Here is a 62810-nt window from a genome sequence, read left to right as displayed (position 1 = left end):
CATAGTATATTCACATCAATTTCTATAGGTATTTACCATAACTCTGTTGCCACGTGTCTGTGTGTGTGTGTGTCTGTTTGCATATGTGGTTGTGCCATTTGTTTGAGCTTTTGTTCAAAACTGCATAATACCGAAAGCAATCTCGAACGATATTAGAGTCTCCTATTGCTTTTCGCTTTTCATGGCATTCTAATTAAGATTTATTAACGTGACTATTTTGTGCACTCACCTTAATGGATTTGTTTAAATTAAAGCCACACAAAATTGCTGTAATAAAGTTGAAGTTGAAGTATTAACCTACCAATAGTTTATTTTTATTTTCTGTATATAATAAATAGCTAGACAATTTAGATAACAATTAAAATTCGACACAATTTTATATTTCTAGTTTTCAAACTAATAATTTTTTATGGCAATAAAAATTTGTCTGCTCTTAGCATCAATTGGAACAAGATCACGACTTACCTACTGTAATTGTCATATAACGGAATCGGGTCATGGCGGAAATTCGAAACTAGCTCGAAAAGATGGCGTATATAATCTGGAGGCCATTAAATTCGTATTTGTGGCACTAAGTTTGACCTGAGAGTTGCATAATTTGTGTGCGATTTGAAATTGCACAAGTCGACGAGAGAAAGAAATCATGTAATTGTAAATGTAATTGAAATGAAGTAAGCGTATATTGTGATAAAAATAAAAGTCAGCAGCAGCCTCAAGCCCATAAAAAACAAGCAAAGCGAAAAGAAAAGAAAATAAAGTGACGGCCAGTCGAAAGAAATAAGAAATAAAAAATAAAACAGAAAAACAGCAAAAGTAAAAAAAAAAAATCGTAGGCAGTCAACGGGCAGGCAGCAGCAGAAGCAGGTGGGTAGGTAGGTAAGGCCACCGAAATGTTTGTTTCCTTTCAAATCAGTACACTTCCTTTTAGCCTTACCTTCGACTAACCTGGCCTTACCTTCGCCTTGTCGCTGAAGTGGAGCCGAGACGGCGACGGCAACGTCGACAGCGACGGAGACGTGGCAAAGAAAATAAGTGGAAATCACTTGAAAATACTAACGAGCTGTTACGCTTGGCAAGAAAAATATAATCAGCAGCATCATGTCTGCAGGTGCACTTAAAAGGCGTTCACTTTTTTTTCTACTCTCTTCACTTTTTTTTTTTTTTTTTTGATTTTGACTCGCCCAGTCTTTGTCTTGGCAGCCGAACAATGACCAAACACACAAGAAATGTATTCAACAATTAATATTAACCTTTTTGGTCAGACATTATGGAAATGAAAAGTTGTGTATATGCAAAATCAGAGCAGGCAGCTTTGGTCAGTGCACAACCAAATGAAACCCACAGCTTTTGTCCGCCTAAACAGTTGTTGGACAACTTTTTGAGCGTCGTCGCGTTGCGTTTGATGCTGAATGAGCTCAACTTTGTTTGTGCTTATGAAGGCCACGGCAGTCGGACAAATCGTGATCAAATCCCGTAATGAAGTTAACTTGCCACATAATCATGATGAAGTTGGCTGCTGCTGCAGTTTTTGTTGGCGCGTGCCGTCGTCAGCGCTGGCAATTTATTCTCCTCGTCGCTCGCGCCATGGGAAATGACTTTGAACTTTATTGTTTTGCCATGTTGATGTTGCTATTGCTGTTGCTGTTGCTATTGCTGTTGGTGTTTGCAAGCAGCCGGTTTATGAATACTTTGGTGCACTTTTTTTTGGCGAGTATAATTTGCATTGATCGCATAACTTAATTCATAACTGCAAACGAACGAGAGAGTGAGTGTCAGCGAGAAATGGGTGTAGGAAAGAAAGAAAGAAAGGCAAACGCCAAGTTGAGAGTGAGTTGAGATCAAGTAAGAAATGCTTGTTTGTACTTTATGCCACGTTCAGGTCAACACCAAAATGCAAGACACTCACTTTTTTTGGGGGCCAGCAAAACAAGTGTGGGGTTTTCTTCTCTGTGTTTGTGTCTGTGAGTGCTTTAAGAGAGATTGTGTAACAATCGACGACTAGCAAAATAGGAAAATGGGAAAACTCTGCAGGTAGTCCTATGCACTGTGGTATATAAACGCGTGCCAAATACAAACTGCAAGCATTTGAATTGCAAGCGTCCAGCCATCTAGAGCTGCTCAGTGGATCCAGTGAGGAATCTTTAGAGACAAGTCGAGACAACACCCAGCCAAAATGGCCAACATTAATTTGGTGAGTGTGAATAGAAAATGAGAGAAAGGGAGAATGCAAAGTGGAAGCCGAGACGATGACTGCAAATATTGTTATGCGAAATTGTTGGTCGATTGGCGATTATTAAAAATGCATTAGTCGAGAGTTCTTTTCTGGTTCCATTTGCATTTGCATTTTCTTTTCGTTTCGTTTCTGTTCTGTTATGTTCTGTGCAATTGCTTGCCATGTTCTTTGGCGTTAATCTTTGCTTCGATATCCCCATCCAGCAGCAGCAGATGCCACTCATTATGGCCACCGCAGCAATTGTATGCATTGCTGGCACACTGAAGACTTCGGCAGCAGCAGCACAGTTCCGTGGCCCGGCAAGTGGAGGAGGTGGCAACAACTTCAACACTGCACTGTACGATAATCGCTGGCTGCCACTGTCCGAGGAGCAGGCAACATCCGTGTTGCACAAGCCACTGGCTCTGCATCGCTATGGCATCGGTGGCGGGGGGCAGGAGGCCGAAGAGCGTCGCAGTTACAGAAGCAATTCGTCGGGTGGCGGCAGCGGCGGTGGATTCGAAGCTATGCTTAATGGTCTCTCAAATCTCTCGGGCCTGGGACACATTAGCAACGGCTACGCCTCAGTGGCGCCCACGCATACCGAAGCCTTGGCGCTGGCCTCGTCCTCGTCCAAACAAGAGATACCAATTTATGAGGAGCAGCACGACGATGCGGCTGTCGCGGCGGTGGCGGCAACAGCCAACGATTACGGTGATGGCGGCAATGGCGATGGCAGCATTGATGCTGGGGACCATATTCAACAGCAGCATCACCAGCAGCAGCAGCATCAGCAGCACTCAAGTGCGGGTCTCCATCCGACGATTTACGATTATCCAGCTGTTGCCACGGGAGGAGGTGGAGGCGGTTATCTGCCGGCATTTGGCGGCGCTGAGCACAACACGTTGACGCCCTCTGAGGCACAGCAATACAAGGAGGCGGTCGTCGCAGCAGCCCAACAACATCAGCATCAGCAGCAGCATCAGCAGCAGGTGGAGCAGTCGCAGGGACATCATTACGCCTACGACAAAATCTCGGTGGGAAATTATCTGAATCATTACGATCAGAACTCTGACGGCTTCGAGTCATATCGCCAGCATCACGCTGACGAGCAGCAGTATCAGCAACAGCAGCAGCATCAGCAACAACAGCAACTCGAACACGCCTCCTACTCGTCGTCGGCGGGGGGCTCGGCATCAGGTGGCAGTGACTACGAGGACCATGTGGATAGCGATGGCGGTGCTGGCGACCATGGCGCCAATTTTCTAGCCGAATCGAGTGGTCACGATGGAGCCCAGGCGCATTCACATCAGTCGCATCATCATGTGGACATCATTAACTATGTGCCCGTCAAGCATGTGAAGAAGGAGCATGTGCCCGTCGAGAAACCCGTCAAAATTCCCGTCTCGCATGCCGTCATCATTCCCGTAAAGAAACCTGTGCCCATTCACATACCCATCACCAAGCAGGTGCAGGTGCCCATCGAGAAGGAGCTGAAGGTGCCGGTGGAGCGCATCATCCCAGTGCCAGTGGAGAAGCACATCCCGGTGCCGGTGGCGAAGCATGTGCCGTACCATGTGGTCAAGTATGTGCCCATCAAGGTGCCCAAGCCATTCCCAGTCAAGGTGCCGGTGTTCAAAACTGTTCTGCATAAGGTCAAGAGTTGGTGGTAAACCAAGAGAAGGAAGAGGAAAAGGAGAAGAAGGAGCAAGAGCAAGAGCATCGCTTTTACATAGCGCTTCAGCATGTAAATCCGCGCATGTTCATTAAATTATCTATAAGCACATTATGTTACGCATACGCAGCGTTGACTGCGTTGTTAAAATGCATTTTGTTAAGCCAAAAGTTGTTGTTCGTGTTGTCGGCCAATTTTGTGACTCATTTAACATGACAACAATTTACATTCGCAAGAATACACAAAAATAAGTATAAACTGGCGCATTAACTCATTTGCAGTCATCATCAGTTGCCTGTTGTTGTCGCTTGTCGGTGGATTGTTGTTTTTTTTTTTTGTATATATATATTTTTAGCTGCGATTTTACGCTGCATTTATTACGTATACGTCTGGCTGTCTGGCATTCCATTTGCCATTTGCCGTTTGCCATTCTACTCCCACTGCCTTGTCGCAGTATATTTATTTAATTTTTATTCACTTTAAGCGCACAGAGAATGGAATTGTGTTAAATGAAATGAAATTCATCTAGGCTTCTGCCGTGCTTTTCAAACGGCCAAATGCCACAACGCTGCCTCTTTCCAGGCCATTACATTCACAGTTGTCGCTGTAGCTGAAGTGCCGTATTTGTAGCTGTGTAGCAGGACATCCTTGAAGCTATCGGCACGCAAACTCTAATTAAATTAAGAGCACACCTTTCTTTGTTTCCCAGCCACGGGTTGGAATGCTTTGCCAACTGTTTACACTCAGTGTCAGTGACATTCTCTTTCTCTTTCTCTCTCTCGATGTCTCTCTGCTTTGTTAAGTTCACATCCTTCGTGTGCATACGCCACAGAAAGTAGGCAACATCTGCTGCTATGCTCATCAGCATCAGCATCAGCATCATCAACATTATCATTGCAGGCGCAAGTGGAGTTGCTTCTAGCATTAAGCTTGTCATTTTTAAACGCACATAAACTGTCATTAAATTAGACTCACAGAAACAACGTACAATATATAAATATCATTTCTCATTCTTATGTTGGCATTCTTCCATTTTACCATTCTACCATTTGTTCATTCTCACATTTTCTATATATTCGTGACAATATAAAACTCAATTGCTCACATGCAATGCGCGTCTTTTGCCGCCATTTTGAGCAACTCGCACGCACACTTAGGCATTTGCATGCCAAGTCCTTTCTGTTGTCCTGTTTCCCCTCTTCGCTTCGCTGTCTCGTTGTGGTCCTTCGCTTTCGCCTTTGGCTTTGCCTGCCTGGCTTGTCAGTCATGTGGCTGTCTGTGGTTCTTCTGCCTCGTCCAAGAGCTTTACTACTCCTCCTTCTGCGCTCCTTCTTCTTGTCCTTTTCGTCCTCATTCAAGTGGTTGACGCTGCTTCTACGCTTGCTCCATTTACTGTGTATTTTTGATGTCTAAATTGCATTTTATTATGTCGCCTGCAACAACAACAGCAACAAAGCGAGGCAACAGCTAAAAAACTCCTTTTGCGTTTGCTACATATGTTGGCCACCCAACTTTTCCTTCCCCTCTTCCCCTTTCGACCCCTGCTGCCGCACACTCACACACACTAACACACACACACACACATCATTGTCGCCTCTTGGCGCTTCTGACTTTGCATGTCGCTGTCGGCGCTGCTGTTACTGTTGCTGTTGCTGTCGCTCTTGTTGTTGCGGTTGTAAATTTTATTTATCATTTAACATTTTTTACGGTCTTTATGCTGGCACACAGAAAGAGACTACGGAGGAGGAAAGAGCGAGTCAGGGACACACTTTAAGTGACTTTTGAAGCACTTTATTTTGCATACAAAATATTTTGCTTGTCGTCAAGTGTGCATATGTGTGTGTGAGTGTGTGTTGTGCACACTTAATATTGGCTGATAACTTTCGGTTGATTGAAGCTGCCTTTCTTCACAAAAATCTGCAATGCAATATATCTTTTTCGTTTAAAAATTTCGTTTTTAATTTCGTGCAGTTTTGCGCATTATTTCATTGCTACTTTTGAATTAAATTATGTATTTAATTATCAACAAATATAATATACGTTAAAACATTTTACATTTGCATTTTGGGTAAAACGAAATTTAATTATTTTAAATTAGATGCACACAAAGCACACACTCCAAACACAATTAGAAGCACATTTGGTAGTAAACACAACAGTTGCTTTTCATAATGTGTGTTTGTTTGTGTGCGTGTGGGTGTGTGTATGTGTGTGAGTGTGGCACAACCACTGCGTATTTGTACGTTTATTAAAAAACTTTTGCATAATGAAAGTTGCACGCCTGCTTTTCCAATTCCAGACGCAATATATTCTAGCTCGCAAAAAACTTTCCTCTGGGCGAGAGTTATTCATAAATATTTTCGCACAAAATTTGAAAATGTGATGCACATTTCCCCTCCCCCACTTCTTCCCCTTTTACATTCACTTTGTGCTTATTTTATTGCTGTGCATTTGATTTAATTTCGGGGCTTTTTTTATTGATTGTATGTGGATGTTGCGTATACGCAACGTTGAGCACGACTTTAACTTAATATTCATGATATTTTTCGAGCACTTTCATTCACACTTTAATGCTGCAATTGTTATGTATATTTGCTCTTCATAGTTTAGCCACATGTTCGACTATCTCTCTCTCACTGAGTGTCGTCACGTGTGCGGAGCTTTATAAGCCAGCGCTAACGATAATAGCATAGATGGAACAGGACTCTCTACAGGCAATTTACATACTCTTATCCCCCGTGTCATTGCCACTCGAGTGGATGAACGACACTTGGCGAACTGACGGCGGCTCAAGCAGACTACAACATGATGGGCATACAATTTCTCCGTGTCTGTCCCTTTAACTGTATCCGTGTCGTTCTCTAGTTTTTCGGCTATGGAGTTGGCGACTGCTGCAGACAATCAGACAATACTCGTATAAAGTGCGGCACGTGCTTAACCAACTGGCAACATGGCTGGCTAACAACGCTCGTACACTGGCACTTTCAAGTCCATGAAGATAATATCTGGCGTTGGATAAAATGATTTACGCGCAACTCGCCCGCATTCGATGTTCAGACAGCATTACCTGCCAAACCAGCGAGGCAGCCATCCAACCATCCAACCAACCAACCAGCCAGGTTATATCTAAATGGCACAAATAAGTTGCCAATTACCGTGTTGGCCAACGTGTGCGGTGTGTACAGCATTTTCATATTTGTGCCGCAATAGATACAAATGCGAATACAAATCGCCTTAAATGGACTCTCGCCTACCAAAATACTCGTGCAAATACACAAATATTGCAGATGGCGCGTGCTTTATCCCCCATTTTACCCTCTTTATTTCGATTCAAAACACGGCAAGTGTTATGGCCATTAATGCGACATACTCTCTGTGTAGCCATATATCTATTTGCTTTTATGCGTTTTCTTCGAGTGCTCCCATTTTCCATTGGCATGGGTATTGATAGATGACTTCTTATGTTTGCCATTATTGTACTGTATTGAACATTATTGTCATCACATTTAGTATTCTCATATCAAATGCTATTTATTGTGCTTATTTAATCAATTGCATATCATAAATGCATTCGTTCAAATTAATGCTTTTGAGTGGAGTGTTGTACTCTACATTTGTACTGTCTTCCAAATATTTAAAGTGACTATAAATTATGAAATATAAATCAAATTTAAGTGTTTTTTTTCCTTTTTTAATACCGTAGTTTATGAATAAAATAAATATAAATACAAATAAAATGTAGTTTTAACATATTTAATTCAAAATTTAAATTAAATACTCCAAAAATAAATCAATGTTAGTTTCTTGTTTATTTTTATTAAACATCATTTAGTAAATCATATAAGATATACACACATCATTTCCAATTTAAACATTTCAAATGCAGTAAATTCTTACACCACTTAAATTGTATTTTAAAATATACTCCAGTTGAGTTGATTTTTGTGTCAATTATGAATGAAATGACAGTTCATAGAGTCTCTGCAATAGACATTGTATGAAACGTGCTCACGTGTCAACGACTTTTCATATTAGTTTTGCAAACATTTGTTAACAGTGTTGTTTGCTGTGTTGACTGCTATTCTGCTGTTGCTGACAGAATTGGTTTGGTTTTTAGCATTTTCGCTCATTATGTGCATAGTTCGAAGTGGTTTGAAATAAGAGATATACCTGTTAGCTTTAGTTTATAAACTGACATCTTTGCATTGTGTTCTTCGTATTCAGTTTCAGTTTGAGTTGGGTTAATCAGAGTGATGGACTGTGGCGTGTCTCTCCAGCTCTCGATTGTCAATCAAATACGGATGCAATTCAATACACTGCTGCAGCATGAAATCTAAGCACTTGTTGTCGGTTATTTCCATTTCAAAGACAGCTCTGATGACTGAAAACTGGACGACAGAAGCAGAGTTGAAGCATTTCGAGATAAGCTTGGCATAAATACTGAATGCAACTCTGCCTTGTTCTCGGCTTTAACTTTGTTGTCCGACATTTCATTGCAGGTGTGCAGAGTCAGCTTGAGTTTTGTCCTTTAACGCTCTTTAATTGCAATTATTCGGCTGAGTAGTTCACGTTGTTTGCCTGCAAGTTTGTTTGGCCAATGAAAAGGGCAATGCAGAGCATCCTTTTTCTAAAGGAAGGCAGCGTGTTGTCACTTGACATAAATCCTTTTTATGCCTCATGCGTCGATGTGCCTTTGTTTCCTTCTCGTTCTCGTTCTCGCTCAAGATTATTAAAGTAAAGTGTAAATAGTTTATGGTAATCGTAAAATATATACGTAGCACCACTGGCTTTTACGACTCATACTCAGACTATGCTAACAAAACGAGGCATAAATTTTGCAAACATGAAATATCACTCATACGTCAAGGTTTGTGTGCATACAAAAAGTGAGTCAAGCTGTGATGTGACATACTACTACACATAAGAACTAGGCTCAGGTGTGCTCAGGAATCCACATTGTGCCAACGGCAAATCAATTAAAGCACCTTCTAAGAAGAAGGACCCGAAAAGTGCGCTAAACACTAAAAAGTGCGAAAACGCTGTGCGAAGAACATCAAATCTAACAGCCACCTGAGTCGAAATTTTTATGTCGCACATAAATTGTTGGCCTGGCCAACTGTGAAAAGGGCTTTTGCGGACGACCCACGAAATGGGTTAAAACTTTACGCCGCGCGGCGTCTAACAAATGGTTGGGGATGGGAAATGTTTCTACTGTGTTTCCACTGTAATTTTTCAAAAATGTTTCGCCCCATTTCGCAGGCCATTCGCCAACGCAGAATGTGAAACGGAAGAGAGAAAGGAGTCTTCGCCGTTTAAACCTTTCAAGTTGCTATCCCTCGTCTCAGTCTCTGCTAGACGCCGCTGTTGCCGTCGTCGTCGTGGTTGTTATGGCTGCGCAGCAATTATCAAAGTTTTGAGGTAAAAGTGCTGATTAATTTTTAATGTTTATGTTTAGCACTCCCCCACTGGCCATTTGCCATCGCGAGTCCTTTTTCCCTTTGTCCCGCCGCAGCACAAAAAAGTGCTACGTCATTTGCAAAATTATAAAGTCATATTGTTGCACGCGCATCTTTGTTTCCAGCATCTGGTGTTGATTTAATCGACAGTGAAAGTTTATGCACACGTCACACACGGCGTATGCGTGACAAATTAATAGTAAACAATCACAGCGAACGCACACACGCATACACATTGACATTGTCTGAAGTTTGGCATATTCATATTTGCTTGCACATATACGTAATTGAATGACAGCGACAGGTAGACATACTTCCGCCCCCACTCCCCCGCTCCCTCGCTCCTTTGATGCCACTGTTTAAACAGCCTCATCAGCAGAGTTCATGTGGTTGCCTATTTGACCGCGTGCATGTTCATTGTGATTTGCGGCTTTCGCATTTGCCGCTCATCATTGCGCTGGTTGCCTGCCTCGTTTGGTTTTGGGTCAGTTATGGGGCCAACATCAGCTGCAGCAGCATCTGCCGCTTTGCTGGGGCAGTTGTCAAAATAGCCGCAAAATTCTTAACGAAGTGGTTTTGCGGCTGCTGCAATTATGAATTTATACTATATACTATACATATATGCACTGCACGATACAAAAATGTTGTATTTAACTGAAACTGATGTACAAATTTCATGTAGTTTCTCTGAGTGTAGGCGCCAATGTCTGACATAGACCACAAAATAGTTCATTTGCTGAGCAGATAGTTCATCTGGTTTAATGATTTTTAATTACGTTTGAGCCCGCCATTTTGACGCAAATTTTTGGGCATTAAATAAATACAGCTAGCTTAAGAATGCTGCAACCAACGCACAAAAAGGCAAGTTGAAGATGAAGATGAAGATGGAGCTGAAGTTGAAGCTGTTGCTTTTGCTGTTGCTGTTGCTGAACTCGCCTAGGACTGCCAAGTCAATTAGCGTTAATTTCATTAGTCGGCAATAACTTGCAGCAATTCCATCAGCTACAGCTACAGCTACAGTCGTCAGCCTTGTCACGCCCCCTTTGGCAACGCCGCCCCCCTTTCACCCTACACACACTTTCCTCATTCCTCAGCATGCTTCTGTTCGTAGTCAGGACTCTACTTTTTGGCTAATTTTGTTGCTATTTCGTTAACGCCCCTCTGAAGTTGAACGTCGCGTTTATTTAGCTCCGACTTTGCTGCGTGTTGCGCAAGTCGTTGCTTTTGTTGTTGCTAGTGTTCTTGTTGTCAGAGTCGTCGTTTTTGTTGTTGTTGTTGTTGCAGTTACATTTGGCAATTAGCCATTGCATTCTCTCACTGTTGCTGTTGCTGCTGCCCGTTGCCCGTTGCCGGTTGCTGCAGTTGCCGCACTTCAATACATATTTATTAGCCGCATTTGTTGGATCTTAGCTCAATTAAAAAGTTTTACTTGGCTACTTTTCTTCATTTGTAGCTTGCCCTCTGACCCCTTGACTCCTTGACTTGCCCCCACTTCAATTTCTTGTTTGACTATGCAATCTCCCTCTCACTCTCTCTCTCTCTCTCTTTCTTCAATATATTGGTCAAAGTTTTTGAGTTGCTCTGCACTTTTACACTGCTTATTGCCACTAATTGCAATTATTTTGTGGCTCAGGGTTAAGAGTGCGTTGCCACATTATTATTAGCGCTTGTGAAAAAAAAGTCAACATACATGCAATATGTAGTACAAAAAAAATATACACTTAAACTTAAAGCTAACCCAACAACTGATTGAGAGCCGCCCAGCGACGATGTCCCTTGTGTCCAGGTCGCTGCTTATGCACCACTGTGCGTATGATGGGCACTTTGATGGGATACGGATAGTACATGGGCGTGGCAACGGGTTTCTCCACCCGATATGGAACACGTCGTTCCACCACAAAGGGAACTGGACGCTCGACAGCCACCGGCTTCACTTTCTCCACGGGTATCTTGACCTCTTGAAATTGCGGCACTGTCACGGTCTTTGGCACTGGCACCCGAATGGGAATCGGCTTGGGTATGGTGGTGATCAGGGGGCGTGGCACACGCAATGGTACCGGCTGCTTGTAGGGCACATGTTGCTTCTGATAGTGGGTGACGGGCACATGTTTGGTCACCTCAATGTGCTTGGAGAGCGGCAGTCCGGCAATCGCTTTGCTGCTCGAAGGCGTGTGATGCACGCTTGTTGTTATGGGTGGCAGCGAGTTGCCAATGGCTGAGCCTCCGCTTGGGGCAAGGCTGTTGCCTGTTTGGCCTGGCAGATCGACAATGTGCCGCGCGGCCAGTTGTTGATCCTGTACAGGGAAATGTGTATTGCTCTGTTGTCTTTGTTGTCGCTGTTGTTGCTGTGGCTGCTGTTGCTGCTGTTGTAGTTGTTGTTGCTGTTGGCGTGTTGGTAGCTGTTGCTGCTGTTGCACAGCAAGTGTGGCACGTTGCGTGCTGCCGGCATAAACCATGCCGTTGTCATCGTTCAATTGCCGCGGCTGTGGCGCCACCTTTTCCAGCTGCTGCTGAAGCGGCTGTTGTTGCTGCTGCTGTTGCTGCTGCTCTCTGTCGCTCCCTGCGGACGTATGGCGATAATTGGAAAATTGCTCAATAGGATAATCGAGCAGTGGCGTTGGCGGTGGCGGCAGCGGTGGCCCAGCCTGAGGCAGCGATAGCGGCAGCGTCGCCTGATATCCGCCATAGTTCTGATAGTAGATGGCTGCCGGAGTTGGCTGCTCACTTCGCAGCAGCTGCTGTTGTTGTAGCTGTTGGTGTTGTTGTTGTTGTTGATGGTCGGCATTGCCATCGAGCTCGTAATTTGCCGTATTAATGACAAAATCGATTTTGCCATCTGAGTGCAGTCTGTTGTTGTAGCCGTTGTAGTTGTTGTAGTTGTTGTAATTGCTGTAGCTCTCGTAGTTGTTGTAGCCATGTAGTGCGGTCGTTGGCACAAAGCCTGCGGCATTGATGGCTTCAGCTTTTGGTTCATAATTTGCATATGGTGCTGCCAAGTCGCCAATGTCGCCAACACCAACACCGCCGCCAACACCGCCGCCGCCGACGATGCCGATGCCAACATTCTCATCCTGGAGCGTTTGTGTCGTCGCCGCGCCGCCAACAACAGCTGCAGCAGCACTATTTGCTGCCCCATAATAATGTTGTGTATATCCTGCTAATCCTGACAACGCCTCCGACTGCGACAGCGACAACGACTCTGCTGCTGGCTCATAATAATTGCTACTCGTGTGATGCTGATGTTGTTGCTGATAGTGATACGGATGTTGTTGCTGCTGTTGCTGCAGTGGCAACTCGCTCAATTCCAGTGGCAGCGGTGCCGTTATGCCAGCCGCGGGGCTCATTGTTATGGATAACAACAAGAGCATTAACAGCATGGGCCACTGTAATGCATTGATCATTAGTGGGCCCTTTGCATATTGCCAATTTCGTTGGCCATCATCGTCAACTCTCGCCTCATGACGCATGCTGTGAGTGTGTGGTGGGTGTTGCTCCTTGTGATGTGATTGCTGTGGTACAAAAGCACTGGCTGTGTCTCGTTATCAAGTGTGGAGATTGCGTGCACGCATTTGCCTTTTTATAGCTGGCTGTCAGCTGGTGTCAGCTACTGCTGCTGCCGGCGAAGTAATTCGATAGACAGTCAAGTTCATTGGCTCGTTCGGATTGTATAACTGCGCGTTCACTTTCACCTTTTTGGCCACAGCATTAGGTGCATCACATTTCAGCTACACATACTCTCACACATACACTTGCAACTATCACTTGTGGTCAGTGTCGCGTCCATATCGATGCTGCTGTTGATGACGACGATGACGATGATGATGGCGTCACTTGGTCTATGGAATCGTGTTTGCGGTTTGCGCTCTTCGAGTAGCCCATGCACCACTGCACCACCACATTGACTCACATCGCTGCACCATGTGTCTTTGACATGTGGCATCCCATCGTCATCGTCTCTCCCGCTGTCTATCTATCTGTAGTCATGGCTCTTGCAATTGTCGTTGTCGTTGTCGTTGTCATTGACCGTGTCGTGTTGTCATATGAAACCAATTTCCGGTATCAAGTTCTTCGCACTTTCAATTTCAATTTCCATGGCAATGACATACAGTCGTATTTTAAATTTCTTGTAATAATTTAAAGACATCAACATTTCATCTTGAGACTGACACAATGCGTTGGCGAAAATCAAATATTTTCTCACTACATTTCGATGGAAATTCTTGACTGGAGAGCGATAGTAGTGACTGCTACCTGCGACTCATTTATCATTCTTTCATGCATTTTACTTGAAAAACTTTGACTCCCCTCCTCTTTCTTCGGTGCCCCCGCCTCGACCACTTGCCGAACTTTGCCCCTTGTGGCACAAAGTATTTGCACAATTGCTGCTCGAGTTGCGCCCGAAATGACAGCGCAAAGTACACCTAAAGTGTATTTTCACATTGAACGAGGTTAAGCTTCGTTAAATTTTGTGCAGCGTATCAGCAAGACGCCCCTAACTCGGCTACACATACCCTGTAATCGGGTGGGGTTAATAAAGAATATTGATAAAAGGAAATATGTCATTTAATAACTAACTACATAGATATATTGAAGGTAAATAGAAATAAAGGCATGTGAGTAAATAGTTAAGTAAATTATACAAAAGCGTGGTATCATTTAGTCATTCTCTTCTATCTCTTGTCTCTCTATTTATATTGAGTACCTTCACATGTTTGTTTAGCATTTCTAGTGTTTTGTCTACGATTGCTTTTTGTTTTTAGTCTGCTACTCTGTCTACAGGAATGTCATGAAAAAAGTGTTCACTGATACTATGAGTAAACGCATATGAAGTTGATCAAACATTTATGATATGCTCTCTATTGTAAATCATTTCCTGTTTTTAATTAGACGAAAATTATTAATGGTAGAGAGAATTTTTAATGCCAGAGAAAATTCTTTATAACAACACCTTTTAGTAAAAAATATGAGAAATAAAAAAGTTTACTCACTGTATTGTCTATCTTTAAATGTAATTTAATTAAATTAAAATGCTAAGTAACATTAAAAATTAATTTTGAGCTCCAGAGTAGTGGCAAGTCAATCAGTTTTGCTGACCGAGGCACTTATTTGTTTCTTTTTCATTACTTCAAATGCTTTCAAGTCTCGTGAAGCATATTTAAGCATGGAATCATAGAAAACGCCAGACGTCCGTCTCGCTGTCCGTCTTTGTGTCCGTCTCTGGTTAGTAGTCGGCTTCCCTTTGGAAAATCAACGAAACGGAGCCAATGTAAAAAACCTTTCGCTCATAATCGCACACACACACACTCGTACATTATTAAAGGTTCAAAGTTGCTTTTCGCTTTGCACAAAATCCATCATAACATTAACTGCCGACCAAGAGAAGGGAAATACTTAGTTGGTTTGAGTATCGATGGGTCAGTTGGGGGTGTTTTCTCTCTCTCGCTTTTTTTTTTTGCTAGTATGACACTCTAAGTTCATTAAGTAACGTTAAAACGTTAAAATGCTGAAAACTGAGAGGCAAATGAAGAAGTAGAAGCAGAAGCAGAGCAAAACATCAGCTCGATGAAGGCACATAGTTATTTTGCTTGACCTCCCCAGCTGAGGTTGGGGTTGAGTTTTGGGTTTGAGGTTGTTGCGCGCTGATGTTGCATGCGAATTTAATCAAGTCATGCAATAAAATTTACGGTTGCCTTCTTTGGGGCAAGTGTGCGGTTCAACGGTAGTCGTATGGCTTGCCTTTTGGCCATGGCTTTCCGTTGCTGTTGGCCCAGGTAGTGGATGCCAGATGCCAAACTTCGCAAGGTTTTCTACAGTTTTATAAGTCCTAATATTTGGCTCGCTTCTTGTATTTTTCATTTTCTTTCACGGCTTTCGTTTTTCTCTCTATTTTTTTTTAATTTTTTTTTGTATTCCGCGAGTATGTTTGGTCTGCTGTTGGGCTTGAAACAATTTGCGGTTCTTGGCTAAAAGTTGTAGGCATTTTTCAGGTTTTTTTTTCCTTTGCTCCTTGGTGGCGCAAAAAGGAAGCCGTTAGAATTCCTTTGACAGACTTGTGCGGCGGACAGTTCTGGCATTTCATTACTCCGGTCTGTTTAGTGCTCTGCAGTATTTTGTGATTTCTTAACTTGCCATTGATTCACATGTCAATGCAAAAGCCAGACCACAATTGCGAGGACAATTGAATATCCTTCGGCTTACTAATGTGCTGCCGATAAAAACAGAAAAAAAAATTAGCATTCGGCGGCATTGTTTAGGCCAAATACCTTGACTTGGCCGCAACGCAACGCATTTGCCATTGGCACTTGGCACTTGGCCCCTTTTGGGGTGTGTGGAAATTCGCAATCAAAATTCCACAACGCGGTCCTTAATTGGTCTTTTTGCCATGCAGCTCTAGACGGACTCGATTCCACAGGCGAAGTTTACTTTTTAGGTCTCCTTTTCTTTATTTTCCACTGCTCAGCGCTGCTCTGCTCTGTTCTGTTCTCGATTTTTTTGTTTGCAAGCCTCATACAAATGCAAATTTCAATTACGCGTATTGCCGGGCGAAATTGAAATGCTTTTGGAAAATAATTTCGTTCAGTGACTCATAAGAAATGCAGGCTCGGTTCAAGTTTTTCTTTCCATTCAACTTCAAGTTGAGCTTCAACTTTAGCGTTAGCTTCAGCTTTGGATTCAACTTTGGCTTTGGCTGCTTCCCCTCGCCATCTTTTTGGTTGGCCTGTCAACAATCGCGCGCATTTCATTTGCATTTCGAATGCGTGGAAAGTTTCGCAGCAACTGAAATTTATTTGCGAATTTTGTAACATGTGTCCAGTTGGCACAAGTTGAAAACTTTTCACTCGAAACTTGCAACGTCGCGTCGCGTCGCTTCGCGTTGCGCACCCTCATCGCAATTGCCACAATCACTTTGGTTGCTTCGGTTAATGAAAATTTCATTCGCCATAAAGGCAAAAGTTTTTTCCTTTGTATACACAGACACACACACACACACTTACACTCTGTGTGTGTGTACTTACTATCTTCTGTTTGGAGGAGGACTAAAAGCCAACGGTTCATTGGTCACATCAGACAATTTTGTGGCTCGGTTTGCTGGTCCTGCCACTGGATTGATGGCCAGCGAATGCCAGCGAATTATTTCATTTAATTGCCGTTGAAATATTTAATATTAATTGATGTGCTTTAATTGCTGCTGCGGTGCGTTCGCCACAGCACAGAATGCTACGCATCTTCTCTCTTTTCGGAGCATCTCGCTTTGGTCAACTCATTAAAAAGCCATCAACTGGCCAGGCTTCGCGCTGCTGTTCTGTGGCGTACCACTAGTCGTATTATTAATCTTAATAATTACCACATATTGCCATGAAAGAATGCCGCAGTAAACAATGCCAAAGTTGGTCAAACACACACACACACAGACACACATAACCACAACAAGTTTTCTTCGTGTTTCGTCTTTTATTGTATGGCTTTTCTTTTCCGTTTTTCGCCTTCTCATTCGTCGCTTTATTTGGCGCATATTTATGTCTCAATGTCTTTTCTTTTTCTTGGTGTTATCCATCGATATCTTTTTCTAAGGGTAGCATAACTTTGTGCCGGCAGGAAATGCCTTTTTCGACACTATAAGTATTCGGTATATTTCAGTATTATTTTGCTATATTAAACTTGAACATTTTAGTATACTTTTAATATATAATATAATTTTTTAAATTTTATTTTGTTGGGTATCGATACTAAGTACTTTTTCGATATGTAAATTTAGTATACGTTAGTATTTTTCCGGTATTTCAATTTTCTATATTTCATCATTTTTCCAGTATACTAATTTTATATATTATATATTAGTTTTTCAGTATATACTAAGTACTCTTTTCAGCTTAAGTTTTTTTTGTATGTTATGTTCATTTGATATATTTTACCGATAAAACCGCATTCGCAATGTTTTACTTTTATTGGAAATGGATAGCAGGTATTTTACAGTTGAGCTACATAGATCGTAGACTTTCTTTCTGGTTTTTATATAGTCTCACATACATACATAGTTGCTTGATATTGGCATAATTTTATGTCCTTGCTGCCCACTCGCAGTGTGTCGCTGTCGCTATCGCTCTCTCACTCGCATATGACAATTTTCCATTGACGTGAGACATTTTTATTCGCTTTTCCAATTTACAGTGATGGCGACAGCGACACTCGTTCCCTTCCTTTTAGCTGGGGGGAGGAAAAAACTAACGATGACTGACATATCGGACATTATGCATGGAAACTGTAAATGTAGCTGTGTGACTATGACAGTAACTGTAACTGCAGAAATGTGACTGCGACTCTGAATGCGACTGTAACTGTGACCGTGCAGCAAAGCCAAGGTTTTAATGGACTGAATTTCATTAAATTAATACACTTTTGTACAGTCTGAATTGTGTGCGCAGTTAAAAGCTTTGCATAAACACATCGCATCATCGAGTGAAGAAATGTCGACTCTCCGTCATGACTAAAACTGCCCAAATATAGTACGTAAAAACGAATACAACTACGAATGCGAGTATGAATACGACGAGTACGACTCAGTATCAAGTGAATGTGCAGAGCGTTTGTCAGTTGGGGGGGCGAAAAAATGCGGCCAAGCGCGCAATGTACTCGTAATCGCAGTTGAATTGAAAAAGTTTCCACTGTTTGCCAGGCACACATACACACACTAGTATTTTTATAGTTTGTGGTAGAAACACACATTCATACACTGACACACTCGCCTACATATGCACATGAGAGTGGCCGCAATTCGTTTTTGTATTCACTCAGCAAATTTAGTATTTTATTGAGTTGTTGTGATGGATATTTAATGAAGTGCAATTTAATTTTTCACACAGCGAACACAACGATTTATTGAAGATGCAACCGCGACGAGCATGCAACATGCACGATTTGGTCAAATGGCCAACGGATAAAGCAGAGAGAGGAGGTATATGGGGGAATGCATGCGGCTGAGTGATTGCTGCAGCATATTAAGTATACGCAATGATACCTCTGCTCTACTCTACTCTACTCTGCTCTGCTCTGCTCTGCTGGATGCAAATTTAGCACAAAATGCATTGAATTCAGCTTGTTTCAATTTATTATTAAATGTGCGATGCGCTGCTGTTGGCAATAAATCAATCGCAGTCAACGCCAACTCACGTGGTGTGCGCGCGGTGCAATTTCAATCATTGGTTATGAGACTCTCTATTGCCATTTGCCACATCGTTGTGGCATGTGTTTCAATGCGATTGTCAGACTGCAGGTAATTGAATGCCATTGCAGTTGCTAATAAGCCACAGAACTTTCAATTGCCAGTTATCGGTGGGGAGCGGGAGCGGGGAAGGAGGCATTGTGCATAGTGCAATTTGCCATTTGCTGGGCGATTTTTAATTATAATTAATTTGGCGTCGACAATTCGCGCAGCAATTAGGAAATTTTGGGTATGCAGCGGCAATTAAGCCAGTCACAGCTCCAAGCACCAAGCCACGCCAAGGAAGTGAAAAGTTCTTAGGCCAATTAGTTTTATTGTAGCCGTAGGAAAATTGTGCAGCCCCTCGAGGCGCATTAACTACCGAGCAAGTCCTTTAATTAGCGTTCCAGGAAGCTGCCACCGTTGCCTCGCTTTAACGGCATGTGCAGTGGCTAATTATGAACAATTTACGACTTCAAAACCGAAAAGAGTTCATCAAAAGAGCAACTGCAGTTGACGTGTCGTATACTTAACATACTTCACAGCCAAGTAGTAGTGGCGAAAATAGGAAGTATTAAATGAATTAATGCAGCATTTAGAATGTGAATTAGTGCGACTTAAATTGACATAAATTGTGATGCATAGCATATTTAAAGCATAAGTGATGAATGAAAGATCAACGGCTGCTGAAAATATATTTCATTACGCAGACATAATTAATATTAATATCAATGAGATGGGAAAAGGGCAGCTATCAATTGGATGAATTAATGAAGTCATTATCTTAATCAGCTCGTCTCGAAGCCCAGTCACAACTCAGGCAATGGCTGATGAAGACAAGCAGACGTACAAAAGAATATTCATAGAGCAAGCGAGCAAGTGAGCGGGCGAGTGTTTGTAAGTGTGAGTGAGTGTTTGTGGCAGACGCAACATGTAAGCAACACCAAAGTGCCATAAGCGGAAATCAATTTCATAGAAATGAAAGTCATCGCACACACACATGTCTAAGGCAGGACAAAAGAAGGAGGAGCTGAGCAAGGACAAAGGAGGTTGGAGGCTGGAGGACGCCACGCCACTTGAGTGTATTGAGAGAATGAAGGAGCAGTTATTGGCTTGGAGTAGACGACTTTGTCGAACTTTTGTCGATGTCCCAGGCAGTGGCACAATGTAAGCAAGGGCAGTTGTCCTTATTGAATTTCAATGACACATGCACAAACGTTCTCGATGTGTGGCCAGGCAAACGAATGAATGTGAGTACGAAATGCGAATGTGAATGCGAATGCGAATGCGAATATAACCACAGTTGTGTCTCGTCCTACTATCGCATCAATGGCCCATTCGCCATGCCGTATGCTCTCTTACACTTATACTTATGTGGCAATGACAAAAGCCGACAAACAGGAAGACAGCACCACAAGAACAGAGCGTAGTGCTTTCGCTGTGGCATGCCACTACTTTCCTAGCAAGACATTCAGTCAGTCAGTCAGTCAGTCTGTGAGTCAGCTGGCTTGGCAACTTGTTGACCGGATGTCCGTGCGGCGGCAATAAGTACGTAAAATGGGATTATGTGTGTGTGCCAGAAGAGTGAGCATCGATTCAAGTAAATTGAATTTATCTTAATTTTTCGTGGTTGCTGTGACTGCAACTGGCTAGCACTTTCTTCTACTTCCAAAGACCATAAGCTTATATCTGCAGTTCTACAGTTGCAGACGCAGTTCCCTTAAAGTGCAGTTCCAGTTGCCCTTCAAATATATATATTTTCCCTCGCCCAGCTGTTGAATGAGGCCAAAAGAAAAGCAAGTGCGGCTTTTATTTATTTATATTGAAATAAAGTTGCGCTTGACTTTAGAAATTGTTGCGGTCGCGTTTGCCCCATGTTAACCCTTGTAGCATTTCACCTCGCAGAAATACGCTTTCTATTCTAAGTTGATTCAGCTAAGGGGAAGAATACAAGCTATAAGCAAAGAGCAACGCGAATTCAAGTCAGCTATGCTTTGCTTTTGAGTGTATTCGATTCATTCATTCACATTCATCTATTCATGCAGCGTGGCTGTCGAAATTTGAATGTGGTCAGCCTGAAATTGTGTTGTTGGCCTTCGTTGCCTTTAAGGCACCGAGAGTTGAAGGAGGAATTTAATCAGTCCAGAGTCCAGGTGCTGACAGCATGCCTTTTGCTTCGAATTCTTGCGTCTTGCGTGTCGGGTAATCCTGTCTAATGATACCAGTGACCCATTTAAGACCCAAACTCTTGGGAGCCATGTGTGCTGTCCATTTATTAGATACTACTACAGTCAGTCAGTCAGTCAGTCAGTGAGTGAGTTTGTCTCTCATCTCCCTGCGGTGCGTATGCCAAGCATGTTCTTTAATATGCATAATAAAAGTTGTATATAGTTATACAAAGAGAGGAAAATGAGACAGCTCACAGGTTGCGTCATGCAGTTGAGAAGATTATATATAACATATATTCTAACATAACGAGTACAAGTATCTGCAATTGCTTTGCCATCGAAATCATTTGCATTAAACGCTCGCTAATTGGCTCGTTTTGTGATGGAAATTTGTGCTAAAGAGCTCGTCGCAGGGCAAGCGATTATAATAAAAGCCATGCACACACACATTCAGTGAGTGAAAAAAGCTATATAAAAAAATCAAAGAGAAAATCAGTGAAAAAATAAATATAGCATATAAATGGGCGTTGGCTGTGGCATGAATGCATTTTTCTATAAAAATGCGTTTAACAGAGGCAGCAGGCAGCGGCAGCAGCCGTCGCCGCCACACAAAGCAACACATTTGCTGCATTTATTGCGTTTTTCCGTTAACTGCCTCGAACATCACACACACACTCACACGTGGAACATAATGGGCTTTGTTAGCTGCGAACTTTGCTGCACACACAGAGAGAGAGAATATCGCTTAAAATCTGGCTTTTGAATTTGCAGTTGAACTGCCGTTGCCATTGTTGTGCAGCTCGCTAGCAGCTAGCTAGAGGTGTGTTCTCTCTTCTACTGCTGTGATAAATGGATCGGAAAATACGCGTACTTAACAACGGATGCCTTGTTTAACGTGTGTGTGTGTGTGTGTATGTGTGTGTGGCAACTACAATGCAACGCTATGCACTGCCATCAACTTTGTCAGTTCAGTCTGTGTAAATGTCGCTGTGACATTTTCATTTCATCTTGCAAATAATTTGCAGCAACTTCTTTTTTTCACAGTTTTACTTGAGAGTTGGCAGTGTATACAGCTGTCGGCATCAACTCTCTTTCGCATACTCTTTCTTTATTTTCGTATAATATTTGTTTTGGTTGAAGCCATGTGTGTGTGTGTGAGGTTTGTATGAGCTTGCTTTATGCACTCGCCTGTGTCGCCTCATTGGGCGCTTCATTCGAGCAGCAAATGTTTACACCTGAGCAGTTAGTGGCAACACTCCGTGTCGCGCCACAAGGCGTATACGTGTCAAGGATAATTCATGAAAAATCTCTGCGCTTTGCTCTGCTCTGGTCGAGTGCAGTCTGCAGGGCTTTTTCACTTTTGCGCCGATTATACAATCAGAAAACAAACGCTAACGGCCAGAGAGCGAACGTTGTGTGTGTGTGTGTGTGTGTGTGAGTGTGTGGAACAACTTTATAAGTGCTTCCAAATTGGCTGAATACAATACGGTAAAAATATTAGGGTGCTGCTCCTGTGCAAGTTTACAGCTGATTTTCAGCCAAAACCAATGCCAATTTATCAACTCAAAAGACACTCAGCATACACGTATAAATATCGTGAAAAACTAGTTGAGGTATTCCCTTGTTTTACAGACCATTTGCAGCCTTCACGTATGCTTTTCATAAGCCAAAAGTTTAAGTATACGTTGCTAGAACATAAAGTTGATTTCATCACCTCATGCTCGAATGTTGTACGAATTTTCACAAATCATTTCATCAATTTTGTGTGGAGTGAAAAGAACAGGAGCAGGCAAAAGCAAAGTCAAATTTGACAAATAGCTTCGGCTTCTCTACTGACGTCATATTTGATGTACTCGTACCTGCTCCCAGTTGCGAGTCGTTGTGTTTTTGCTATTTTGCATTGCCGCAGCACCAGCTGCTGCCACTCAGCCAAGGTGGTGCATGCCTCATGGCAGCTGCCAGCAGTTCGCCTCGCATGCATTGCAAGTTTTGCAGCAACAGCAGCAGCAGCAGTAGCTATTTGATAAACGATTCTGAATTAACTTTGCTCGGCTCGGCTTCTCAAAACTTGGCGCTCTCGGCTCGACTTGTGGCTTAGCTTAATCAATTGGCTATGTCAGCTCAATATGTGTGTAGTATGTGTGTGTATGTTGCAAGTATAAAATATCAAATTGATGGAGCACGTGCTTGTCAGCCATTTGTTCGCAACTCAAGCAAAAATTATAAAAAAAAATCAAGTATACGTATATATAGAAAATAATGTTGTTCACTTTTCTTGCCAGCTTCCTAGTTTGCTAGTTACATGCTGAGCTCATCTTTGAGTGGCAGCGGCAACAATGGCGACTTAAATTGAAGAGTATTTAGAGTTGAGTGCAACAGCTGTTTGCGTAACATATATTTTTCGGGGCCAATTTATGCGTCGTGTGGCTGCTTTTGAGTCATTCCCACACACACACACACGCATCTTTGTTGTGAAAACGAAGTGAGTTTCATAAATAACTTTTCTTTTTCTTTTTATTTTTTTTTTGCAGTTTTGCGTGACGGCTGCTGGTAACTTAATGAAATTTGCTCTTCCTAGATAATATATCCGGGCCCTGCGCACCTCAAACTTATTTTCTTTATTTATTATACCCGATACATATAGGATATAGAGAGTATTATGTGACAGGCTGAATGAGCGTTCTCTGACCTTAAAAATTATACTGATTCTTGATCAGCCAATACGATATATCCAGGTCTTAGAGAATACAATAGATAGAACAATAATTTTTTTTATTGCCAGTACTTTTTACTTATCAATGAACCAAATGTACACTTCAGCATATTTGAGTATTTTTACAATATATTTTTTTTATATATATAAATGAAATTACTGCACGGTTTTGCTTTTAATCAGAATATGTAACAGGTATCTCATAGTCGAGCACATCTACTAAAGCCTTCTTACATGTTTTTTTTGTGGCATTTCTCTTAGTTTTTACTCACTTATTACGGTTATAGTTATACGAAGCTGCCGCTTTGCATTGTCGTTTATTACGAAAATGTCGAAAGTTGACAAACTTTGTGGATGCTCACAAAGTTTTTTTTTTTTGTTTTTTGAGCCACAGCTAAACATTTTGGGTGCCGCTGACTGAGAGTTAAGCAAGTTGCCTAGTTTTGCTTTTAGTTGCCACATGGCAGTCACTTGCTGCTACTTTTATTGTTGTTTGTGTTGTGTTGTTTTAGTTGTAGTTGTTCGCTTTTATTGTCTGCTCAAAATTGTCATCAATAATAATAAAAGTGCGAGTGAGGAACAAAAATGGACAGCAAGCGAAGCCAAGGCAGTCATCATTGGGATACAGTTGGCCACTTGTGATATAATAAATATTGCCAAGACGACAACTAACTCAATACGGTATATACACATGGTTTTCGTGTATGAGTGAGTGCTTGCATTAATGTCTTTCTTTCTCTCTTCGTATGTAAATCATTCTATTTGTCTCTTTCTTTGGCTGTGTTCATGAAAATACACTTTTGCATACATTCGACCGCAACTAAAAATGTTGACCATAAACTTCTCTTTGCTGTTTTACTTTTCATTTTTTTTAAGTTTTCTGTTTCTTTTACAATTTCATTTTATCGAGCTTTATCGAATTTATTGAGTCCGGAGTCCAATAGCAATCGGGCTATCGCCGCCGGCTTGCAGCAGCAAACGCGCCAAATCCAAGTGGTTCTCGTGGCAGGCCAGTGTCAAAGCACAGTTCAAAAACTCTTTGTTCATGCCGGCTCCATGCTCAAGAAGTACCTATGAAAGAGACATTTAACATTAGATTAATCAACAGTTGAAAAGGTGAGAGTAGTTTATACATTCTTTAAACATCACAACATTAAAGATCACGTGAACTGGCTTTCTAATAACGAAATCAATAACTCGATTCTCGTCACTGAAGACAGTTGCAATCAAATCTTGGATTCTAATCACTTGTTAACGGTCAATTTACTGTCCATGACTCGATACTAACCTTGGCTACTTCCACATGGCCCTCCATGGCGGCCATCGTCAGCGGTGTATTACCTTTATCATCCTGCGCATCAACGTTGGCGCCATTTCTCAGCAATAATTGCACCATCTCGAGCTGACTGCCCATACAGGCGTATATTAGCGGTGCGGCAGGGGCACCAGGAGCATTTACATCGGCGTTATTGCTGAGCAGCAGTTCAACAAGGTGCAACTCACCCATAACAACAGCATGGACTAGTTTCTTGTTTTCAGACATTGCCAACAAAACCTTTATACGAGAAAATAAAGAAACACAATTGTCACAGTTACCAGACCAGTGACCGAGGGAGTCTCATTTGCGAGAGAATTCTGTAATATGTTAGGAATACTCACAAAATAAAGCACTGTGCTGTTTCGAGAACTGAATAAGACTGACTATTTCGTCAGTGGCAATTTATTACAAAAGGCATGAACATGTGTGTATGTCAGAATCTATGTATGAGTGTATTATCGTTAGAGTTGCATAGATTAGGCTTGGAGTTGCATAGAGTAGGCTTGGAGTTTCCGGATCGGCATTATTCCATGTGGCCGGAGAGAGGGGCATGTTAACTCGTCATGAGACGAGAATAACGCAGAGTTATGTTGAATGCGGTATATTGATTATCGATACTAATTCAAACTTATCGATGTTACACTCAGTGAAGGGTAAACTTTCGATCATAAATTCCCCTCTTCCGGTGTGTTCACATAATTTTACTGTTACTACTTATCGATAGATAATTTATTAATAAAAATAACTATCGAATGTGAATTCCATATTTAATTGTGAAAAGTGGAAAAAGGAACATAATATTTATGTAAGATACATAAACGTTTTCAAAGCCACTCAAGTTTCGAAAACGTGAAGCGTCTTCAAAATGGGCAAATTGAGACATTATCTCTACTAGAGGCGCGGCCTGTATTTTTAGGCCCGGGCCCGCACGAAAACAAACTCTTTTTTGAAAGGCCCGACCCGGCCGAACAAGAAACTTTTTCACCAAAGTTCGGGCCCGGCCCGAAACTTATTTACACATATAAGGAAATTTAAAAGACATGTAATTGATATATATAAGTCATAACTTTATTTAAAAATACATTTTTTTTTAAATTTGTGCTTTTTAGCCTAGTGTCTTTTTCACACATGGCCAGAAGTTGAAAAAAGCCAATTTCCCAATAGGACGCCACTTTTGAATTAGTGGTGTGCAAACAAGTTAAATATTGTATAAGCTAATCGATAGTAGCATCGATAAGCAATTAAAATGCGATAAATGGCGGTTCTAATTCGGTAATAAAAAAGAAAGCGCGATTAAATCAAAATTGTTTTCAGGCCTATTTCGGGCTTTTACGGGCCTAATTCGGGTTTTTACGGGACGGGCCTTTTTGCTAAGGGCCGGGCCGGCACAAATCTTAATTTTAAAAAGCCCGGCCCGTGCCCACCTCTAATCTCTACAACGACACATAAACTAAAGCCTTCTTTAAAGCAGCTACTAAGAAGTCGATTTGCTACGTTATGTGATGCTCTTTACTTCGCCATCGGTAAAAGTTTCTTGACAATATTTTTTCAAATTGATTTCAGGAGGGATGCATTTATTCTTTCTCTCTCGTATTAACTTTTCAAGATTTTGCAGCCGATGGATTGCCTCGGATGTTCTCATACACCACAAGAGAAAATTGCCGCATTTTGGGAGAAATACATATGTACATATGTACCTGTGCCAGCTCATAGTAGCCTGCAGAACAAGCCATTGATAACAACGACTCGCCCTCATCCGTTGAGGCAGCGGCATTGTTCAAGTTGCTCTTGCACAGCAACCGTTTCCTGCTGTGAATTGAATGGGGAGGGAAACATTATCAAAATAAATAAATAGATTCGTTGTGCCTCAAATGTGATCAATTCGATCGATCACCTGCTTGGTTTCATCATTTGCTTAGGTGTCATGCCACAGGTGCTTTCACATTGGCGGCAGCCTCCAGCAATGCGGTGAGATTACTCGAGCGTTTGTTGTTATGCTCGTGCAGTAAGTTCTTAACCTCTGGCGCATCCTCGTCGTCATCGTCATCGTCATCGTCTATATCCTCATCATCTGCGTCGTTGTCTTGCAGAACATCTATTTCAATAAAAGAGAAGATTTTAAAATAAATTTCGTTTTGGTTTAGTGTAAACAACGACTTACCGATCTCTTCTTCTTCGTCATCGCCTTCAGATTCATCCGAGTCCTCGGAGTCTTCTTCCGTTTCGTCTTCATCTTCACGAACTTCTCCCTCATCATGAGGACAACTATCGGGATCAGACTCTTGTATATCGTCCTGCAAACATAAATAAATACAAAAAATATTTGTTTCAATTAATTTCTTATTAATCGTCGATTATAAAATTAAAATTTAAGTAATAAGGTATTCGTGATCGTCGGTTAAGAGGTGACAACATGAAAAATGTTCTGGAAATCGTATTAAAGATGGGAAAAACTAATCAAAATCAGGTAAGCAATATTAAAGAGCACATTCTTGTTGTCTAAGGTCAGCAATTGTGATGTTTTGTGTGGTTACATAATCCAAGTAGTAGTTGGAGACTATTATTATTTTATTATATATTAAAGAATATCCCATTTTGTTTTGCTGTTGGGTTTTCCTTTAACTATTAACTCTAAACTTTAAATACAACAAAAAAAAAGACAAACTTCCGAACAATCTGTTGATTTTAACCTACTGAGCGTTTGTATTTTAGTTAAATGTTGTTGATTTAGTTTGGTATGTAGAAAGTTATCATAAAGAATTTAGACATAGTCGCCAAACATTTGTTGGCATACTTGTATTTGTAGCGCTTCAATTTAATTGTTTTTGTTTTTTTAAGGCACTTATAAGGCGTAACTTGCCAATAGATCTGGCCTTAAACACAAGAATGTCAATAGGATCTACAAATAAAGAGAAACGTAAGAAAAATCATAAAAATAACTGAAGCTAAAAAAGCTTATATTGGATGTATGGTAAACATCTAATTTCACTAATTTAATTTGAAAGCAAACAAAAATAAAGAAAATGGTTATACTAAGAAGAAAAACACATGTTGATTACGTTACGAAAATATCGAAAGTTGACAAACTTTCTGAATGATTTTTTTTGTTTTTTAACCACAGCTTAAAATTTTGGGTGCCGCTGACTCAGAGTTAAGCAAGTTGTCTAGTTTTGCTCTTAGTTGCCACATGGCAGTCACTTGCTGCTACTTTTATTGTTGTTTGTGTTGTTGTGTTGTGTTGTTTTAGTTGTAGTTGTTCGTTTTTATTGTCTGCTCAAAATTGTCATCAATAATAATAAAAGTGCGAGTGAGGAACAAAAATGGACAGCAAGCGAAGCCAAGGCAGTCATCATTGGGATACAGTTGGCCACTTGTGATATAATAAATGTTGCCAAGACGACTACTAACTCAATACGGTATATACACATGTTATTCGTGTGTGAGTGAGTGCTTGCATTAATGTCTCTCTTTCTCTCATCGTATATCACTCTATCTTTCTCTTTCCTTGGCTGTGTTCATGAAAATACACTTTTGTATTCATTCGACCGCAACTAAAAATGTTGACCATAAACTTTTCTCTTTGCTGTTTTATTTTTCTTATTTATGTCCAAGTTTTCTGTTTCTTTTGTGCTTATGCGCCTTTTGTTTGTTTTGCCATGTTGTCCGTTGTCCGTTGTTCGTTGTCCTTTTTGTTGTGTTGGCTTGAACTGTGCGCGCAGACAATTCGGGATTAACACATGGCTGCCGTTTGTCACGTATACGCCACGGCTATCAATGATGCTCGTTGTCAGTGATTGCCAAGGGCAACTGCAAATTTCTAGCTACAAATTTCATTTTATCGAGGTTTTATTGGCGTTGAATTAAATTGAGCACAGCATCGAGGCCAACACGCATATCCCGCGGGTGCACAAAGAGAGCACAGAATAGAGAGAGAGAGAGAGAGAGAGAAAGTTAAGGAAAGAAAGAGAGACTGTGTGTGTCATTATGACTGACTTTGGCTTTGATGGAAATTGCTAATGAAATAAGTTTTTAGTTGTGCGAATTTATTTCTTTTACTTTTACTTTACTTTATGTCAAAAAATGTTTATTTATTCTTGCTTGGCCCGAGGGCAAGGTTTCCCTTCTTTCTCTACATATTTCATCGGCAAGTACTCGAAAACTTGAACTCATTAATTACACTCAGCAACTGTGTGACGTGTCGTAGGTCTGCAAAAAGCGGCTAATTGAATCAAAGTGCCATAAGTCATTGCAAGCGGAGAAGCAATCAAATAAGCGCAAATACCACATACATCTGCTCAGCACACTTTCACTTCAATGATCTCTTAAGCTGGTAAAGTCTTCAATAAAAACGCCATGTTGCAACTGCAACGTCAGTTCACACACAGAATGACTGTCATTTATCTTCAACTGCAAGAGCAGCAGCAGCAGCTATTAGAGCTGAGCACTGAGCGTATTGCTGGGCGTGACACGATTTATTGCCAATAAATTTCAAATTAAACATATAGAAAATATCGACAAAGTTTTAACATCGAATATTTCGCTGTGATATGTGCGATTGCTAATTGTCTGTGAAAACTTTGTGTGCGAGAAAACTTTAAAATAGAGACGCGCAATTTCATTACCGTATTCCACCTTAACGGACAAAATGAAAATAGAAAAAAAGAAAACGAAATGAAATGCAGAAAAAAGGAGACTGAGACAGGGAAGAGATAATGAAAAAATCTGTATTTAAATTTCTTTGCAATAATATTTACCTACAATTCCCGCTTCGGCACCTAACTTCCGCACGAACGACACGACAACACAGGACAGGAGAGGAGAGGACAGAACACGGGTTCTCTGGCCAATGGCCATGTTCCATGTTCCATTTGCAGAGATAAGTGTGCGTCGATGGATGGTTGAAGGGGACAGAGAGAGGGAGAGAGAGAGAGAGGGGCAGGTGTATGGGATGGAATGAGGGCAGTTATACTGACAGCCACTTCCGTGTGAACTAATTCCCTTGCACTACACTTTTAGCTTCGCTTTATACATATATTTTTTTTCCATTTCTTCGCTGCCAACGCGCTTTCTTGAACTTTAACGACTCAACTCACTCCCTGCGCACCCCGCGCTGTCCACCCACATTTTATTGTTATTGTTTGTAATTGAAATGGTGCAAACGTACAAGCGATAAAATGTAAATCCAAACTCTCAACTGACCGAGGGAGCAAAGAGAAGTGAGACGGAAGACGCGACGGTACGTCAGAGAGCCATTGCTCCTCCATTCATCGATTGCTCCATTTAACAAATTTCGATTTCCGCATCAGATTTTCCTTCCCCCAGAGCGACTTCCTGTGCAAAGTTTTTTCCTTTTTTGCTTTTATTGCTCTTGTCCCTCCCACGCTGCAACTTGCGGGTTATACGAAAGCGATTATTGTCTTCATTTTAATTATTCCGATTGTTGTAATTTGCAATACCTTCTGGCGATTATCACGTGTGCTTCAATTCAATGGAGGCGAGAGCTATCAAGAGCTGCATACATAGCATTTTAAGTCCCAAATGCGAATGCTTCAAGTGCTTAAGGGTTTATAAAGATATTAAGAAAGTAAATGGATTCATAATTGATGTGCGCATTTTTTAAAGTGTTGTACTAAGGCGAATGCAATAAATTGCTTTATGACGATTTATAAAGTTAACTTAAAATTTCATTATATTATAATAATAATAATAATGCAATATTTATTCAATTCTTAATGGTTTGTTGGGATACGCCTAATGTTTTTGGAGTCGTAATTAATGTGTACGTATCTTACAGACTTATGTACATTATGTCCAAAATTGTAAGGACAAGTAATTTCAGAAGTTGGCAATACAGAGAGAAAAAATTAAAAGTTGTCAAATTCGCAATCGTTTTAAATTATATGTTATAATCATTTTTTAAAAATGCTTATTTCATTTCATTATATAAAAATAATATTTGTTTATGAAAAAAAAAATACATTTTGTATTTATTTATTTTGAAATATAAAAGGAAATATAACTCAGGAGTTGGCTGATTCACAATAAACAGAGAGAAAATAAATTTTTAAAGACACAAATCAAAAAGTTTGAGTTTGAGCATTTCTCAATCTCAACAAGTAAAAAAGCTATACTCGAGTGTGCACGACTTTAAGGTACCTGTTATCCATTTAAAAAACCGTATACCACATTTATATTTAGTTTATCGATTTAGTACTACGTTCTATATATACCATTGAGTTCAAAAGATACTGAAATAATTTAGGTTTTTTTTTGTTTTCTGAATAGTTATGTATTATATTATTTTTAAATGATTAATTTAGTCAATAATTTCTTACCATAGTAAATTTCATTACTAATATATGGGCTACTTGCTCTAAGAGACGTTTCATATGAGTAGTTTAATCGTCAATCGTTAGTTAGTTAGCTGATGTTAAACAACAATTGTCAATCAGGTTCCAAAATATATACTACGAAGCTAATCCGGGTGAGTCCAAAACTGTCACAAAGTTGACTTTTGCCAATGTTCAAAAACATGTCCAGACATCTCTCTCTCTCTCTCTGTTTTGCTGCTGATTAAGATGCTGCAAGCTGAAGTCCTCATTAGGTGAACATCCGTCTGATATGCAACCAGAGGCAGTCGAGGACAATGTGCAACAAACAGTTTGCCCGGTGGCAAGCAAATTGCAGTCATTATTATGCAAGTGGCAAGTGGGAAGAGGCATGTGGTAGGAGTTGGGAGAAAGAGACGATAAGACAAGTGTAGAGACAACTGTGGCAGTATAGTTGTGGCTTTAGCGAATGAAAGTGTGGCAAGACACGTAGAAACATAATTGTACAATGTGAAAGACATGCAGAGACATGTCGAGACTCTTATGGATTCAGCAAGCAACAAATCACTTTTCACATTCGGACGCAAAAGGCGCTTGATGTCTTCTACATTTCAGCATTTTCATCTAGAGTATTTCTTTATTCTAGCGCAGTTCGTCTGAAATTTGTTTTCTCTGACAACAGCAAATAGCGGCTCACGCATGTGCCTTGGGGTTGTGTTTGGGTGGTTGGTTTTTTGGTGGAAATTTCCACGGTTGTGACGACGGCGAAGACGACGAGAAGCGGGCGGAAATGGGAGAGTTTTAATTTGTCCTATGAAAATATTTGCACACGACTTGCAGCTACAGATGTAATTGAATTAAAATCTGGCTGACAAAGTCATGTATGGCCCACGGCAATGGATTTATTTTTGGGCCACGGCTAAGTACAATACTAGTAGCTGGCACCCTCAACGGCCCAAGGCACTAAACTCAGTTTCAGTTTTCAATTGCTTGCGACAGAGACAGCGACCAAAAAAAGTGAAAGTTTTTGGCCGAACACAAGGAACAGGAAAACTGGAAACAGGGATTATAAAAGCAGGAAGGTTTTTAGAATTTAAACGAATATTCAGCTTAGTCGTAAACATGGTTGGGAGGCAGCTTATGGACTGACAATATACATGGAAGTTGATTTCCATTGAATCCATGCATAGTTTTAGATTTTAATTAATTGATTAAACGCGGAACACGCGCTCACCAAAAATTAAATTATTAAAATGCATTTGATTCTGAAAAGCCAACTTAATTCAATTACAAAATTATGCCGCCACAGTGATAACAAGCCAATAAAAAAGCTAGACAGTCGAAGGGAGCACACAGACTGAGTCTTTTTTTTTTTTTTTGGGTTGATTTGCATAAAATTGATAAACAATGGCGGATGGCAGCAGACGCTTTGTTGAGTCTCATGGCCAGACAGATAATGCGTCGGCGATTTGCAAAGGATTAAGAATTCAAGGCACAACGATTGCCAGCCAGCCAGCCAGCCAGCCAACTAAGTGAAGAAGGCTTTGTTCGTTTGTTCGCTCGTTGAGTGCTGGCTGCTCTGATACTGATACTATGCGAGTGCAACGTAGCATGCAATGGAGGGGCGGCATCATAAAATGTTTGGTGGTTGATTTGATTTATGACTTTAATTGGCCAAAAGTCAAGCAGTCATAAAGGGCATTAGATATTCTCTTCAAAAGTGTATTCGTGTATTTTGCAGTTGCACACTACGAAAATCTCACAACAAGCTTTGGGGTTTTGTTGCCAAATCGGATTTGGCACTTTGGGCACGTCTTAAATTATTTTATGCTTTCCAAATAAGTGCATTAGTTACAACAGAAGCAAGCCACAAGGTTACGGGGCTGCACTCTGCAGAGTCCTTTGCATTTTACAAAATACTGTGCTACCCTTCCAGCATAGACTAGAGAGTAGAGGGAGTCAAGTGTAGTTGCATTACTCATACTAGAATAATTTAAATATGCACATATCTCTAAGGTTGTCTGTGGCTTGAAGTGCACAACAGATTTATTGAGCGAGAAGGCCAATATTATATACGAAATATACTTTAGTGTATAGTTAGTAGAGAAATGAATCGTAACATTTAACATTGCTTATGAATTGGAAATAAAGCAAGCATAAAGACAAGACTGCTGAGTTGTCGCGGCTTGTCATCAATCTGAAATCTGTGGAAACGGTGACAATTGCTGGCAGCGACGAGCAAATTGTCCAAGAGACGAACCACAAAAAAAAAAAAAAATAGACATGGAGAACTGCAGATAACTAAAACACATTCATATATTCAAATGACGTGCAGCTGCTTTTGCTTTGCACGTTGCCGTTGAATGGCATTTGCCCTTCACCTGGAGTCCTTTACAGCGCGTCCTCTGGGCTTGCGAAATAATTTCGAGGGATTTACATAAATACATAAGTTAAATGCACATTTAGCATTTTGAATTTGTAATATTTTTGCTGTTTAGTTTAGGTTTGTCGAGCATGTGTTGCGAGGGGGCAGATGGAGGGGTGTCGCTGACCTGCATAGCTTTTCCTCTTTTCTCATTTCATTTCAGTTTTATGTTTTTTACGTTCGTTTTTTTTTATATATATTTCATTTTTCATTTGTAATGCTTAAAGGCTCGTTTCATAGCATTGTTAGCATATGAGAGTGAGTACCATAGGTAGCCATGGCTATAGCTATGACTATGACTATGACTATAGTTATGGCTTTGGCTTTGGCTCTGGTTGGACTTGAGCGATGTGCAAATAAATGCCACATAAATTGTGCAATTGTTTCGTGTAGTGTTGTCCTAGTCTTCTCTCAAATGTCCTATGCAAAAATATGCTCCTGTTTGCCTAATGAAAATCGTTCTAGTTGTCCTTCTTCATCCGCTTCTGTGAGGGGAGAGGTCCAAAAGTGATTTGGCCGTGCAACATGGCGTATGAATTTTAATATTTAGCCATTGTGGCCAAGGTTTGCATTTTATATGTATGTGCCAGTGAGTGAGTGTTAGGTGTTGTATCGTCGAGCACTTCAATATAAAAGATTTCTCATTTTTGCTTACATTCATTCCCACCTCGCACCTCTCTCACAGCTCAAAGCACACACACACACAGCTTAGATAGCTCAGTTCACAGCTGCCGAGGTTCTTTATTATGCGACGGGGCTATTTGCAGCTTACACTGCCTTTGCTTTGTTCTCTGCCTTACATTTTTCTGTATTGTCATCAGCAACAAAACTATTTGTCTATTCACTGGTCTGCATTTACTATTTACATCCCACCCGCACTCGCTTCGCCTCGCCTCGCCTGTTATTATTTAAAAGGCTCTGTCACAGTCACAGTCACAGTCTCAGTTTTTGCCCCCATCGACATCGAGTTGAAGCTTTTGTTTGCCGTGCGAAACTGCTGCGACTGCAACTGCGAAGAGAAGGAGAGAGTGGAGGAGACTTTGCTGCCTTCACCTTTTGTGAGCTGGCCAACTGAGTTATTAATATTTATCTTGCTCTGGCCGACAGCATAAGCAATGAAATGATTTGCACAAATTGTTGTTGAAAATTTCATTACTATCATCGAGCTTAGTTTTCAGTGAATAGGCAAATTCTTTTTCTGCCCTCAAAAGTGCGCTATGGCTTTAATAACTCCCAGCTAATTGATCAATCACTATTAAAACCCAACTCCTCCCCTCCCCTCACATCAATCAGCTTAATGCGTCTTAGTATTTAAGAAGACTTTCAACACTAGGCAGAAAATGTCTCTCAACAAGAGCCAGGAAATTATGTGAATGTGTGCAGTTTGCTGTTAGCAAATATTAGGCAAGTAATTGGTTGTGCCAGCAACAGATTGAGGCTCGAAACATATTGATTCGAATATGCAAAGTGCATTTTTAATGCTCTGACATTGCAGTTTTTGCTATCTAAACTGGGGAATTTTGCAGCTTGCATTTGGCATTCGGCATTCTGCAGTCTGTAGTCTGAATTTTGCATTTTATTTTTGCTATTTTCTTCGACCACATTTCGGATATTGATAAAGAATCGAACGGAGCATGTTTGTGAATCAATTTTGGGGCAGATACTCATTACACAGCTCAGTTTGAGTTTTTGTTCTTGTTTACTTTTGGCATTCACCTGTCTGTTCCATCATGTTTGACATTTGTCAAACTAGGCATATGCAACTATGCCACAAGTTGCGTAATTGCTCTCTATCTATCGACAACTAAATTTGGCATATGCATTGATGCTACAAATTGCCGCAGATCTGTGGCAAGCTGTTATTGCCATGTGTCTCTGTGTCTGTGCTACATGCTTGCAACATTGAAAAGTTTACATTTTATTAGTTTCTCATGGCAATTTTTGGCTTTTCGTATATGTTATGCTGAATACTTTCTGCCCCGCTCTCACGCACTTCGATTGCTTTTTGGCTTTTTATTCAATCGACTCATGGGGAAACGCCTTTCGTCTCCGCTTTTGACTCTGGCTCCAACTCCAGTTGCTCTACACACACAATTCGATTGCTAAACCGCAATTACATGTTGCTTCTCTTTTGCTCCCTCACTGCTCTCTCTATCTCTCTCTCTCACTCTGCACATCGTTTTGCATTAGATGCGATTTGAAAACTGCAAATTGGATTTGCTCAACTTTACCAAATTGCCACAACAGGAAGCAAATCGGCAAGCAAATCGACTGCGTTTGGCTAAAGTATTACCCAAAGTTTGCAACCAATTATAACTTCAAAAATCACACAAACACACACACACACACGCATCTTTTTTGTTGGCTTTAAAAGAATGAAAATGTGAATTTTCTCAAATTGTTAATGCCAATAGGTATAAAGTACTATACTATATATAAAACGAGTTAACCAACTCAACTCGACTCGTTTCTCGCTTGCTTTATTGTCTTGTCAATTTTTAATTAATATGCAAATTTTGTTAATGTGTGAACATAACAATTCGCCTGTTTTAAACAGACAAACCCAAAATGTTAATTTTAATGTTGGCGACCGCAATTTCCAACATTGTCTAATAAGAATTTCAACTCCCACAATAAACCAAACGAGCCCCAAATAAACATTCTCTGCACATCCCTCCCCCTGATCATGTTCAGCCAGCTTCCTTTGACATTTTAATAGTTCTGTTGCCACATTCGCTTTGTTTTGTTTAACATTTTGTTTCATGTCCTACCTTCTTAGCTCACCACAGAGCTTTACGGCTTTAAAGAGTTACGTGAAGTGGTTTTTACTGAAAGAAAAGAGTGAAAAGTGTTTTAAAATAAATTTAAGTATAATAATTATAATCCTAAATCTAGTGAATTTATTATATAGTTGTTATTTAATAATAATTAAATAAAGTAAAGTGTTAAAATCTATTGTTAAAGTAGATAATAAGAATATAATAGGCAGAGTTCACTTAAAAATTTGTTAAACAAATATTTACATTAATTTAAAATAGACCTAAGTTCCTTAAACAATTTATATTAATTTGCTAATAAATAGAGAAGTCAAATCGAATTCATTTTTTACATTTAACATAAAATATTTCCTAATATAATTTGTTTAAAATATTTTAAGCAATTAATGAATTGCGTTCATAACTTTACCTAACGCAGTAAACATTGAATAAACATTAAATTTTAATAAGAGATAAGTTTTTAAAATAATAATTAAACTGTTAGAAATATTAAAGTTACGTAAATATCTGAAAAGCAAGTAAATATATTATATTGTTCTTATAAGCCACAATTTTTTAAATATAAATAAGTTTAATTTATTATATATAAGTTCCCCAATACCTATATGAAAAAATAATATATCGTTCCATAATATTGTTAATTATTGCTTTCGTTATACTGCATTTTTTAAAAAGATTTTTATATAATTCGCCAAACGTGTCAGCTATTAAATTATCAATTTGAGTATGCAAAAAAGAAGCGCATATTTCAATTGCAACAATTCTGAAGCCATTTTGCATGTTGCAAGCAATCAATCAACTGCCAGACTGAATTGAAATTAAAACAACAGTCTGTTGAACGAGAGCACACCTTAAAGCAGATCCGCAGAAACAGAACCAGAAACCTGAAACAGAAACAGAAACAGAGAGGGTTGTGTGCATTGGCGGTTGGCCGTGTCCGTTGTGATGACCACAAAATTACGTGCCACGTCGCTTCATTGCCGCACATACATTCCCAATTAAGCGATAAGCGGGTGGCAGGTGGAGTAAGAGTGAGAGAGAGATAGATAGAGAGAGGGAGCAAGAGAGAGAGAGAGGGAAAGAGTTTGCAAGCGCACATGCGACACAGTAAATTAAATCGGGCAACAGCCGCGCATGCAAACGATGCGTACTTAAATGGGGTGAAATAAAAAGAAAGCAATTGCAATTCATAAAATAATAAATATAAAATTGATTTACGGCATGTCCGGTGCAACAAAATACAACAACAACAGCAACGAGAGCAATAGCATGGCGGACAAAACGGAAGAATAAAAAACGATATGCGTCAGTTAACGGAAAGCGAAAATATGCTCTGAATTTTCTTTCGCAGCAAGTGAAAGGCCTTCAGACTATACTATGCTCGCATTGTTTGCTCTTTGGCGATGATGCAACAGTGGCTGCATTTCCATATTGTACACGCAGCAACAACATCAACAACAAATGCAAATTGAGTCAAGTATTTGTGGCTAAACGTGATCGACTTTCTGCTACTTTCTACTAACAATAGTATAGTGAAATAAATGAGAATGCCAGCATACACTTTTTGGAGAGTACAGGGTATGAAAAAGGTCATGTCAAAAACAGAAATATGCCACAAGGTATTTGCAATGAAATGATTTTTATTTAAACAGAATTGTGCGTCAGTCGAGAGGCCAGTCGAGCCAGTCCAGCACAATAAAAAAACAAGTGAGAAAGCTACAGTCGAGTGTGCTCGACTGTGAGATACCCGCAATCCATTGAGAATAAAATCATTTTCTACAAATATGCCAAATTAATATGCTGAAAATTACAAAAATATACCGAAAGGTATATTTGGTATGTTGATATACTACTACATTCAGAATATGTATATGACAGGCAATGCAGCTAAGACCCTATTTCAGTAGGAGTTTTTACCCTACAAAAGTATTTCGTCGGAAGTGGGCGTGGTCAAAATTTAAAACATACTCGATGTGCGTTAAAAGATAACAAACGCTCTAAAAAATTATATCTCAAACTCTTATAGTCTCAGAGATCTATGTGTTAAATCGGACGGACGGACAGAAAGACAGCCAGACAGACGTTGCCGCTGATCAAGAATATATATACTCTATGAGGTCGTAGTTACCCTTTTCTGACTGTCACATACATTTCCTGCCAGCACAATATTATAATACCCTTCTACGCTATGGGTATCGGGCATAAAAAACGTAACACCAACAATGTCCAGTGACAGCAAGAAGCACAACAGCAGCAGCAGCAACAACACCTGCAACACACACAGATTCATGCATTTATAGAAAGAGGCATGTACATGCATGTACGCACCACACAAAGAGACAGCGTGAGTCCACTAACAGAGACAGAAAGAGAGAGAGTGAATGAGAGATAGAGAGAACAACGCACAGATTGCAAAATATTTGTCATAATACTTTTAAGTTCATGTCAAGCGGAGATTATGTCTCTGCTCTCTGTTCACTGATTGACATATGTCACTCAGCCAGCCAGCCAACCAGTCAGTCAGTCAGTCAGTCAGTCATTCAGTCAGTCAGTCAGTAGGTGCCCCTTTCTGTCTGCCCCTCTGTCTGCTAGCCAGCCAAGCAGTCATTCGAGTAGTGAGGCAACAGTCATGCCTGTAGTGGGTTTATTTGTTGTGTTCCTTGTTTGCCATTCATTTTTCATATCGATATGAACACAAATACATATATACACAAGCACCTACATATACATACATGTGAACAGTGTACATCTGTATTTTGGAGTGTTTGCTCGAGTTTTTCATTTTTGGGTCAGTCAAATCAAAGAGCGAGCGAACACATCAAATATAAATAATTGTATGGCATTTTACAACACTGTTTGCTGACATAGGTAACAGCAAAAGGTGCGTGGGCATTATCACACACACTCACACACATACACACACATTTACATACACACTCCGTCTAGCCCCGAGTCGAATTCATATCCATATCCTGTCCGTTTGCATGAAATTCCATTTCCATTTCGATTTCGATTTCGTTTTCATTTTCAGCATTCTCGTTTTGGCCATGTGTTGTTGGCCCTGTGCGCACAAGTCCAGTTTGGCATTTGATAAATGATTCGCGTTAATAAAATGCGTTACCAGAATGGCCGCCTTTAATCGCTTGACACATTTTATATTTTTTCAACATTAATCATTCGCTATGATCTTCGTTGCTAACGTCATTTTTTATGGCACCCCAAGCTGGGCATTGGCTCAAATCACTTCATATGGCCAAAACAAAATAAAAAAGGGTACAGCCAAGAGCCAAAGTAAAGTTAAAGTTGGCCGAAAGGAAAACGAGACATCTGCAGCAACAACTGAATTGATCTCAGGGTCCATTGGCGTTGGCTATTTTTTCGATTATTGCAACACTATTAATATTATATTTTAGAAAGGAAATAAAAGTATGTGAATAACATAACAAGAACTACATAAATTTATTGTCTAAACAAAATATTTGCTTTTTAGTTTTGTAATTTTACACCAAAGTTTATATTTAAATAGTATAGAAGAGATCTAAAATTTTCTGAGTAATTATTTAAAGCGTATCTATTATTCGTACACACTCCATATTCTATATATTTTGCTACAGCTCTTATTGTTGATTAAGAAACTTTCTTGGCTCGAAAGTTGGCCTGATGGCAAACGCAAAGACGAACTTGGCAGAGAGCCTGGACAGGAACCACATCAATTATGCATTTAGCAACGGATACTAACAAATAGGAGAGTTAATGCATTTGTCCTGTTTGTGATTTTATTAGTTTGCTTCATTAAAATTTGATGCAATTTTGTTTTGATTGAGTAATGAATTTATTTAAGTACGAATTCTGGTTGACTCCGAGATTGACCAGTCTCCACATATCTGATTGACTCTCTGTGGTCTCTTAAAAGGGGTAAATTGTTATGCGCAGGTCTTCGAATTGCACCTCGCATGGGTAACAAAGGGGAGTGAGGGGGAAGAACAGGAAATCAGTTGCATTTGGAGTAATTGATTGGATCGCCTCGTTAACAGTTCAAATTAAACGGAAATAACATTTGTCTTGTAATAAATTTGTTCAATTATATTATATGGATTCCTCTTGCCATGGCTCAATGTTTGTCCACGGCCAGTTAGTTATAATTAAAAATGAATTAATTATTGAAATATCAATAGTCCCACGTGCGTGTATTTGTTGTGAGCTAACAAGACTGCAGGAGTGTAATTATTACTGGATTAAAGTTACACAATATTCAAGCACACCCTTTGCAGCCCTCAACTGATAAAAAAAAAGGTCGTTTTAACTGCATAATAAATTCGATTCTGAGCATAAACATAATGAGAGTATTTTGCAGTTATGCATACCCCAGATTTTAAAATGTTATTAACAACGTTCTGCAGTCATGTGAATGAGTCATTTAATTGCAATATTAAACACATATGTTTACTGAATAAATTTACTTTTTTTTTGTCATTTAAAAAAGTTCTTTGCAGTCACAGAAAATAAATACAAAATAGGGTTTATTTTTTTTAATTTTGTAATAAAAAAAAACAACGTCTATCTTTTTTTTTTTGTTTTTTTTTTTTATGAAGTTGTAAGCTCGTAAAGTCAATTATGAGCTTTTGAGATATTTACAGTAATTTTCATATGTAAGTCAATAAGCGAAAAGTAATTAATAAATTATATTAATTGTGATAAAATATGCATATGTTTATTATAACCACTACTTAGATGCATAATCCAGGGACTTGATTTAATTTAAAGTTTATGGAGTTTATTATACAAAAATTGATGCAATGCGTTTAAACTCGACTCGCTTATGCTTATTTTAAATTGAATAGTAATAATTATTTGTCTACTGATTTCTGAATTAATGATAAGTTTGTTTTTTAGGTAACAAACAAAAATGAAAAGAAAATATTAACCAGACTTAATTCTTTAATGTTTAAATAAAGGTATTATTCTTCAATTCATTTAAGTTTATTTTTAAAACGATAGTATTATAGTAATTTAAATAATATTTTGTACTTATAAATTCGGAATGACAATAGATAGATGGCTGAATGGTTGAATTTTTTCTTTGTATAACAATAGAGAAAATAAAAATATGTTCGTCAAGTTATTCGTTAGGTTTATTTAATTATTATTTTTTTATGATTTATTATTGCCATTTTTATAAGGAAACAGACAGAGAGAAACGAATTACTAATTTGTTAAATATTTTTATTACTGTTTCTGTATAGAGTACAAAAAAACCCTTTCTTCCATGGTTTTTTTTTAGTTATTATGCGTATGTAAATTGACAGACAGGACAAAAACATTAAAATATTCATCAACTCATTTAAGTTTATCTTAACTGAAAACATTAAATTTAAATATCACTTTTTTCTGATGATTTCTGAATAATTTTATTTTATCAAAAAATAGAAGTTAGGCAAAGAGCAAAGTAAAATTTTTGACAGACAGATGGCTAATTTGGCTAATATGTTCTTTAAAAAAAAAGATATAATCGTTTACTCGGTTTAGTTAATCTAAATAAAACATTTTTGTTGATGATTTCTGAATGATTTATTGATGACATTTTATTAGGAATCACACAAGGAACAATTTTTATTTTTTAACAGGCAGATGACTAATTTATGGAATATTTTCATTACAGCTTTAAAAATACTCTTTCCCATTTATAAAAACGAGTCATGAAACTGAGATTTCACTCGCAGGATGTTATGTTATGCCGTGCCTTTGCCTTGTGCCTTGTGCCTTTTGCCTCTTGCGTTTTGCGTTTTTGCCTTTTTGACGTCAAGCGTTTCGCTTGTACATTATTAGGTTGACATGTTTGTACTTGAAATTTCAGGCACGTTTGATGAAATGTAATAGAAGAAGCCGCACAACATTTTTGTGTGTGTCAGACAGTTTAACCTGATCCCCCTCATCCCCCCGTTCGCCAGATGACGCCTAAGATACTTACATGAAAACGGGTATATACTCATCGTATAGTACATTCATAAGTGTGTATATAATTTGGCTTGCGATGTCAAAGCAGCCTTAACAGATGTTGCACTCAACTGCGGGGTTGGGGCTAATAGGCAGTTATCAATCTGTATTCTGTATTCGGTATCCTGTATCCTTAATCCCGTATCCATGGCAAATAAAGTTTCCACACTCCATCCAATTTTGAATCCTTTTCTGCTAATACATGTATTAAGCGTTTAGCCTTTTGCTGCCGCAATCGTTTGGAAGTAATCAGCATAATAAGGTAAACGAGTGAAGCAGTCAAAGGCTGGTAAAGCCTTTTGAGCATGTCGTTTGTCTCTGCACACGTAATTACCCAGGCTCAAGCAGCTGCTGCTGCTGCTACTTTTGTTGGGGTTAAAGTTCATTTTTGGGGCAAAGTTAAGGTTAAGAATTTTACTGATTACTTTAAGTTTGCTGCACACATACACAAAACTGTTTTGATGATAAATAAAATTTGCAGTAGCCTAAATCATCAGCACAAACACACATTCACTTACAGTCAAAAAAGAGAGAGAGAGGGAGAGCGAGAGAGAGGTGAACACATGTTCATACTCACGCGATAAGCACCTGCATATTCATAACTCAGATAAGCAGGAGCAAAGTCCTGAGTGTGACTGGGGCCAACGTTCAACCTTGATGCGAGCAAAAGTATCCTGCCAGGCAACCTAAACATTTTTCGGCAACCTAAATTCATGTAAATTATGTTAAAGTGCAAACGCCCGTAAGAAGATGACGCTTTGCTTCGCTTCTGTTCGGTTTGGGCCTCTTTTTCAGCTCTACTCTATCTTGAGCGGAGGGCGGGGCGGGGCGTTGTGGTGTGGGCGTGGCAGGCTGGAGAATAAACTGTGCATTTTCATGCCTGGCCATAGACGTGTGTAAAATAATATTTTTGCACATTCTACGCCTCAAAACCATAAAATTGCATAATTTATAAATTTGAATATCTAACACACACTCTCCCACACCCACACACGCACACTATCACACTTAGTTGTGTGTAGTTTAGTGTGTGCTGCACAGTCGAAATGCAGCTTTATTGCTTTGACCGAACATTTGAAACACAATTTAGACAAAAGAAATTCTAGGAAAATAGAAAATTGTCTGTGAAATTGCAGCTGGAAATAGGCATATCGACTCTGGCAAAAAATATCTACTACATTGTATTAAATTTTCACTTGAATTTCGAGTAAATTTTTAAATTCCTTTTCTTTTATTTAGCATAGGAATGAGAAATCGTATTGGCTGTAGATGCTGATGCCATAAGACGAATGCCACAAATGCACTTCACTTCAGCTCAAACGTTACAACAACATCAAGAGTATAAATGACCCAAATAACACTTGTCAACAAAATCATAACTTAACACAAATATTTCTTGACTTTTTGGTCAACGAAAAAAAAAGGACTGCAGACTTCATTGCGCATTTAATTGATTTGGACTTTCTGTTGATTCGCCTTTGGTTTATTGCCGACTTCTACCAAATTTCGGTTGCTGTGGTTCCACAATCTATTCGGTCATGTCAAAAGCTCTCAATTTATTTTATTTATTTTTATATCCTTACTGAGGCTACTTGAGTTTTGTGTGCCATTTGGCAAACTGCAGAGAATATTGATACACTTTATGATTTATTTATTTATTTATGATTTTTGGATTAATAAAAATGTGTGACTTGCTTACACCAAATTTCTTGCTTAACATCTAAATGTTTAAAAAATATTTATTTTTTTTATTGGAAGTGTAATAAAATGTTGATTTGTTGACTTAAGGTGGCACCAATGAAAAATCTTTCATTTGATTTAATCGGTTTTCAATTAATTAGTGAGAGCGGTTATTGGAAGAGTTTTTATACCCGCTACCCATAGGGTAGAAGGGTATTTTAATTTTGTGCCGGCAGGAAATGTATGTAACTGGTAGAACGAGGTATCTCCGACCCTATAAAGTATATATTCTTGATCAGCGTCAACAGCCAAGACGATCTAGCCATGTCCGTCTGTCCGACCGTCCGTATGAAACACTGGATCTCAGAGACTATAAGAGATAGAGCTATAATTTTTTTTCGACAGCATTTGTTATGTTTGCAAGTTTGTTTCAAATTTTTGCCAGGCCCACTTCCGCCCCCGCAAATCAAAAAAATCGAATAACAAGCGTAATTTTAAAGCTAGAGTTGCGAATTTTGGTATATACTATAATTACTATAGTACTTATGATTCCTGAAAATTTGGTAGAATTTATTAAAGAAATACTTTTGTATGGGCAAAAACGCCTACTTACTAGGCCTCTTAGTTGCTGGTACATTGTGCCGTCTATGGTATTATTAGTGTAATGCTTAAAAATCTAAAATATAAATAGTGGTACTTTCAATAAAATCAAACAATGCGTTATTTTAATAATATTCCAATTACAATTACGTATACTGAAATACACAGAAAACAATATTTTGTATTATTATTATTTCTTCAATAACTTGTAAGATTTTTATCTGATCGGTAAACAAAATGAATATACATGTCGTTTTCCCACTTCTTCTGAAAGTATTCTTAGACTCATAATTATTATTATTTGCGGTCCCTATTTAATTTCAGATAATAAAGCAGGAGTCCTTAATTATATTTCATTGCATTTCCACTACAAATCAATGCTCGCTATTAGCTCACAATTGTATAAATGTTTAAGCAGTAAAGTTTAACTGAATTTTGACACACCCTCATCAATAGTCGATGAACAAAGATGAACAAGGGTGAACAAGTCTTTGAAATTGGAGTATTAGTTGTGCTTTGTCTGAGGGGGTTCACACTGTTCTATTTCTCATCGGTCAAGTTTATTGGACACATGCTCGTCGTAAGCTGGCGCAGATGTTTGTTTAGTGAATTACTCTAAGGGCATTCGAGCTGACCTCAAAGTGGGGTCGCCGCTCCCCCTGCCCTACCTCCATCCCCTTGCGGTGTGGTGGCCAAAAACGCAAGCATTGTTTCAAGCATGTTTTCCAAGGCGTAACTTTCTCTCCAATGACCCCAGCAGAGTGCGTGAAACCACAGAAATTTTACAACTATTTAGTGCAAATGGAGCGACGGCGGGTTCACACCCATTATCTAAGCCTAGGTGAGTGAAAATAGTTATTGCCAGCAGAGCCTTTAACAAATACCAAGTAGAGTAGTAGTGGGTGATAAAAGTTGAGAGTCTCGTGTAAGCTGCGTTTGTTAACTGCCCCGTGTGGTGCGGTCGAACCCAACATTTGATGGCATTTGTGAGTGGAACAAGCTCAACACACACACAAGCACATACTTAAAGGAGCAGTGTGCTCTTTTGGTGCCTCCATTTCAATGGCACGCAACTTTAGTTTCGTTGCTTTCTTTATCTTTATCTTTATCTTTGTCATTTTTGTTGTTTTCCTTTTTACCGCGATGTGTGTGTGGCAGAGGTTGAAACGCTTCAAGTTGAAAGCAAACAAAATGCGCTTTTGCGTTTCTGCGCGACTCACGACGATAGCAGAAGAGATAGAGAGAGGAAAGAAAAGAGAGGAAACTGCACCTGGCTTTGTGTCTGTCCGTTAAAAGCGTTTATCCTCAAAGGAGTCGGATGAAGAGCTCGCTGAAATGCATCAAATCAGCGCTTTGCAATATGAAGAGCCGTCTTGGCTTTTGCGGTGCAAATGTGAATGCGAATGAGCATCAGAGCCTCAGCTGGGGAATGCGTTAAGAGAAGAGTTCAAGCAAAGTTTTCGAGTAGGCAAACAATGCGAGTGCACAGAGTCCGCCCACTAAAGACGCTTGCACTTATGTCCAATAAAAATTTATTACGTCTCTCACACTCCACACTCTATACGAAAAATGTGCTCTGAGCACATTTAACGACACTTTTAACTAGTTCCCATGGGTTAAGGCGACGTTTTCTGGCCATGCGATGTCGCATTGCTTGCAGAAACTCAGTGCGTCCAAGGATGCCATTATTATCCGTATCGAACACGGTGAAAATGATATCAATCATGTTCGATGATAAGCTTACACCCACAACAATATCAGAGATATGCTTCAGTGTGCTACGCGATATATCCGCTCCGGCCAGAAAGTGATATGTTAATGCTATATCAATAGTTGGTATATTCGAGACGAACTTGAAGAAGGACATGAACTCCTCTAGAGTTACGCCACGCTTTGAGTTCTTATACTTCTTCTTAATACGCTCCAACGTTGTCATCTTATCATAACGTGGAATCGATGAGTAGGATAACAGCAGCGTACTAAACGCCAGCTCACTGATGACCTTCTTATTCTTAAACTCTGTTCTTCCACCGTCCAAGCGATGCAGCATGTTGAACTCAATCAGCAAAATATCCTGCGACAATTTGCGCTTGAAAGTCATGAACTTTTCAAGGCTCAGTTTCTCATTCAAATTTGGTCCAAAGAAGTAATGATTGATCGAGTTACTCGCCTTGAAGCGTGAATTTCCAGTGACGCCCTGCATCAGATAGCTCATGCCCTTCAAGTCGAGATTGTTGTCGCCATTCGGATCGAAAATGTGAAAGCCAATCTCAAAATAATGATCCGGCATTGGCACCAACATATGCAGATACAGATAATCCGTGAAAGTCAACAAACCATCCGGTCTTATCTTATAGAATATGCTGTCCGCGGGCACGCATTGAAAGCTGAGTTTTTGTGCCTCCTCGCGACTCATCTTGCGATACTGATTCAAGCCCAGGCCGTCCGGTTGCCTGATGCCCGGCATCATGGACCGCAAGAAATCAATGGGCGTCATATACACCTCCCACTTTCCGGCACTATTGAGCGTCTTGATTGATGCAAAGTACCCGAAGATCTTCTCCGGCTGCGAGTATGCGCAATCGATTCTCATACTCACGTATGGTGATGTCACGAAACCGACCACGATGCGTAGCATGATCGTTGCTACTTCTATTCGGCCTACTCCACCAGAGCTTCACCTCATGCAGCTGCTGCTTCCTCTCCTGTTGCTTCTCCTTGTTGGCCATAGCGGGCAGCAGTTGTGGCAACAACCATCGCTTGCAACCAAAGCCAGCGATGACGATTAGCATGCAGTATTTGAATATCCGGAATTGTTTCGTCTGCACTCCAAGATTATCACTTTGTTGGCATCTCAATATTGCTTTCATCTGGACTTTTATGCCGTTCACAATTTTGCTGAGGGCGGAAAACATGCTGTTGCCAATAGGAAATTTTGAATTTTTACCTATGCCCACAAAACGTTGGACATTTGTTTGCCAAATCCTCAACTAGACTTTAGCTTGAGGTCATCGTTTTTTTTCCGTGCGAGTTTCGTATTTTGTTTTTTTGTTTCGAACTCCCCCAAAAAAAAAACTGATTGGTGTTGCAAGGCCTGCAAGCCACGGAAGTCTCTGAAGCACATTCGATTAGAGCATTAAATGTAATCAGCAGCGCAAATGTTTGAACTAAGCCAAACACATAGATTCTTCTCCTTTTGCACTTTCTCTCCCCCCTTTCAATGGTTGTATAAGACCCCTGGGAAATTTGCCAACAATAAACTGAGCCAAAGCCAAGCAAACATGGCGATGGAGATGAAAAGCAGAAAATTTCTTTTGCATTTGAGTGCGAATAGACGAATACACACACATACACATAACACAGATATGTTATGTGTGGTTCCAGTGATAGATTGTTGTAGATTTTGTGGATTGTTTGATTTATAGCATGGCGCCTGAAGCGTACACTTTTTCCACAGCCTGCTCGCTCACCTGGGGCGCTTTTCATTTAAAGCGAATTTCTGTATTAAAGTTCACTGAATTTTGTAATAATTCAGTTGGAATGTTAAAGACAGTTCAGAGTTGTGCTTGAAGCCCTTTTTTGTTTGCATTGTTCGATTTGCAAAACGCGTGTCTGAAAGGAATGACAAATCAGTGCTGAGACAGACGTGTTAAAAATTAGCGCAAAATGAAAGCAAATATTAAACGGAAGAGGACTCACTCACTGACTGGGTTTATTTGATTAGAATAGAGTGCGAAATGTTCATGAAGGGGATGCATTTGTGAATGTTTGCAGGCTTAGTTCAAAATTAATCAACTACAAAAGCTAAAGGCTCATTTGCATACGAGCATATGCAAATGCGAATTGTATTTTTGTTGTTGTGTGTGAGTGTGTGAGGTGGTTGGGGGGATTTATCTTCGAGAACACGAGATTAAATGAGTAAAGTGTCACCTGCAGCAGCAGCAGCAGCTACCGATTCACCGATTTACCGACTCGCACCTCTCACTGACAACTGACAAATCCAAAATAATCCAGATATGTGACGTATGCGTTTTGGGGGAGCGATACGAATAAGCCCATAACTAGGCAGACTTATCAGGCCTTGATTAACGGCCTCTGCCTCTGTTTCTGTATCTCGCTCGGTTGAGCGCCCAGTCGATCTGTACTTTATGCTACTTTATTTATGCCTTTTGTTGATTCTACATTTTTAACACTTGCCTGCGTTTCTTCCCTCTCTTCCTTCTATCTGTCTGCTTTCGTTTCTAAGGGTATGCAAAGGATAATCGTATTTGTCAACAAATATGTAACGCAGGAGCGTCTTGATTGACTGACTGATAAGAGAAAGCGAATTGATTCCTCAGAAAGCCACAGAGGCGCAAAATATTTTCTCTTTTTTATTTTTTATTAATTTTATAAATGGTTCTCAATGTGTGTGTGAGAGTGCCTCGCTTTTGTCGTCAGCTTAAGATTTTTGATAAGCCAGTTGAAAAGTGTGTCTATAAGCACTCGAACTTTCAAGTGGCATTCACTCGCGTTGGCTTTGTGTGTGTCATCAACTGAAATGGCTCAATAGATACAATGGCAGCTAACAACGACAGTTGATGGCTTTCTAAAGTTGCCTTAGAAATATTTATACCCTCTAAAAATTTAACTAAAGATTTCTTATTTGCGTAACTTAGAGCGAATCTTGTAGAATTTATATCCTAATATTTTTCCTTTATTTAGTGTTTTATTAGTAATATCAATGTAAAGATAATTATTTAAATTAAAAATACAAATACTTTTATAGAGTATATTTTAGCAATTCCCTCCCTAAGACCGCCTTTCTATATTTGTTTTTCTATAATTTCTTGGGTTGTCAATGTAAAGAGAATTATTGAAATTTGAGTGGACTTCAAAAAGAAACCCCCTTAGAGTCGATGGCGAAAAATTGAATTAAAAGATAATGTGAAGCGCGAAAACTGTTGATGGGGCATTCTGCGCGAAGTCGAGAGAGGGAATTTCCCTTTCACAATCTACTCGTAAGCACAAAGCGTGATTTATGTGACTTATGCTCAAGCTGAGACTGAGGTCTAGTCCAGCTGCTTGTTTGCCAAGTGCTCGAAAATTATATAATCTCTCTCTGCTCGCCCTTTGTGGGTCTCGTTGTTGGCAGCAAACAACCCCAATGGGCCGACAAGTGCTCGAATAATGGGCACAATACAAGAGTGTGTGTGTGTTTGTATTTGTGTGAAAAATATTCGCATGTTAAATGCGTTGTAAATAAATGCATATGTATATGTATCATATGAGTGTGTATGAAATGTTTGTTGTTTTCTTTTTTGGTAGAGAAAGTTTTCGCGTATACCCCAAATATGTCGGACATATGTAAAAATCATAATGCAGAGGACTTTGTGAACTGTCAACAGACGCTTATGGGGCGCATAAGTAAAACTATTTTTCATATAATTAATGCAAACTTAATGTGGGGCAAAATGTAATATAGTAAAATTGTCGCACATAAAATAAATGATGATTTATTTTTAACATATAACAACTTCATGCATGGCCCGCTTAGGGCATTTGGTAGTCGGCTAGTGTTTGCATTCTACAGCACTTTGTACTTGTCTTTCATGTGCAAATTTGTTGCTTCAATGGACACGCAGTGTACTGCGTGGAGTCAGAAGTCGAGGGAAGTCGGGAGTCGATTGCAGCAGTTTTGTTTGCTTTTCGTGGCGCCTGGTAATAATTCTAGATTTATGAAAATTGTTTTCCCGTTAATGTTTGCTATGTTTTCGACATTTTTATTGTTGTTTGGCCCCTTGCCTGGTTATTGAACGAACGCCTTGAGCAGCCAGAAAAACCGAACCAGAACCAGAAGCAGAAAACAGCCAGAATCAAATTGAAATTTTTGCCCCATCGACGAGTAACATATATGGTATGTATGGACAAAGAGAAGGGCATATGCTGTACCCGGACTTTTCCCACTTAGAAAATGAGGCAGCACAGAGTTGTGCCTTATTTTGATTACATATGTTTAACACAAGTGCAAGTGGAGGGATATATAACATACTACGATACAGCCACAGAAATACATACTCACATATGCGAGTACTCAGTAACGTTGGAATTTCAGAGCCGTGGAATGTGCTTTTAGCATTTTCGGCCATTTCTGGTTTGGTAATATGAAACTTTAGCTTAGCCAACGTCGACGTCGACGCCGACTCCCTCCCAGTTGCAAATTGGAAATTTGATTTTTGTTTCGAGAAAAGGGTTGCACGCTGTTTTTCGGTTTGATTAAATTTCTCTGATGCTCGCATAAATCTCTCAACTTGCCCCCAATTGCCTCCCCTGCCCCCGACACTTTGAACCCTCAGTTTATGAGGTTTATGGCGCGTGTGCAGTTAAGGCAACAGAAGATGAGAAGTTGTTGGCCTCCACATCTCATTAATCTCATGCCTATTAGCGAGCTGCATACGTGGCGAATTCTGAGTGCGTGTACAACTACACACTATCGACGGGCAACCAAAATGCCAATTGATGAATCGAAGCCCTCAAAATCGGTGACTGTCATCAATAAGCTGCCATAAGCTGAGCATAGCAATAATGCAGACACTGCGTGCAACCAAAACAGCCTCTAGCCTTCGACTATGTTAAATTCGCTAAGACGACTTACACAATCAATCAATTAGGCGCCAGTTAGCTGGTGGCTAGCCGGAAGAGTTAGTACATCGATTAATTGCAGCACATTGGCCGCAAGACCCACAGGGAACGCTAATTAGCCGAGTTTCCAACTACATGCCACCAGGTGGCAGCATGCATCATAATTAATGCAAACAAATGAATTGAAATAAAATTAATAATTGCATAAATCACAAATCAACAGTCGAGTGGCTAATTAGGGCCCCAGACTAGCCAAAGTTTGATGGCCTAATTTGCATAACATGTATTATTTACTTAGGTGAACTCTCCAGACGCGTGAACGATAAGTTTATTTATACCCAGCATTGTGGAACGAATGAAAGAGGAGTTTGTTGGTATAAATATAAATTTAAAACAAGTAAGAAAGTTACAGTCGAGTGTGCTCGAATGTGAGATACCCGCTACCCATATTTAAAAAGGCAAAATATTGCGGTATTATTTTCAAAATATACCGAAAATACTAAAAATACTAAAAATATACCAAATGGTATATTTGGTATATCGATATAGTACCGCTTTCAAAATATACCATAGACGGCACAATGGACCAGACTGTCGGCCAAAGCAACTAAGAGCCCTAGTAAGTAGGCGTTTTTGTCCATACAAAAGTATTTCTTTAATAACTTCGACAATTTGTATCTGATCGCAACCAAATTTTCAGGAATCATATCTACTGTAGTAATTATTGTATATACCAACACTCTAGCTTTAAAGTTACGCTTGTTATTCGATTATTTTGATTTGCGGGGGCAGAAGTGGGCGTGGCAATTTTTTTTAAACAAACTTGATCTGCGTGTCGAAAAAAATTATAGCTCTATCTCTTATAGTCTCTGAGATCAAGTGTTTCATACGGACGGACGGACAGACGGACAGACACACAGACGGACACATAGGGTCGGAGATGCCTCGTTCTACCTGTTATATACATTTCCTGCCGGCACAAAGTTATAATACCCTTCTACCCTATGGGTACCGGGTATAAAAAGTGAAGAATAAATATGCCGTATAAAGATTGATATTTTCTTATTGGATATTTTATTAAGTCATGTAAACAGTAAATTCGGGGATTAAATGTTATTCATTAAATGTTATTCATTATTATTGTTATTATTAAATTCTCATCGCAACATTTCAACTTCGGCTTTCAGAGCATATTTACTATATTTTTGTGAATTGATAACTAGATTCTAATTATACAAATAAAATAGATTGTTTCCTCAATTTTTGAGATTCAATCAAATATTTTATGTTTATGTTGTCTTTGGAATCCTCAACTTTTAATTTCATTTTTAAAAGTAAATTTTGAATGTTTAACTCAAAATCCGAGCCAAAAATACTGTTTTCTTTTAAAGAGAATTAAGCACTTAATATATTGCACATAATTCACAATATCAAATTAAGTTAGGAAAACAATAAATAGAACTACTCATGAAATTCAGTCGGTGGCACAAATGTCATAACAACAATTTAGAAATTTATGACATAAATTTCTTGGCAATATTCTTTTAGTTTCCACTTCTTAACAGAGTATTAGTTAGTCAAGTTATCTTCGCTTACTTTGTGCTGAGTAACATTTAATGCTTTGCAATGGTCAAGTCAAGTTCAGAAGCAGTTACGACCGCAATCTGTTTACAGTGTCAATTGTTAAAGTGAATTTGGGGCAAAATCTACTTTACTTTCATCGTTCGCCAGGTGGAAAATGCAAATGAAACTTGCCGTAGCCGGATTTGCATAGTACTATATACATATATGGTATATATATCGAAGTGTGGTCATCCAAGAGCCGCACCCATGTGTGTACGTGTGTGTGTGTGTTTTGTTTGTGTGGCATGTCTTGGTGAATTGCCACGAATTCGATTTGCCTTCTGCTCCCCCGCATGGAAAAGAAAGACGAGCAGATATCGATTTTGTTTTTATGCTACTCTCGAACTTCCGCTTCCGCTGCTTGTGTAAATTGCAATATTGTCTCAGCGTGGCACACAAATTGATTTGATTTAATTTCAATTTTAATTATTTTCTTGTGTAATCCGGAAGAGATACACCGCTGTTGTATTCCTCGCACTCCCCACACTCCTCTCTTCAATATCTCTCGTTTATTAACTGCGGCTTTTCGTTTCGAGGGCAGCAGATGCAGATTTTTTGTTGCTGTACGCTTAAATTTGCTGCATTCTCGTCCGAATCCCATTTACTTTGAGGTGCATTCACCCACACACAGACTTTGGCATCGCCCTTGGGATGCCAGTGAATATCTTGAAGCTGCTTCCGTTACAGCTCGCACGTTCTTGTGTTGCGTTTATATTTATGCAGTTTACGTGTCAGCTGCGTCAATTCTCTGTCTTTTTTTTGTGCGGCTGCTGCCAACTTGCACAACTGCCAACTAGCAACTAGCAACGTGGAACTCGCAACTTTGGAAAAACGGGGACATAAGGAACAACATTTGTCATATTTGGCATGACGGTAACTACTTCCGTGTGTTCTATCCACATCTCATACGCCAATGTCTACCTTGACTCCGTATCTCTATCACCCAGTTTTCTCTTTCTCTCTCTCTTCGTCTCACTCTCTGTCTATCTCTTTCGCTTTTTGTGACTGCATTTTCTTCGATTGCACACGTCGGTTCAGAAATGTTGATTTCTGGCGACCTGAAAATAGAACCTGCAACTTCGACTCGACTCGACTCGACTGCGGCACCTCCTCTTTCTCTGGTTCTGCATGCTGTGGCAAGCAACAGCCAAATACGCAACAAATTAAATTTAAACGGTTGAAACGTGCAAAGTCGTTTGACTGCTGCATTTTGCCAACTACAGCTCAAATTGCCTGGAAACTTGCGCTCTTAAATTTTTCAATAAACAGCCAGCGCTACACTCACATGCTTGGCTCAATAATATTTAATACGTCCACTCGTCTCAACAAAGTTGCACAGCAGCAGTAGCTAATGCAGCAAGGTACAGAGAGGGTTATAAATTTATCAGTGGCTGCAATATCGTCTTTCCACAGCAAAGATGCCGACCACAGCCATTCAAGGAACTCCTGCTCTCTGCTATTAAATTAAATATATTTTAGCAGGCTGAGGTCTGAGTAAGCGAAGCACTCACTTCAGAGACGATGACATAGGGCTAAAGTGTCATAGCCGCAGCAAATATAAATTTACCTTGCCTCACTCTATTGCTTGCCATTTATAATCGTCAGACAACACACACATGAGCTCGGCTTCCGATGTGAAGAGAAGTGGGGCACAAAGTTTCGCTTAGTTGCTCCAAAATGTTAGTTGGCAGTTTGCGACTTGTGTTTTCCCTGCATATTATACGACATTTAGGGAACAAAGAGCAAACAGCCGAAAGGGCTTTATTTGGTCATGCTTTCGACTTCTAGTATTGTGTTATCTAAGAGGCAGCTTAATCTGTTGGATCCAACTACATAGTGATAGATAGCGTTTAAATCAAGTGTAATTAATGCTCTCGTTTTAAACAATTGATGCACTCGCATATCAAATATTTATTTCCATAACTTGCACTTAAATAATTGATTGGCCATTTAACAACATTTTAATTAATTTTTGGGAAAGTTGAGCGCTGTAAGTGCGCGCATTGTTTGCTTTTTGGCCAGCTTTTAGTTTTGGCACTCTATATAACATACATGTGTGTATTTATATTGCACATCATTTGCCGATGCAATCGCATTGAGATTCGAATTCAATTCGCAATGGCATTGTTCATGCATTATTTATTTAGCGGTTTATTTCGTTGTGGTCAACGGCAAACCGGTTTAAACTACCGCCACAGCAATAAAAGAGAATCAGCCGGAGAGAGAGAGAGAGAGAGAGAGAAGGAGAGAGAGAGGGAGTGTGGGTCTGTCAATTGAAACAATAATCATTATGACACAACCGCAAACTTCAATGTCATAGTGCGAGAGGCTTTTGGTTTTTGGTCAATCAATCGGAAAAGCCAAACGGATGGCAAATGGTTTTTCGCAAAATTCTTTGAAATTAATTTTAAATTAAAAAGGCAGCAACAACAATAAACAAAATGACAGCACGAAAAAACAGTGCAAAAGCTAATTGCACTTGGTCTGTCTATACATACATATATATGTGTGTTTGTGTATGTGTGGGCGGGAATTCGCAATTAGTGGTGAGTTAACTCAGGCATTTGAGGCACTGAGCACCGGATATTAGCTTCAGGCACCTGCCAAAGCACAAGTCACACACTCGCACACCTACATGCATGTGTAGTGGGAGAGAGAGGGAACGAGAGGGAGTAGAAGAAAGAGTGGTAGAGAGAGAGAGAGAGAGAGAGAGTGAGAGAGCAAAGGAAATAAACTAAAGTGCTCATGCCGGAGGCCATTCTGCATCTGCTTGTTCCCAAGTAGCAGCTGCTTTTTGAATTTTGGTGTTTAGCTTTTAGCGCCTAAAACTATGCTTTAGTGGTCAAGTGGAACAAACAATGGCAACAGCAGCAATAGCAGCAGCAGCATGAAGAGAGTGTAGCAACGGTGCCAACAACAGCAGTGGCAGCGGCAGCGGCAGCGGCAACGGCAATACATGACCAACAGACGCCAGAAGCTGCAACTCTAGCATCAGCATCAACAGCAGCATTAACAACAACAAAAGCAACAATTAGGCATATTTTAATATGCGGGTGATAAACTGCCAGATACGCTGTAAAAAAGGTAGATCTTCATTGTGGTAAAAGTATGGTTATTAACTTAAGATTTTTCTAAAAATATTCCATTGAATATTATAAATTTGATGAATTTAGTGAATTATACATATACATTGATGTAAAGCCTAAAATTTTAATTGGAACACTTTAAAAGCAAGCTGGTGAAAATCATAAATTAAAAGAAGTGTTCAGGCAATTTGAACTTTTCCATTTAAGGAGATTATATTCAAGAAAATGAATGTTAAGGACATGTATTGCAAAGGCTATTAGAGTCAAAACAAGCCACCCCAAAACTACATAGTAGAACTTGCTAATAAAAGATCAATACTATGCTTTCAGTATTAAAAAGGAATATTCATTTCAATAAAATATAATGCAGCAATTTTTGTTAAAAATATATAATAATAATACTAAAAGTTTGATTTATTTTATATCTATTTATATCTCTTTTTAATAAGGAAAATTCGGTAAAAACTTTCATAGTTTCTTTTAAGCCTACAACTTTCTTTGCTTCATAGTTTTTATATGACATTAATTTCGCAATTAATTTTATCAGACAAAAAATAAAGTTCATGATTTCAACCCTTTGAAAACTTTAGAAGATTATAATTTCCCTCATAAGGTTAGTTTGTCACCTTTCAGAGTATGAAAATCCTTTGCCATAATTATTTCGGATTCTAAAATAAAGTTCCGTCAGGAAATGGTTATGAAACTCGTAACCCTTAATAAATACTAGATATATTTTTAGTATTTTCAACTAACAACCAAATTACCTCACTTCATATTCCAATTACAGGGCACAACGAGAGCGGCAGCTACAACAATGGCAGGCAGGTCGTCTGCAGGCTTCAAAAATGAGGCAACAAACAAGGCTCGTTGGCCCGCACCGAGGCCGTTTACAGGGTCAGTAAAAGGAGAATGGGGCACAGTGCATAGTGCAATGAAATAGGAGCGAAAGGGAGAGGCGAAGCGAGAGCGAGTCGAGGCAAGTTTTGGCAAGCAGGCGGTTAGCCGGTCAGGCGGGCTAATGGAGGGCTCACGTCTGGTCATTTGCAACATGGTTTATGTGCTGGACAATGCTTTTTGCACTCAATGAGGAACGCATTTGTGAGTATGTATGAGAGTGTGAATATGTGTGTGTACGTGTGTGTGTGTGTGTGTGTGTGTGTGTGTGTGAGTGTATTTTATGCCAGGCTGACTGTTCTAGTTCGAGTATGACTTGCAGCTATTCGGCTTAAATATTAAATGAATAAATGATTTACGTAGAATTGCGAACATAGCCAGAGGTGGACCATGAAAATGATTCCCTCCCTTTCTTCCCTCTCTCTCCTTGTCTGGTTCTAATTTTTTGAAGCAGTCTGTTTTGCCTGCTGTCTCTCAATTTCTCTGGTATTTGTTTTGTACACACAGTTCTTGTGAAATCTTCTTTAACGCATTGAAATCGCTGCCAACGCGTAAATATTCATTTTGGTAGCACATTATCTCCCTGGCCGGACAACGATTGCCCCCAAAACGAGCAGCGAATTGCGCAATAAAGTGCAAATAAAAGATTATATCGATAAAGAGACGAAGACAGCAAAGGAAAAAAAAAGAAAAACAAATGCAAACATCAGCAAGATGGCCCAGGACAAAAGAAGAAAAGAGCACAAAACGAGGAGCATTTTACTTCGTGATGATTTTACAGGTTGCTGCCCAAAGGCAAAAGTGCACAAGACTTGCCTTCAAATACCCTGGAAAAATCAAGATGCTATTGCCACAAAGGTGAACTAAACTTCCCTATTTTAAAATTGCTGTGAATAGGGCGGCTGTTTTTTGCTTGGTTCATCGCCGTTCTTTGGCAGTGAAGTCAAGCGTATTGAGTGCCAACTGTACAGTGTCCATTTCTATTGCGAAGCTGTGAATTCAACATTAAAATCGTTTATTGGCGATTAAATGGCGAGCCGCCTCACGCATAAACAATTAATTTCCAACTAATTGATTTTCGAGCAAAGCTGCAAATGAGAAAAAAAACAAAAATAACAGAATTCAGCTATGTCCTGCAGGAATATGTAGATTGGCCAATTTTGGAATCCATATACAGACAGGGGCGGGAGACAGTCTCCTGCTGAGCCAGTGGGGTTCCATTTCCGGTCTGTCTGCTGGCGTGTTAATTGCATTTGCGTGTTGCAGACGCTTCAACCCGTTAGTGAGTTGGACTCTGATTCGCCTTGCAGAGTCCGAGCGAGTTTTGTTTTTGGGGGGTCAGCTGGCAAACAACATTGTAAAAGGCAATTCAGAGCAGCAGCAGCAGCAGACAGTCAGACACCGACTGAAGTTGACTTCCGCTTATTCGACATTTGTTTGTACTCTCTCCACACACACAGAGTATTTGAAGAGGTGGCAAATGGCAGAGAGGTGAAGCGAGGTGAACTGTCAACAAGCGGTCCCCATATACAACAACTTTGGCTCTGGCTTGTGCCCTTTCGCTTTGTATGCAGCAGAGCAGCAGCTGAGCTCATTGCATTTGGATTTTGGATTTTGGATTTGTGCGTTGTTGCCCGAGCAACGACGACTGCTGCCTTTTCCGGTCATCTAACCTAGGTTTCTCTCTCTCTATTCCTCTCTCTTCTCAGCTGTCTGTGTGTCTTGGTAGCCAACTGGTAGTCGTAATTACCAACCAAATAGCTCCAATCTACGGGCTAATGAAAGCCCTAAGTACATTCGTAATGGTGTAATAATACCTCGAAGGCAGAGCTCTTCACGTCACTAGGCTTCATCATCATCAAGGCATGTGCTTTGCCTCATATTTCTGCTGCATGTTCTCTGTCTCTGCCATAGCTCAATCTGACCGAACCCATAAACTGAAGAAGCTCAAACTCAATGTGTTGTTTATTGAACACAAGTTCGCGAAATTAAAAGATTTTCTCCAGTTCGCATTAAAGTTAAACTGTTAAACTGCAAGCATTCGCATTTATCTGACTGGCAGTGCAATAAAGTGACTTCAATTAAGAATTTATCGCTTTTCAATGTTCAAATCCTTTGGCCATTGTCTGGCTACCTGGCTGCCAGGTTGTCCTTTTGTGCCAATTTGTTTTAGTTTCCGCTCGCTTTTTTTTTTGGCTGGCAAAAATCCTCTGCTGAACCCTCCCCGAGGGTGCTGGCTGGGTAGGATCTGTATTACCTCAGTGTCAACGGGTAGCAGATCTCTACTATACGTCGATATTTCAGGAACTGCAGATCCTAGCTGAGGACTCTGTTCCTTATCTTTCGGGCATCTGCTTGAAGATAAGTAGCAGAATCCATGGTACGAGGTGTCTGGCGGTCAGACTGAAAACGCTATGGGGGGCTCCCAAGAACAAAATTAGCCAACTATGGTCTCGGAATGGACTCTTTAAACTATTCAACTCGGGCTGGGATGTCAGCCCAAACGTCGGTGGAAGGCGTGACTGCTACCACCGGCGGGCACGGGGGGGAGAGATCCTCTCTGCGTGTCGCCAGCGGTCACACCTCTGAGGCGGCGGGAGCAGGCCGTATCAGCTGTAACAACACTGCCACCAAAAATTCGAGGTTGGTGCGCGCGGGTGCTGTGGTCTTAACCGACACGGACCAAAAGAGCGCTGCGCCAACTTCTACGGTGGAGGGGGAACGTCTTCCTCTTCAGTCACCCCTGCCTATCGCCAGCACCTCCAAGGTTGCGCAGCGGGGCACGGGGGGGCTGAAGGAGAAGGCCAAAAATAGGGCGGCGACCCGTATTTACGCAAGGCTTAGTGGCGTAGCTAACCTGTCCGTCAAGGACCAGGAGAGGCTTGCCTGGGCCAACACGTGGATGCGGGAAAACCAACTTAGCCCCCTTCCAAAAGACAATAAAGTGCAGACCGGTTCTACCGGCCCTGCCAACAACAAGGTGGAGTCCATGGCAAGCAAGCGCCAACGGTCCGCTGAGAGTCCCAAGCAAGGGGCTCCAGTGAGCAAGAAGCTGCGAGCACCTGGCTCCACCAACACGGACTCGAACAGGACGAAACAGAGAGCAACGGTTGCTGAAACTGCCAGGCGGCATCTCGCCGTTGCTCTCATAGACAGAGGGGACCCTAACGGGAAAATGTCTGCAGAGCGGTGGCGGTTGACCCATAGTAAGCTGGTCGACGCACTGTTTGTCAGGATGGAGAATGTCCCAGACAGTCCAATGCCTACATTCGAAGGCACTGGCTGGCTGAATGGTGTCAAGATCCTGACATGCAAGGACGACCCAACTTTGCAGTGGCTGCAAGCGACCGTACCCAAACTGGACGGGCTGTGGGAGGGGGTCAAGCTGGACGTGGTGGACAGGAATAATATTCCGTCCATGCCGAAGGCGAAAGTCCTTTTCCCAATAGTTGTCCAGGGAGAGCGGGCGCTTCAGCTGCTTAAAAAGCAGAACCCGGCCATACCGACGAGTGATTGGTCCGTGCTGAAGGTTAATGAACCTTTACCCAGTGGTGGGCAGCACGTGATCATTCAGATCAACAAGGAGGCCGAGGATCTGCTATATAAACGCAATGGGAAGATGGCGTGGGGCTTAGGGAGCGTGTACCTTCGCCTCAAGAAACGTCATCCGAACGACAATGACACACACACGCTGAGGTCTGGGGAGGTTGAGGCAGATCTCGGTCTCGAGAGCGTGACCGACGCCACCCAGCACCTCAGCCTGACTGACAAGACGGAGGAGGTGGGGGAGGAACTGTCCATGGAGACGGGCCCCCCCGCGAGTTTGCTAACCTCTAATGAGTGTGCTGCAACTCAACCTCCATAAATCCAAAACGGCTTCGGCGGAGCTACTCCTTGCCCTGGAGGAAGTGTCCGCCTACGCGGCTTTGGTCCAAGAACCGTGGATAGCGTCGGGCAACACGGTGGCTGGACTGAAGTCGCCCAACTATGATTTATACGTCCCGACATTGGTAAGCAGATCGAGAACTGCCATCCTTGTAAAGAAGGGGCTAAAAGCTCATCTACTACCTAATTACAGCAACGACGATCTAACCGTGGTGGTGCTGGAGAGCCGTGAAGGATGTTTGCTGCTGGCATCCTGTTATATGGCCCACGACAAGCCGGCTCCACCTGACGAGCTGCGGAGGCTGGTGGACATGGTCTGCTCCTCCAATAAGCATATTATTATCGGAACGGACGCCAACGCCCACCATAGCGTCTGGGGAAGTCCCGACATCAACGACAGGGGTGAGTCAGTTCTTGATTTTATCCTTAACCATAAGCTTAGACTAGCCAACAGGGGTGAGGTATCTACCTATGTAGGTCCCACCTCCAGTAATGTGCTGGACTTAACGATTTCAACTGAGTGTACCAATGTTGAAGAGTGGAGGGTCCTGGACAGACCCTCCTTCTCGGACCATAAGTACATTCAATTTACCATTCCTTTTAACAGGGTACCTGCGGCTCAGCCGTTCAGAAATCCCCGTAACACGAACTGGGCGAAATTTTCTAGCCTTGTTTCCAAGTCTCTTGGTTCGCCGGGTAACATCAACTCGGTGCAGGACCTAGAAACTAATGTCAATGTCCTTTCTGCAGGACTACTTTCAGCGTTTCGCCAATCTTGTAGACTCTCAAGACCGACGAGAAGATTGAAGCCACCCTGGTGGAACCCAGATCTCTCATCGCTACGTGGAGAGCTTACTAGCATGTTTCAACTTGCTAAGAAGGCGGACAACGAATATGTCTGGGACGAGTATAGGTCTCTTCTGAAGTCGTACAAGAAGATGATCCGATCATCCAAAAGGTCTTCATGGAGAACCTTCTGCTCGGACCTGGATAACATCAAAGACACCTCCAGACTGAGGAAGCTGCTGTCCAAGCAGGCTTCCAGTCCTAGTCTGCTCAAGTCGGGCGATGGAGCGTGGACGGAGAGCAGTGCTGAAACTCTTGAAGCACTGCTCTCAACTCATTTCCCGGGATGTATTGGAATAGAGAATAGTGACTGGCAGCTCTTTCCTAGTCTCCCAGTTATGAGACTCCCTGCCAGTCTAATTACAGATAACAAAATAATTTGGGCTATCGACTCCTTTGCGAAGGTCAGGTCGCCCGGTCTCGATGGACTTTCGCCAGCAATGCTGCAAGCCAGCAAGCCCACGATTGTTCCGTGGTTATCGGGTATCTATTCGGCGTGCCTCGCATGGGGTCATATCCCCACTCTTTGGAGGACCTCGAAAGTCATTTTCCTGCCCAAGGCGGGCAAATGCAGTCATGTGGTCCCAAATGACTTTCGGCCTATCAGCCTAACCTCTTTCCTGCTAAAAACATTGGAAAAGCTACTTGATTTGCACATCAGAAGCAACTCAATGCATCTGTTGTCCCCAAATCAGCATGCGTATACAAAGGGCAAGTCCATTGAGACTGCTCTCCATGCTCTAGTAGCCTCCATAGAAAAAGCGGACCACTATAAAGAATATGCCTTGGGTGCATTTCTTGACATTTCAGGCGCCTTCAATAACGTCACCACTGATGCTATTATGAAGGGCCTTACCTCAATTAACACGGCACCAGCGATCCACAGATGGGTCAACCGCCTTCTTTGTGACAGGCGGGTGGTGGCTACGTGGGGCGATGCGGCCATTACAAAGGTAGTGCGAGGTGGCACTCCCCAGGGTGGGGTTCTCTCGCCTCTCCTTTGGAATTTGGTCGTAAATAGCCTACTTCTAAAATTTACTAGACGGGCCCCCAAGTTAATTGCCTATGCTGACGACATAAGCATTTTGATAACTGGGAAATGCCCAACCACCCTTAGTTCCGTAATGGAACTTACTTTGCGGGAAGTTAAAGCATGGGCCGAATCAGCCGGGCTCAGCATTAACGCGGATAAAACGGACCTTATCCTCTTCACGAAGAGGTATAAGGTACCTGCGTGGTCCCCCCCAAAAATAGGCTGCACTATGCTAAAGCCGAGCCTAGCAGTAAAATACCTAGGTGTGGTCCTGGA

General features: G+C 40.5%; 5 protein-coding genes across 6 annotated transcripts; 1 reads left to right on the top strand and 4 right to left on the bottom strand.

Moving 5' to 3' along the window:
• Positions 1–2073: 2073 nt before the first annotated feature.
• On the top strand, positions 2074–3896 carry LOC117573575 (ell-associated factor Eaf). 2 transcript variants are annotated; one of them, XM_052006617.1, is made up of 2 exons: positions 2074–2191; positions 2437–3896. In XM_052006617.1, the coding sequence occupies exons 1-2, from the start codon at positions 2174–2176 to the stop codon at positions 3883–3885; spliced, it is 1467 nt and encodes a 488-aa protein (XP_051862577.1). In that variant the 5' UTR covers positions 2074–2173; the 3' UTR covers positions 3886–3896. The 2 variants fall into 2 exon arrangements, with proteins under 2 accessions (XP_051862577.1, XP_051862578.1); XM_052006618.1 differs by having other exon boundaries at positions 2076–2191; positions 2440–3896.
• Positions 3897–11058: 7162 nt separating this feature from the next.
• Positions 11059–12687, bottom strand: LOC117573570 (cAMP-dependent protein kinase catalytic subunit). Its single transcript, XM_052006878.1, has 2 exons — positions 11743–12687; positions 11059–11712 (listed from the first exon to the last, which is right to left on the bottom strand). Exons 1-2 carry the CDS (start codon positions 12685–12687, stop codon positions 11077–11079), a joined length of 1581 nt encoding a protein of 526 aa, XP_051862838.1. The 3' UTR covers positions 11059–11076.
• An 11577-nt stretch (positions 12688–24264) lies between these two features.
• Positions 24265–25144, bottom strand: LOC117575250 (ankyrin repeat and KH domain-containing protein 1-like). The gene is made up of 3 exons (XM_034259383.2): positions 25083–25144; positions 24712–24978; positions 24265–24494 (listed from the first exon to the last, which is right to left on the bottom strand). The coding sequence occupies exons 2-3, from the start codon at positions 24964–24966 to the stop codon at positions 24345–24347; spliced, it is 405 nt and encodes a 134-aa protein (XP_034115274.1). The 5' UTR covers positions 24967–24978; positions 25083–25144; the 3' UTR covers positions 24265–24344.
• Positions 25145–26663: 1519 nt separating this feature from the next.
• Positions 26664–29595, bottom strand: LOC127565935 (ankyrin repeat and KH domain-containing protein mask-like). The gene is made up of 3 exons (XM_052006877.1): positions 29500–29595; positions 26903–27035; positions 26664–26836 (listed from the first exon to the last, which is right to left on the bottom strand). The coding sequence occupies exons 1-3, from the start codon at positions 29593–29595 to the stop codon at positions 26664–26666; spliced, it is 402 nt and encodes a 133-aa protein (XP_051862837.1).
• Positions 29596–46042: 16447 nt separating this feature from the next.
• LOC117576161 (calcium uptake protein 1 homolog, mitochondrial) lies at positions 46043–47954 on the bottom strand. Its single transcript, XM_034260736.2, is given in 2 exon segments — positions 46043–47122; positions 47124–47954. Coding segments are annotated over 2 exon segments (1356 nt in total). The 5' UTR covers positions 47462–47954; the 3' UTR covers positions 46043–46104.
• Between the last annotated feature and the right edge of the window lie 14856 nt (positions 47955–62810).

The sequence above is a fragment of the Drosophila albomicans genome, chromosome 2R (assembly GCF_009650485.2).
Source record: "Drosophila albomicans strain 15112-1751.03 chromosome 2R, ASM965048v2, whole genome shotgun sequence".
Lineage (NCBI taxonomy): Eukaryota > Metazoa > Arthropoda > Insecta > Diptera > Drosophilidae > Drosophila > Drosophila albomicans.
This window is presented reverse-complemented; position numbering and strand designations above follow the sequence as displayed.

Bases quoted from the DNA above. Each gene is read 5' to 3' on its own strand.
- LOC117573570 (XM_052006878.1), bottom strand. From the start codon at position 12,687: ATGAGCCCCGCGGCTGGCATAACGGCACCGCTGCCACTGGAATTGAGC. The intron at 11,713-11,742 runs CTACCAACACGC...CAACAACAACTA, and splicing joins CTGTGCAACAGCAGCAACAG to CAACAGCAGCAACAGCAGCC.
- LOC117575250 (XM_034259383.2), bottom strand. From the start codon at position 24,966: ATGTCTGAAAACAAGAAACTAGTCCATGCTGTTGTTATGGGTGAGTTG. The intron at 24,495-24,711 runs GTTAGTATCGAG...TCTCTTTCATAG, and splicing joins GCCATGTGGAAGTAGCCAAG to GTACTTCTTGAGCATGGAGC.
- LOC127565935 (XM_052006877.1), bottom strand. From the start codon at position 29,595: ATGGCCATTGGCCAGAGAACCCGTGTTCTGTCCTCTCCTCTCCTGTCC. The intron at 27,036-29,499 runs GTAGGTAAATAT...TTATGTTTGCAG, and splicing joins TAGGTGCCGAAGCGGGAATT to GACGATATACAAGAGTCTGA. The intron at 26,837-26,902 runs GTAAGTCGTTGT...TTATTGAAATAG, and splicing joins TGACGAAGAAGAAGAGATCG to ATGTTCTGCAAGACAACGAC.